At 41.2% G+C, this 72,089-nt stretch overlaps 1 pseudogene; it reads right to left on the bottom strand.

The window, feature by feature from the left end:
- Positions 1-26,256: 26,256 nt before the first annotated feature.
- On the bottom strand, positions 26,257-32,056 carry LOC118590794 (annotated as a pseudogene).
- Positions 32,057-72,089: the final 40,033 nt, after the last annotated feature.

Below are 72,089 nucleotides of genomic sequence, written 5' to 3' on the forward strand. Positions count from 1 at the left end.
TAAACCGGACCTTGTCTAACCCTCATAGATGTCTGGTTTTCTGTCTTGTGATAGGGCATGACTTAAATCATGACACAACTGCATGTTTCACAAGAGACCTCCTTAAAAATTCAAGTATCCGTTTTCACATAGCACTGAAATTCTAGAGCCTAATATGTTTTGCAAGAGTGAAAAGTTCTTGGCCCAGGACCCAGGCTCAAGAGTGTCCTGCTATGTGCTTCTGTGGAAACTAGCCAGGGATGTTCATGGCTACATACTGAGGAATGTAGTCCTTGAAGAGATAGTCATGGACGTTGCTCAGCAAGAGGAAGTGGCACCATTTCAGTAACCTGTATGACTTGGACTTCACAGGAAATGATTTCTTCCCTGTGGGAGCTGAGGCATTCCAGCAAATCTGAGCCCCTGTCAGGGCAGTGGTTAACACTCAGCTTGCTGAGTACAGCTGCAGTTAGAATTTTAAAAAACAAAACAAAAAACCCCAAAACTTGAAAACAAAACAAAATGAAAACATCCCTGACTCACAGTATTATAACAGTTCTTACATTGAAAACTACATCTTACAGGGCTCTTTGCTAATGTTTCCTATACAGAGCTTATTTTTGCCTTCACTGAAAATTCCTGTTGCCACTGGATATATTGCCTATGTAGAAGCAAACTTGAATGTTATCCAAAAATGTTTAGGTGGAATTGGACGTTGGTGTGTTAATCAATTTCTGCATATCCAGCTCTGCCTGAAAGGCTGGATAATTTTTAACACTCACCCTTTGCCTCAACTTCACAGAAGGCCATTCATGTTACTTGTTGGGTTTTAAGCTGGGTATCTGATTGGTTTCCCCGGTGGGACCACAGTTTACATGAGAGCACTGTATTCTTAAGTCAACCAAAAGGCAAGCTGTTCAGCATCCCAGATGTCAGTGTAGCCTGCTGAATGTTCCTTATGAAATAATGCTGGTTCTTCTGGAAGCTCAGCCAGAAATTTACTGCAGCCCTGTTGAACTCAGAGGAACTTGAAATTTTAGACATATCTTTCTTGTTTTTCTTCAGTACCTGTAAGGCTTCATGTAACTTTAGAACTGTCTGATGTGTAGACAGAAAAAGAAGCACCTGGTAGAGAAGAAAAGTCTTTTAAGAAACTTGCCCGTTTCACATACATTCTCCTCAGAATTGGGCAGAGACCCCTACAGAGAGGCCAGACTAGTAACAGTGATTTAGTGTGTTCTCTGAGTCCGTGGACCCATCTTCTGTCCCACAATAGGAATTGCCATCAAATAAGAACAATGACCAAAAGATGCCAGCAAGCTCATTTCTGCTGCGGGGTGGAAGCCACCTTAAGCCCGTTGTAGACATCCTGCTGATATTCATCTGGTCCAGGGTAGTCTTGGAGATGGGGTGGAGCTTCTCTGTATGGATCATCACCACTGCAAATTCTTCCCCATGACCTCCCTACTCTTTTACAAGAGGCGTCTCCTCCTCTGCCATTGCATGCACTTTCCATCTTCCCTTGACTCACTCTTCGCTCTCCTTACCTCTTCCTCCCTTTTTCCTTTCTATATTTTAATCTTCCCAGCCTCTAGCCATTTCTCCTTCTCTCTTTCACGTGCACTTCCATGCACTAGATTTTGCCCAGCATAATGGAGGAACATGTGTGCTTCCCAGAAATCTGACTTTGGCTTCAGCCCAGGTCAGCCTGTTCTTGGGCCCTTTAAGAAGGTCAGAGCCATTGACAGTTGCCCTCAGGCTGGTCTTTCAAAATCATTGACACAGCAGTACAGTTGTAAATAATCTAGAACAATGTCCTGGATCATCTTTATACAGTTTTAAGAATTCAGTTGGCAGAGGAAATCCTCATAGAAAAGCTAGATACTGAATACTTAGTGACCGAAAACATCAGATACTAAGTTGTAAAAATCATGTGTCCAAAGTACTGAATTCCCATTATTTCTACAACACTGTAATAATTAAGGCAAGACATGTATGAAAACATATCCATCATTCTCAACCTCAAGTAGTTCATGATTATGTTTACAAAACAGAAAACATATAGAAGAAAAAATAGCTAGAAATGCCTACTACTGGATGGTGAGACGGCACAGTGAAAAAAGGCACTTAGGATGCAAACAACCTGACCACCCGAGTTCAATCCTCCAAAACTTTAAAAGTATGAGGAGAGAACTGACTCCTGAGGGTCATCCTCTGACCTCCAGATGTGCACCATGGCACCCATGTGCCCATGCCCACACCCATATCACACTCGTACACACACACACACACAATCAAAGATAGTACTCCTACAAATTACTAGACATTGTAGTGAGCCTCATATGTGTGTTCTTTTATAAAAATTTCGAGGTTTTACAACGACTGCCATATTCTGTCAGGATCTACATCTTATGGGTGAGGAAAATGAAGCTTGCAGAAGCTTGCTCTGGATCTCAGGTGTGGCATTTGACAAATCTGAAACTTGAACTAGTCTAATCCGTGTTAATTAACAAACAAATGGGATTGAAGAATATTCTTGTGATTCAGAGTTGGAAAATTGGGAGGTTGCAAAAGCACAGCATTCCAGAACTAGAGGAAGCCTGCAAGACCTGGATCTTCCCTTCCAAATGTCTCTCCCCGACTTGGGGAGACTGGAGCACCAAGGGAAGGAGGCAGCTTGGAAGTGTGTTTGAGAAAGGAGTTGGACAGTCAGAAAAGTCCGTAGGACATTTCTCCCTAGGGAAACATGAATTTGGGTCTCATGGACTGTATTCCAAATGCTTTAGTCTTATTTTTCAGACAGCAACTTTCTTCAACATCTGATGTCCAAGGAAAGGAGTTTTGGGACTAGGGGGAGAAAGGGAATGTTTTGAACTGTAACTACCTCCAGCAGTGTGAGCCCAGTCAGTGTTCTCATCCCCACAGGACCCGAGTTCATCAGCCCTGCAGCTGTCCTGACAAACCTCCGGGGCAGGGGAAGGAATGGGAGGATTAAGGGGGATGTGTGTGTGGGGGGGGGGCGGGGGGGGGCGAGAGGGCATGGTATAACCAAGGATGGAAAACGACGTGGATGAAAAAGCTGTAGTAGAAAGAGAAATCTATCAAAACGTAGATTATCGAAAGGGGGAAAGTCACATGTGCTGGAAACACTGGCCACTCTCTTTCCTTAGTGTTATCCCTGAACAGAGCATGTTTTACACAGAACATTTGCCCCAGAATGAGACAAATAGTCCCGAGGATCAGCGCTGACTTTCCTGGAGTTGACGGGCATAAATTGGGGCCTTCATGCTATGTTAACACAGTTTGAAAACAAGGTTCTTGTGAATAAATGGCTAAAGTGGATCAGGTAATGCTTTATTCATTAACAAGTAAAATCCAGAACTTGGAGGAGTGTTCCTTAATTATGAAATGGGCAGTGCTCTGTACTGTGCTCTGATTGGCTGACATCAGTTTGAATGCAAAGCTTTATTTCACTGCAGAGTCCTGGCATGCTTCACACATTAAAATTCTAAGCTGTCTAAGTAGGTGTGAAACTAATTTTGTGTTTATGTTTTAAAACCCACCTATGATCATTTAGGACCATCCACTTCACTTTGGGAGGGCAGCACCGGCTTGGAGGTGGGCCCCGAGAGACAATAAAGCAGAGGATAATTTCTTAAATGCCTTGAACTAGAATATTTAAAGCTTCCTGGAATAGTTGTAACTACTTATCCATTTTTCCAGCCACAACTTTTCTTAATAAGAAGGGCTTTGAAATACCTGCTAAATCTGGGCATAAAAGGAAACAGAAGTTTTCCCAGAGCAGTGGAAATTTTTAAAGTCACATAGTGAGCTTATTGATAAAGTCAGGAAGAGAGCACTTTCAGATCAGACTTAAGGAAGGTTACTTACAAAACATAGGCTTTCCTCAGTGCACCAGGCACACAGAGAGGTTTCCTGCAGAATGGAGACTCAGCCCGTGGCTGGTGATCAAGCAGGTCCGTTTATCTTGAGGCTGGTCTTCAGGGCCAGTGAGGTGGTTGAGCAGGTAAAAGAGCTCTCTGTGTGAGCCGGACTTGAGGAGTTCAGTCCTCAGGACCTACATGGTGGAAGGAGAGAACTGACTCCTGCAAGTTGTCCTCTGATCTCTACATTCCCACTGTGGTGTGCATGTGCCCATACTCACATCCAAATCTTCTCTCTCTCTCTCTCTCTCTGACACACACACACACACACACACACACACACACTACACACGATAAAAACCCTTCTTCAATGGGGACATTGCATGGTATTGTAACCACTGATTCTTTCAAAACCACAAGGGGGACAAGAAGAGATCATATGGTACTTCCAAAAAGGAAAAACAAAACAAAAAACAAAAAGCAAAAAACACAGTGTTAATAATGAAGTTCGATTCATTGACAATTAAATTGAAAAGAAGGTACACATACTTTTTTTCTGCTTGGGTAAAATATACTTTCCATGATTACTCTTCTCATAAAAGCACTTTGATGTTTAGGAATGCCCATTCTGCTAAAGTTTCATATTAAAATCTGGTGCTTTCTTTTAGGCCATGGACCATGTGCCTGATGTCCATTTTAGCAATGTTATCCTCATGTTGACCACTGTTGAAAACAGATGGTGTGTTCTCTTCCGCAATGGAGTTTTTTGTTGCAAAGGAAGTGCTTCCAATTCCAAGTGTCCTCCTTGGACGCTGTGTGCTCAACGCTGTGTGCTCAACGCTGTGTGCTCAACGCTGTGGTGTGCTCAACGCTGTGGTGTGCTCAACGCTGTGGTGTGCTCAACGCTGTGTGCTCAACGCTGTGTGCTCAACGCTGCGTGCTCAATGCTGTGTGCTCAACGCTGTGGTGTGCTCAACGCTGTGTGCTCAACACTGCGTGCTCAACGCTGCGTGCTCAACGCTGTGTGCTCAGCACTGTGTGCTCAACGCTGTGTGCTCAACGCTGTGTGCTCAGCGCTGTGTGCTCAGCGCTGTGTGCTCAGCGCTGTGTGCTCAGCAATGGTTTTCTTCCTCTCAGCGCGGTACTGAGTGAAAGAATTCGGCATGTTCCGAAAGCTCCTTTCCTGACGGGTGATTTTCTGTTCTAGAAACCACCGTCCTGGTGTCGCCACTCCTCTGGTTGGAGAGAAACTGACAAGGAAAGACGTGAGTATGGCCAAGGCCTCCTGGTTGTGTTCTCTCCACACTGCTGAGCCCAGCCGCGGTTAGAGAGTTGTGCTTTATGATGCTGAGCCATGCCAGGGAAGCCATGAGTCCGTCACTGTGGCTCAGGTTACGTGCCTGTTATAGAAGAATCAGAGGCGTCTGCTTTGTCTGTGAAAAGTAGGCACTGTAGTTGAATCATTAGGCCATTCCTACATTGAGGGCATGGCATTAGATGGAAGTTCTTTTCATATTTCAATAAATATTATGAGTCATTTTCTTTGTTCAAATCATTGTTCAACATTAAGGAAAATGCAAAGACATATAAAATACAAAACCTGTAGGTGGGGGTATGCATTAACTACATTGTGAGCTGAAAAAGGCTATGAAGTAGCATAAAAATCATGAAAGGAAGAAACAGATTTGGAAAGTTTACTTCTAGTTTAAGCTCTTTTAAAATGTTCAGCATCTGATTCACAGTGGAATCATCTTACATGTATGATTTGATCTTATAGCAACCAGAGGAAACAGGTATTTTCTCCATTTTTCACAAACGAGGAACTTAGGTTTACCCAGTAAATATTATACTCAAAGCACATGTGCAGCAGGGATCAGAAATGAGTACTTGAACATGCACCATCAGTCTTCAAAATCTATGTTCTCAATCACAAGTTAACTCCCTGTTTCAGATCCTATTTGCCCATCCTTCTGACCTCAATGGTGATCAAGCTCCTTTTGTCTCTTCCTGAGGTAGTCTAAGTGACCATCCAAACACAAGGCCAGTTCTCTCAGAGTCCAGAAGACAGTGTTGAGACATGAAGACATGATTGCAAAGAGTCAGGGAGGGCCCTGTGTGAAATGGCCTGAGTCTATATAGATGTGGGATGCTGTATGTCACAACAAAGCTGGAAGTTGGATGAATATATAACAAAGGGAATATTAAAAACTAGCTCTTTTGTTATGAGATTTCATTGCCCAGTTACTTTTGGAACCAAAGAAAGAGTAAGAATGACCCTGCTGTTTTCTTTGGTTAGAGAAGAATCAGTTGACTTAGCCTCTCCTCTCCCATTCCTCCTCCTTCTTCTTCCTCTCCTCCCACCCCCCCCTCAGTTTAATGTTAATGTTTTCATATAGTTTCAGGAAGTTCATAGATACCACCCATGAACTCTTATTGGGAACCAGATAGAGTTCTGAGGCTGAAAGCATGTTAAATTTTAGAACTTGTCCTGATTGAGAAGATAGAACAATCTACCACGTGGGAATCTGTGCATAGAGACCTTATTTACCCTTCTCTTAACCTTTTACTTGTGTGTATTTTTGTGATTTAAGTCTCCATGTAGAGTTCACTAGGTAAAGTCATTGGGATGTTGGAACGAAGGCAGAATTGTTTATCTAAGTGTCAGGAAAAGGGAACTCCCTAGAGGAGGCCTCTTTAAAAGCTTTCTTGGAAGTAAGTCAGGTTCTCATCAGCTCCGGATGTTTGCACAAACCAGAGGGTCACAAACTATCTTCAGGGGAAAGACCCCTGGCTCTGTATTTACTGGGTTAAGAAGAGGTAAAGAGCAAGGCATTGGGAGTCCAAACATCTGCATTTTGAGTCTCTGCATTCCAGATCAGCAGCTATCTATATGTGCATGATTTTCACAGGTAAAAGTCATAATGTTCTTTGCCTGTACTTAGGTTACCACATAGAAGAAAGTGAACAATGAATTGGTAATGATTTGTAAATTTCAAAGCCTATTCTAGAAGTTCTCATCGAAGTTCTGGATTCTTGGGTCATCACTTAACCTTTCTAGGTTCCAATCAATAAAGAATAAGTACTGGGGTCTAAAAGGGAGTCATTAATGAAGATCTGCGGGGTGGTTTGAATGAAAACGGCTCTCATAGACTCAGAGGGAATGACATTATTGGAGGCGTGACCTTGTTGGAGTTGGTGTGGCCTTGTTAGAGGAAGTGTGTTACAGGCTTTGAGGTTTCAGAAGTTGTAGAGACCTACAGAGGTTTCCTAGTGAGAATTTACTCAGGGTCTGAGAATCTGAGCTTGCTTTACCCAGCAGGGCTGCATAAGGGGATGATTTGACCATAGGCATGGTTACCAGGTGTTTGGGAGGGTCTACACTTGTGCAATGTGCTTTGATCTAGCAAGGGGAGATCTTTTGCTCTGCCCCTTGGCACTGTTATAAAAAGCCCTTCTGAAGAGGCAGAAGGAGCTGGTGGGTTTTGATCCAGGTCCTCCGAAAGTTATATTGTGTTTCTGTCTTTCTTCTCTTTGCTACCTTTCTATCTAAAAGTTTCTTATCCCTCTTTCCTCCTCATGGGAACCCTTTTAAAAGGTGGAAGCTGGCTTCCCACAGAGGGCAACTGAACAGGGACTTACTTGGGCGCAGAGGAAGTAAGTGGGGGAGGAAGCACCATGGAAACAGTTGGACATGTCCAGTATTATATTAAGGTTAAGGCGGTGGTATTTTATTCTTCAGGAGCAAAAACTGTATATAGAAAATTAGGCTGCAACAAGTATCTTTCTCTGTCTAGGTTTCTCTCTCTCTCAACTTCTACCTATTAAATTAGGAAAAAATATAGAGTTTAGGTATAGGGACATTGTGTAGGAAGAAACTTAAAGTAAGAGTAGAATGTCCCTAGTGTCAGACCTGAAAACAGCATCCAGGAACAAGCAGCCATGGCAGACTTAGCAGTCTGAGAAAGAAAAGCTGCCATGGGGCAGTAAGCAGTAAGCAGATGTTTGTATATGTGCTTGTAGAAAGTTTGAAAACTACGAGAGTTCAGGTAGAACAGTACAAGTACAGAGGTTCTTGGAGTTGTAGAGGAGCTGTGTCCTTGGTTCCCTGACTATGGGACTCTGGACACAGACTCCTGGGGGAGAATCAGAGTCCAAGTGCAACAATATTATAAGGAACATGAACTGGAAAAGATTTCCACAGAAGCTTTTGGCCTGTGGGCACTAATTTGAGACAGCTTAGATCTAAGTCCTGAGAGGCAGGGGGCAATTTTTCCCTGAGGTGGATAAGGGCAGAACAAAACCCTCTGCTCTGCCAGGGCTGCCACTAGATGAGAACACTTTTACAACATTGTTCCATTAGGGTCAGGTCCTTCTTGGCCATGAAGCCTAGTTTAAGGAACAAAAGTCTTGGGATGAGACAAGGGAGGAACTGAAGGACTTGAAAGACTTAGTAATTTCTCTTTTCCAAAAACTGAAGGCTCTTTGGGTCTCTCCTTCTCAGAACGGTACTCCTCTTCCTTCTGTAGGGGTGGATTTAGACTCACCTTAAGGGTGTTGTCTATCAGAATGGAAAAGATGCCTTAAATTGTCCTAGCCCCCAAACATCCCAGAACATGGCAGATCTTCATTGCCAATCCTGTACCCCCTGTTCAAGCCAGTATTAGGGGAGCAGCTAGCAGAGGGAAAGAAGTGCAAGGATTTCAAATGTTCCCCATAACTGAACAGTCAGACACCCAGGATAATATAGTACGAGTGAATGTAAACAGAGCTGGGGGTGCAGCAGCTGTGACTGGTGGTGGCTGGGTTTCCTCCAAGAGCCAGGGCTGCTTGAGAGCTTTGGTTTGTAGCAGCAGGAGGAACCTTGAACTCCTGGGGCAAGAGGCAGTTGAGGGTGCTCAGGCTTCAAGACTGGGATTGCAAAATCCTGAACTGAGCTAGCAGCTAAAGCCATGCAATTTCTGTGTGCTGGCTATAAGAAAGTCCATTTGGAAAGGACTCTGCCCCAGCCAGCTGGCAGCTTCTGCCCTGGAGCAGTTTTCACCTAGGGAAAGCTCACTGAAAGTGCCTCTGTGGCTGAGAGCAAAGCTTCAGAGATGCTTGTGTGAACTAAGTTGAATTGTTGCATTCAGGGCAGCTGCAACAGATTTGGGACTCCTCCTATTTGGAACTGTTTTCTTAAAAGTCATTATGACTTGAGCTGCTAAAAGGGACTTCAAGGCAGCTGACAAGCCAGGCCCCGAGCTTGGGCTGTCAGTGGAACTTCAAGATTGTTACTAGAACTGACTTTTTTGAGCTTTTGCAAACCTCAGCAATGAAACAGTTTTGAGTTCACCTACATCTTTAACTGTGGTGACTCACAATTCCTGTACCCTCTGTCTTGTTGAAAGAAAATATAAATAGTTCTGTTAAGAGATTTCTTTTGAATGTTTGAAGTAGTCCTATAGCAAGTTCGCTTTTGTATATAAGTTTGTAAGGATTGTAAATATGTATAGTAATATTCATGCTAGAATTACGTTAATCTGTTGATAGTAAGGAACCATGGTTTGGTGAAGCTAAGAGAGTCTTTAAGTTTGATGCAATTGCATCAGGAGTTTATTGATTTATTTGATATGTTGGCATCAAGAGTTTGCTGATTTAAAAAAGGACTTGGTGCAGCTAAGGCTGTTATAGACATCTTAGACCCATTCCAAAAGGATATTCCTTCTTGGTCATCCTCTACTTCTTTACTGGTGGGTGTGGCAGCTGTAGGGATTGCTGTGGTTGTTCTAACTACTTGCAAACTCTTAGTAGGGACCTGAGTCAGAGCTGAGTTAAGCTCTGTGCTTTCCCCTGCCAGCGGCTAGTAGTCAGAGACAGGTAAGACCTTCTTGCTAGCTGCCAACCTAAAACAGAGTATGCTTGATGGAAAGTCTATCTCCCTGACAGGTAAGGCTTATTAGGGAAGAAGGATGACCTAAGGCAGGTGGAGTCTATCTGAGGGATCTGAGGGACCCTTTAATATATTAAGATGGGGGAGCTGTAGAGACCCACAGAGGTTTCCTAGTGACAACTTACTTGGGGTCTGAGAATCTAAGCTTGCTTTAGGGCTGCATAAGGGGATGATTTGACCACAGTGTGGTTACCAGGTGTTTGGGAGGGTCTACACTTGGCTGTGCAGTGTGTTTTGATCTAGCAAGGAGAGGTCTTTTGCCCTGCCCCTTGGCATTGTTATAAAAAGCCTTTCTGAAGAAGCAGAAAGAGCTGGTGGGTTTTGATCCAGGTCCTCCTGAAGCTCTATTATGTTTCTGTCTTTCTTCTCTTTGCTATCTTTCTATCTAAAAGTTTCTTATCTGTCTCTCCTCCTCACAGGCACTTTTTAAAAGGTGGAAGCTGACCTTTCACAAGAAGGTCAAGCCAGGCCCAGTGCCTTAATCTTCCTGCTGTCTGCTGATCCAAATGTAGAACTCTCAGTTACCACTCCAGTGTCATGTCTGCCTGTGTGCTACCATGTTTCCCATCATGCTGCTTGCTAATGGACTAAACTTCTGAACCAGTAAGCCAGCCCCAATATTTTCCTTTATACGAGCTGCCATGGTCATGGTGTCTCTTCACAGCAATAAAACCCTAGCTAAGGCAACCTAATTACTTTTAAAGTTACATTAAAGCTTATGCTGATGACCTGGGGTCGAATCAATGGTCTTTTAATACCAACTTTCAAAATGTGAGCATGAAATGCATCTATAGAATTCTAAGGGCCAGATTTGGCTGGTGGCCAAACACCTTAATTCTAATCCTGTAGAAAAGGAAGCCAGGGTACTAATGTGCTTTGTAAAGAAAGAGGAAATGAAGATATTCCCCTTACTGCTTGCTTATTCTAGGTGGCTAGTAGCTGTTAGTGAGAGACAGCATAGAACCCTTCTTACTTTAGAGACAAGGTAATTCCCCTCAGTGAAGAGAGTAGTCTGTCATCCAAAAGCTGACATAGAACAGCAAAGAGCTTCCATTGGAGGCCATGTTAACAAATAAGTTGTAGTGGGGGCACTGGATTTTGTTTTTAACTGTTAAAAATGTTTCCCTGGGAAATTACTGTTTCTCAGGGGAAAATATATTTTTAATGCTAATATTTTTGTATAGTTTCTAGGAGCTCATTGATACTACCCAGGGACTCTCATCAGAAGACAGATACAGAATTCTGAGACTATATACAGGTCAACTTTGGGGGATTTTTGAATTATCAATCCTAAAAAACTGGCTGACATAAGAGAACATTTTTATTCATTTTTAAGTGACTCATTAGTATCTTGTTTAAATTGTGAACTATAATGCCTCATTTAGTGAGTAACTAGCTGCCCATGCTTACTGATTTTAATTAAAGTTTATATTGGAGGTATATTTTAACATGAATCAGCATTCTCATCTTTAACTGAAAGGTAATAGCAACCATAGTCCATCACGGTGAGGAAGTGTGGCAATATGCACTAAGCATGGCTGCAAGAACAGCTCAGAGATCACGTCTCCAGCCACCAACAAGAAAAAAAGAGAGTGAACTGGGAAAGATGCATGGCTTTTGAAAGTCCCAAACCCACCCCCTAGTGACATACTTCCTCCAGCAAAGCCACACTTCCTAAACTTACCCAAACAGTGCCACCAATTGGGGAACAAGTTGCAAACACATGAGACTATCAGGGACGTCTAATTAAAACCACAACATTAGCCAGTAGTTGATGAGTGCCAGGTTGATAGGCAGACATCAGGACAGTAGAAGGGTATGGAGGAGAAGGTCATTTACCTCATAACTAATGTGACATGGGGGTGGGGATCAGGGGAGGAAAAGGCCCAAGGATAACCTTCAATGTCACAACCCAATGACCTATTTCTTCTAATTAGGACTCACCTTCCAAAATTTGTATCAACTCCCAAATTAGTGTCACTGGCTGCAGACCAATTAATTGTTCAATACCTGGGCCTGTAGGGGTGGATTTCATCTGAACTGTAACAGAGCCTGATTCATCTGTGTGAGACTGAAGCATAAGGAGAGAGAGATGGTATATCACTTTGGAATACTCTAGATGTAAAAGGTTGATGAAGAAGGAAGATAGCTAACTGGACTATTGAGTCCTGGGACAAATCTGTGAAATAAAATGGAGAATGGATAGAGAAAAGTGTTAAGAAGTTATCAATAAAATGATTCCCCAGATCCTAAAACAGAGGATAAGAGAATGAGAGTGCAAGTCAGGGATTAGGCAAGTCTAAAGTAAGACGGTCAGAACACAAAAAGGACTCCACAGCCCCAGACAGCACCAGCTGAGAACACGCATGGAGATAGCCAGTGTTTCAGCTTCTCCATTTGAAGAACAACAGAGATTGCATTCTAGACAAAGTCATTTCCAGTGGACCCATGTAGCTTGACATCAGGTTTCAGTGTTCGGATGAGAGATAGAAATAGCGAAACAATAAATTGAAAGAAAAAATAGGAAGAGACCATGACCCTATCCCCGCCCCCTGGCCACGGCATCAAAGGACAGTTATCTTCTTTACTAGAGTAATCTGAAGAGCTTGAGAAATGTGACGGAGCAACAAGAAGAAGTGAACGGAAAACATGGCACAGCTCAGCAGGTTGAACTTGAACTGAAAACAGGTCCTTACACTCGGAGCGGATACATTTGCATTTTACTATAATTCAGAACAGTGTGTTCCAATAAAAGGTATAATAGGAGCCACATAGGAAATTGAACGTTTTCTTTTAGTCATATTTTAAAAAGTAAAAAGGAACAGCTGAACTTGGTTTAATAATATGTTTCATTTAACCCAGAATATATAAAATATTATCATTTCAATATGTACCCCACATAAAATTATTAATGAAATATTTTATGGTTTCTTAGAATCTTCGAAATCTAGAATTTAACTTACACATATAGCACTTTTCAGTTTAGAACAGCTATTAAATAATGCCAGTAGTCACTGCTGATAGCACAGGTCTTCACCATCAACCATTATTCTGTTGCTTTCAATTTGGGAGTATTTGGAGTAAAACCTGATACGTTGGGAGTCAATCACCTGAAGCATAATCAGTCTGACTCTATTTATGTTGTCAGGCTACACAGCATAATAAGAAAATTGAGGTGAATTACTGTTTGGTACTATGAACTAAAATCACAAGAGTAAAATTTCAAAAATTAGCACAAGATGAGGAGGTATTTGAAAAAATAACGTGTTTTTACTTTTACTTGTGTTCAATGTGATTTTATTTGGTAGACCATTAAAAACAATGAATTGGAGATTAAAGAAAATCTATTAAATATACAAGACATTTAAAGAAAGTCATCCTCAGGTCCAGTGAGATGCTCAGTGGGCAATAATGCTTGCTACAGAAACAGGGCAACCTGAATTCAATCTCTGGAACCCCTAAGTAAAGGTAGAAGGAGAATCAACTCCATGAAGTTGTCTGGTTTTGATCTCTACATTGATGCTGTGGCAATGTGGACACACACACACCACACCTACACATACCAATAATAATTATTAATAATTTTTAAATTAAAAAGAGCAAGTCATCATCAAAGGTGCAGGCAACCTCAAATCTTGGACCAGAAGCATCCAGGAAATACAGCCTGTTTCTAGGAATGTGCCCCAGTAGACACTAATGGCAGACTAAGGCTATTCATGCCTTAATACTCAAGGTGCACTTGCAGGAATTCTCCAATTTCTGGGTGCACTCACTCAAATTTCCTAGGCACGTATAGGAATGTTACCATGTCCCATGACCTGTCCTGGTTATCCTTTGGGTCCATATGTAGCCAGCTGTGAGCTTCCCTGTTCTGAAAGTCACCTTGGGCCATTGTAAGTCTGTTGCTCACAGGTTGCTGTTGCCCTTATCCATCTTCTTATATTTTTGGTTGTGAGCCTAGCCTTTAATGGCTGAGCCATCTCTCCAGCCCCCTTATCCATCTTCTTATACTCCTAGTTTGATCTAGCCTCATCTCCCTACAGCAGATTTTTAAAAGAAACAAGGAACAGCTAGAATTTATTTTAGTAGCATTTCATTTAGCATAGAACATGCAAAATATTATCATTTAACATGTAACCTACACAGAAAGTCTCCTAAACTAACGAGAATCACAAGGGAGTTTGCCTTCAGGTGTTGAGCCTGTATGCTGGTTTCGTCCTGGCTGCTCACTAGGTCAGCGGGCCCAGACCCTTTCTGTGGACATCTCTCCTGAGCTCCTGGCTGACTCCACCTTGACATGGGTCACTACTCTTTCTTGGTTTAGTCTGGCCCTACACCAATTTCCCCTTTTTAGAAGGAAAAAACCCTTTATCATGTTTCTTTTGTCTGCCTGCCCTAGGTTCAGGAAAGAAAGTATTTACTAGAATAGTGTCCTGTGCAGAGACACCTTCAGCCATTAGAAAACATTTCTCTCATTTCCCCTCCAACTTTTAAAATCTTGTGATTCCTGAAGAGGTCTTGATGTACACATTCGTGAATTCCAAGGGTTTTTTTGGTGGGAGAGGGAGGAGAGAAGAGGAAAGAGAGGAGAGAGAGGAGAGAGAGGAGAGAGAGAGAATCTTCAAAACAGAATTTAAGGCCTTAACTTCAGAGAAATAGGATCTACTTACTCCAAAAACAGGATTTGATTCTGAAATTCCAGAGGATAAAGTGTGTTTTTTAAAATAAAGAAACAAAAAAATGCTATAATCTTCCACTATATAATATTTTTCAGTGGCTATTATAGCTCATAGATGAATTCTAAGATATAAATTACATGTTAAAATTAAATAGTATGTTTCTTTGATCTCTTTGAAACTTTTGGTTATTACTCATGAAGATTAAAAAGATCAGTTTTTCTCTTCTGTGTAAAATTCTTTAAACCAAGATAGATGATCCACTTTAGGGTGTAGTTCAAGCCTGTCTGACTTAACAGCAGCTAGCTATGCCTCATTGAGATGTCTAGCCGTCACACCTTTAGTGATGCCCAATACTATGCTTAAACTGCACAAACACCAAACAAACTCATAAACCCTGCGCAAGTTCCAAGGTAATGTATGATCATGTCCATAATCCTAAATAGATAAGAAATTTACTTTAGAAATGGCCTGTCAGCTAGGAATCAAAACAAAAGACAAATGTTGGAATGCCTCTCTTCAGAGGCCATCTAGAACAGAACTGTCCTGTGCAGTCAGTGCTACAAAGTGTTGGATAAACATTATTTTGGTCTTATGTTAGTCTATTCATATTTATACATGTATTTTAGTGCCAATATTATTTTATGTTTAATCACAACCATAACTTAGCAGGTAAAAGTGATTAGGTATGGAGAAACCATAAGGTGGTTTTTCTGAAGTGAACAACCAGAAGCTCTGGAGACTGTCTCTTCAGCCACCAACTGTTTCCTATAGCTCAAAGCATCCTTCTTTTAGAAACAGTAGTGTTTTCCCGACAAAGAGTTTGTGGAAATGCAATTTATTTGACAGAGACCATCCTGGACAGACATAAACGTATTTGGAGGTATTAATCTTTTGCCTAATATTGCTAACTAGTCTCATTTTTCTCTCATCTGCCATTGAATGTTCTCATTGGGTGAAATTGCACCATCTAGAAAAGGAGAAGGTGAAACAGGCCACATTTCATTATATTGCTTTTAACAGTTGCCCACGTTGATTTGATTTGATCTTTTCAGTGAATTCTTTTATCATTGAGGGATAAAGAGTGCTCTAAATTGGTAGTTCCCAATCTTCCTAATATAGTTCCTTCTGTTGTGGTAATTCCCAAGAAGAAAAATGTTTTCTTTTGCTACTTTGTACCTATAATTTTGAAACAGTTATGAATCATAATGTAAATATCTGTGTTTTCCAATGGTCTTATGCAACCTCTGTGCCAACTGACCCCCAAAGGGTCATCTGACCCCCAAAGAGGCTGTGACCCACAGGTTAAGAACCACTGTTATAAATGGCAATAATGCTTCTTTTGTGTATTCTAGCTTGCAAAAGCTTTCTTACTTAATTCCCTGGGAAGAAATATCATTACTTTCATTTCATAGGTAAGGGAAATGGCACTGCAAAGGATTAAGAGCTTTGCCGAATTACTTGGAATCGTGAGTTCAAAATCCGGTCTGGTTTTTTCTAAATTGCATCTGTATTGACTTTGTTTTATCATAGCTCTTGAGTTTAGCATTTGTACATTTAACAACTGTCCAATGAAAGGGAAGTAGAAGTAAGATGTGGATAGTGACTTCATTTACTGATTGCCCAAACATGGTAAGAAGTTTTCACATGTCTTTAGCTTGGAGAATTTCCATGAAGTGGACAAGGAAGAGTGGACATAATCATCTAGGGACTTTGGATCTCAAAGTTCCTTATTTTGTATGATTACACATATGTATGTATTTGAAATGAATGAATTTAGTTAGCAAAAGAATCTTGGAGTTTAGTATAATTTTAGACCCTGTTTTAGAGGGGAGATGATTTAGACACAGAAAAATTAAGTAATTAAAAAATACCATGTGTGTTATAGGGCGAGGAAACCAATGTTTCCAGACTAAATATATCCAAGTATCACAGAACATAGGAAAAAGTTTCATATATTCTAGAATAAAATAAAAGATTCTTTCAAGTATTTCTTTCCAATCTGTCTCACTAGAAGCAACTAAAGTGTTTAGAGTTAAAATTTACCTTTTCCTGTTTTTGGTCTTTCTGGTGATAATTATTCCAACTCCCAAAACCACAGCCCATTCTTTTGACTTATGATTGTAGGTAACTTTTTACTGATTTTCTAATTTTTAATATCATGTACATTGGTGTTTTGCCTGCAGGTGGCTGTGTGCAGGTGTTGGATCTCCTGGGACTGGAATTACAGAGGGTTGTAAAGCACTGTGTGAATGTTGGGAATTGAATTCGAGTCCTCTGGAAGAGCAGTCAGGGTTCTTAACCACTGAGCCATCCTTCAGCTCCAATCATAGGTAATTTTTAAATATTCTGTGTTTGAATCTTCAACCTGACTCCTAGTAACATATTTAAGTCTGTTTTATCTCTTAAAATATTCATCGTATCTTTTAATATCTACTGTCAGAATAAGTTGCCAGCATGAAACTGTACATACAGAAACAAATACAGTCAATAGTTGATGTCTGTAGAAAACTGCTTCCAGGAAGCCTGTGGACACTACAGTCTAAATCCTCAAGTTCTTGATGCACAATGGGGAGTATTTATGTATAAGTGACATGCCTCCTGTCATATACCTTAATCATCCCTAGATTCCTTATACTATCTAACAGACTCTATATAATGTATAAATCGTTATAAATTATATTGTAAGTGGTACATAAATAATTGTATTGTTTAGGGAATAGTGAAAAGAGAAAAATGCTTGTGCATGCTCAGTACAGATGCAATTTTAAAAATACATCTTTTTCCCATTCCAGTTTGGCTGAAGCTACACCTGCAAACTCTCAGGTCCAGAGGCTGTAATGATTCTGTATCACCAATAGACTCAAAGGTTTGTATTCCATGCTGTTAACTGCTCAGAGTCATTTCCTACCCTAATTTACTTCATGCTTATATTTATTATAAATTTTTATTAAGCTTTTTTCCTCTGCAACTCTCAGTGTCTCTTTATTGCCATTGACATAAGAAACTTGTTTATATTTTCTGACTAAGAAATTTCATCTTCTTCATCTGCTGTTTGTCTTATTATAGAAACTCTGACTTCTTGGCATTCTGGCTTCTGTTCTAATCTGGTTTGAGTTATAACTGAACCGGGCATAGGAATTTCAGGTTTTACTTTCTTTGTATTTTTGGATTAAGTCCTCTGTCTTGAGTCACAGCTCCAATTTTAGATGGACACATCTAAAACTTTTTCTAGAGCACATCTTCAGCATGTTCCCCTAAAGGTTGAGTGGAAAGTTGGGTTTCTGAGACTTGTGTATTAGGAAATGCATCTGTGCACCTTCTGTTTTGTGGTTGCCTTGCAGTGAGCACCAAGTGGACAGGACCAATTTCCCATTCAGAGGCAGTTTATGTGTGAGGACTGTTGCTCCCATAAATTCCCCAGGATGGTGTAGATGCTTATTGTTTTCACAAAGAAGAGGCTGTCTGAGGCTGAAAGGACAGGTATCAAAGCCAGTGAATAATGATTTCCATGAAGCACTAAAATGTCTATCATTTGTAACGCTTTTGGACACTTAGGAGACATGTATGCTTAAGGTAAGATTGAATGAACATTTAGACATTGAAGTGCTTATCTAAGTGTAGAAACCCTTGGAGTCTTGTAGATCAAACCTAATAATGCACTGCGCTGGCACCTTTACATACCAGACCAGTTACGATTGTTGTAACTGTAGCAGTGTATTTTGCCAACTATCACTAACTGTATTTAATACTCTTACATAGCAATATCTATAAGAAGTATTTTGTCAAGTTACATATGCAATTGTATATGCACAGAGACAAGTTTACTATTGGAAGAGAAAAAAAAATGAAGAAATGGCCTTCCAAAGATTGTTATTTATGTGTCAGCAGAGGCAGGAAAAGACTAATGTTTGAGTGCCTGCTTTGTGTTAGATTCATACTTTTAATTTTGTAACTTTCCAAGAAAGTGTTTTTATTCTTTTAAATATTGTTAGATAAAAATGTATGTGTGAATTATGTACAATGTGATGTTTTGAAATATGTACACATTATGGATGGCTGGATATGGCTGACTAATGACCCATCCATAGGTACAGTAATGGTTTTGGGGGTGAGAGCACCTAACCACCACTCTTTTCACTGCCAGAAATATAATAAATTATTATTAACCATATGCTATAGAATGGACCTTGTGAACTTGTGCCTTCTTTGTGACTATAAGTATTCAATTTTAATATAAGCCATCTGAGGACACAAGAACCTGTTCAAGCTCTCTGAGTTGTTTCATTCAGTTTGCTAGGACTTCAGGAACAAAATGACACAGACAAGAGGTTTCACTCGGAGAAACTCACCTTTGACGGTCCAAGAGGCCAAAAGTCCACAGATAGAGTGTCAGCAGGACTGCACATTAGGGCCTGTCTCCTGTGGTTGTCCATGCATGTTAGTTTTGTTTGTCTTTCTCTCTCCCTCCTTCTTTCCTTCCTCCTTCCTCTCCTCCCTTCCTCCTTCCTTCCTTCCTCCCTCCCTTCCTTCCTTCTTTCTTCTCTCTGTCTTTCTTTTTGGTTGTTGTTTTGTCTTTTCTGTTTATTTTCTTGTTTGTTTGTTTTTTTTTTCTGTGTCTGATTCTGAGTGTCCACATTTTCTCTTTCTATAAGAACACCAGATTGATTAAATTAGGATCTACTGTAAGAAAATCACTTTGTGTGTGTGATGGAGGTTCATTGTAACAGTCTCAGTTTTAGTGATTCATCTCTTTTAAAGACTCATTTCTAAATGCAGTTACATTCTGAGATCCTGTGGATCAGGACCTCACATGAACTGGGGTGGTGATGGGGAAATACATCAATACCTAAGAAGGGAGAGAGTTGTGTTTTAAGAATGGGAAGGTCATGAGCCATGCTGACTTTCTCTTGTTAGCTCCAACTGTTCTGACATGCAGAGAGAATGCATGGCACAGGGAATTACTTCTTAACCACCATTTATCTAGCATGATAGTGGCTAAAACATGGAACTTCCCCAATGCTCTGTGCAGGGAGGACAGACAATACATGCACCATATACGGGGGCATTCAGTGTGGGAGGGATCTAGAAATTATTTAGTCTCAGCTATTCACTTTATAAATAAATACACAAAAGTCCAATTACAAGCAGACTTGCAAAATAGTATAAAATTAGCAGATATATGAGGGTTAAACTTGTTATAACAAACTTTATGCTAGGTACTGAAATACACACACACACACACACACACACACACACACACACACACACACGAACATATATAATCTCTGGAATGACATTTGGAGACAGTCATTGCTACCTCTCTCCATATTACAGATAAAACCTCAAGGATAAGATCTAACTTTAGAGTTTCTGGTGAATTCAATCATTATCTTCTTCATCATCTTCTTCCTCATCCTCTTTTTCATCTTAGCTCATTTAAACTAGGAGGTGGGGGTAATGAAATATCCAGGAGAAAGAAACTATCCAAAGACATTAAGACACATGCAAAGCCAGGACAATCACAATTACATGTGGCCGAAGATGCGGCCAACTGGGTTCCTGCCTTTTGCTTGCTTACTTTGTGAGCAGAAAGGCTGCTACTTTCAAGTATCTTCCACAATGAGGTGGTTTAAAAAGACTGTCACTGATGAAACCAATGTTATTTGTCATTTCAAATTCCTCCCCTTACCCCCAGGAAGTCACATCAAGAGTCTGTGGTGAGCAGTCACATTTTCTTTTTTTCTTTTTTTTTTTAATTAGAAAAATCTTTGTGGAGCTACCTCCCAAGCTTGTCCCAGCCCTAGCCTTTCCTCTTGAGTTTGGGCCTATAGGTGGCAGCAACTGTTAGCTGTTGGGCTAGGGTGACATGTACCAAAAGCTTTCTTGAAATACTTTGAATAGTTTAAATATTCTTGGATATTTAAAAATGAAATTTTCTCTAGGTAGGAAAGTGAACGGCCAGCCTTAAGCTGTGACTTGTAAATAGTGCATACACCCTAGTCTACACTAGAGAGATTAGACTTGACACAGGGGCTTGATAGTCTGTCCCTAGAAGTTTGTTCTGTGATGATGTTTGGCCGTCTTCAGTGACTAGTGTGGTCAGATTGGCTATCTTTTTCCATTCCATCATTGTGTATAACAGATTTTGAGTCTACAAAACCAACAGTATGGCCATCAACTCCTCTGTGCCATGCATTCAATAAATGCTGTTTTGTTGTTTGTTTGTTAAACTCATACAGCATTTATTGAATGCTTGGCACAGGGGAGTTGATGAAAGTTAAAAAAAAAAACTTGCAAAAATGCTAACTAACATGCATAGAGTAGCATATGATTTAAGGAGAATTTATCAGGAGAATCCTATTATAGTTTGGGTCATTTTGTTGGTTTTTGTTTTGTTTCATTTTGTTTTTTGATGGTATAGAATTTGTTTATCTGGTTTTCAGGGTGAGGAATGCTTATATTCAATAATGTTTCCATGTGTCTATTAGGTTCTGGAGGAGCTTTGACAATATGGACTTTAGCTGTCTGTCTATAGACAATTGATAAACTATACTTTGGTATGATTAATCTAATCACGTCAGTCATCTTCATCAGGGTTTACATTTTTGTTGCTCAGTCCATTGGAGGACAGAGGATTGTATCAGTTACAGTTCAGTCAGTTAGACCCAGCCTTTACGTTTCCTCATTCTGAAGACAGCTTTAAATGATGCTTCTTTATCCAAAAGACCTAAAATACTACACAGAATAAAACCTTGCTCCTTCAAATATAGACCATTGACCATTCAGCACAGACCTAATTGTTTGAATTTAATAATTTAAATAAAAGTAAAATAAATTAAGCAATTTCAATAAAAGATGATTTTTGTGTGTATTATTTAGTTAGATTATTTCTTTTATGTAAGGAAGTAGATTAGTCCATTTGCAAAAAAAAAAAAATAGAACAGCGTCAGTTTTGTGACTAAAGTTTCAGTGTGTGTCAAGAGCAAGATGACTGAATCAAAGCAGTTGCTTACAGGGAATGGAGAGACGGCCCAGTGGTTAAGAATGCATATTGCTTTACCAGAGGACCAGAGTTCAGTCTCCAGCACCCAAGTCCAGCAGTTTACATATGCCTGTAGTTTGAACTCCAGAGTATCTGACGCCATCTTCTGGCCTCCACAGGCACTACACTCATGTGCACATAGCGCAGACAGACACACAGACATATACATAAACACACACATGTAATTTATTTTTTTAAATCTTAAAATAACAGCTCATAAATAGGAATAAATATACCTGTATGACAGATACTGGTTAGGATTTATTTTAAGTAAGGCATTGGCATTTTAGGTTATAAACTTAGCAATGGCTCATAAACTTTAATTTGAAATAAGGCTAAGGTGGGAATTGAGTGTGAACAACTGAGCATCATTTGTACAGGGATTTGTCTAAGATTAAAATCAGAGGGTTAATGTTCTCTTAAGCAATTATTGATTTGTCTTTCCTTAGTTTGATTTCTTTGTTAAGAGCTTTATCTTGGAGGGAAGAGAACACAGAGCAGTCCCATAGAAAGTGACCCACATAAGCAGATATTTTATATCAATATCAGCTATAGTCAGTCTGTGTTACTGGGTGAAAATTACTGAGCACCTCAAGAAAGGGTATTGGAAAACAGATGTGTCACAGAGCGTAGATAACGCTGAGTGAAGCGCCCAGGAGAGGTGAAGAAATGAAAGAAAGAGCTTCAAACAGATGGACATTTTCTACAGAGAACTTCCTTGTTGTCCTTGCACTTGAAAATACAGTAGGTTGCATTTAATCTTTTAATCCTTATCTCCAAAGATAAGGTTTTCCCCCCAATGATTGTTTTATTATTGCTTCAAAGTTTATATAAAGTGTCACAAGTCACAGCTTATAGATTTTCAAAGAAGACTCTCATTGTACTTTGTAAATTTAAATTTATTATTATTAGGTAATATTTATCTTTCCTCTATGTACCAAAAAAAAATATTTACTAGAATTACTGCTTAATAAACAACTCAATTCCAGATTCCTTCCCTCCTGGGAACCAGACATTCTTTTCAGATCCTTGGACTTGTTTGCAAGGAGTACATATTCTCAATGGGTCTCCTCTCTTGTTGGGTAATCTGCAGTCACTAACCCCTGAGGAAAACATCCTCAGCAAGCTAGAAACTAAATTTTCTCCCCTCCAGCAACCCTATTGTTTTGGAGGTGAAAATATTGAATGCTTCTAAGATCAATGCTTTCTCCCCAGGTCAATTCCTTCTCTGTGATGTTTTTGGAATTCCACATTTACAAAGGCCTCCCTTCCTTACCCAAACATTAATGGACACACAACATATTATGGTAGATTATCATATACATTAGTAAACAAATTTAGTAAAATAGCAGCCTTAGATAATTTGCACTGTAATTTGCACTGTTATGAATTCTTATATGTTGATACAAATATAAACTTTTTATATTCCTATTTAAGATAATTTGTATATTGATACAAATACAGAACTATGTTTGTTATATTGTACACGTATTTTTACTCTTATTTGAAATATTTGTATATTGATACAAATGTAAATTTATATCTGTCATACTGTATGTATCTTCTACTTCTGTTTAAGATATTCTGTATACTGATATATATTTAGGATTATTATCATATTACATATTGCACTATACATTCCTACCTCTGTTAAAGATATTTTGTATATTGTCACAATTTAAAGTCATTGTCCTTTTACTGTACATTTGCTTACAGACTGTTTGCCTTATTTATATGAAGCCTTAGTCCTTAGGTTGTTTAAGTAGATAAGACTTATAGATTTATTGTCACCTATGCTTGTCATCTCTATAATTATGTTAGTTAGGTTATCCAGATTTATAAAGATATAGGTCAGATGGACAGGTAATCTTCAAACACTTCATGGACCTAGAGAATATGGCATTTAAATAACTTAGAATTCTGTTGATGTGAGACACAATTGCTCCTGGCAGCACCAATTTGATCCTGAGAGAATGTTGGGCTTCTAAGACATTTCCATTTGGAAGTTTGTCTTCTTGGCACAAAATGGCCTACTGGGCAAAGAACTGCCCTTGCCTCAACTGCTGACAGTACAAATGCTGTCCTTTCTGGACAAGCGGGACACAAGGAAAGCGACCACTATACTTTGCCAAGACAGGGTAAGATGGTCTTTCAGAATTCCTGCTTCTGAAAATGGTCTGTCAGATACTCTAGGCCTGTAGCCAATTTGAATGCACCAATGATGCTGAGAAACATTAGGTGACTGTCCAGGCTGCCAGCTGTCTCTATCTACTCTTGCAAGACTCCTGAAAGTTGCTTTGTCCTTCTCCCATTTCTCAGGTATTATTATATTCCTTCTCAGGTCTTTGATGAGGTTGAAGACTAGCAGTTATAGTTACAACTTAGTATATATACATATATAATATCTTAGATAAAATATATTAAGTGTTAGACTCAGGTTCTTTAGGATAGGACACCTTTTGGAATGATCTTTGTAACATGCCACCTACCCACGCTCTAGACTTCCCTGGATTTTAGTATGTGTTTTTTGCTTGATATTGTTTGCATTTATTATAATTCCAACTTATCTAGGTCATTATCCCTCATTACTCCTGGACAATATTTGATAACCATTTCTTTCTTTGTATATAGTTTTATATTAGGTTAGAAGCTTCTTATTTAGACAAAAGGGGGAGATGTAGTGGGTAGCCATCCCAGCCTTGGCCTGGAAGTTCCAACCCCCATTGAGGCTTCGGTAATGGTCATGCCCACAAGGCAGGGCTGAGGGAGGAAGCTGAAGACCAAGGATCGAGAGGAGAGGTCTTGCTTGGTTCTGGGACCTTGGACGCTGGAGGTAGACCAAGCAGAGTTTTCCAGAGAACACCGCCGGACTGCGCCATACCTTTGCCAGACCCTACAACCTATCCCTTCATTTGTAAGTTACCCCACAAAATAAACCTCCCTTTTAACTACGTGGAGTGGCCTTAATAATTTCACCAATACACGTCTGCAAGTATGTTCACACTCACCATCATCTAAGATACAGTTAATAGTAATAGTATTCTTTACATAAAGGGTCTCCTTTTTCTATCAGTCAGATTAATTGCAAGGTTTGGAGTGGTGTGTGTGTGTGTGTGTGTGTGTGTGTGTGTGTGTGTGTGTACAGGTGTTCCTGCTGATGCGTCAACATCTAAAGGCTGGATATATATTTTGGAAATCTTTTTCTCTAGCCCTCCATGTTATGTTTTGAGACAGGGTCTCTCACTGAATCTAGAGCTCACTACTTCTAATAGACCATAGACTGGATGGACACTAAGTCTCTGAGATCTGCCTATTTCTCTCCTCTCTACCCTATACTAAAATTATAGACATATACTAGGCTTGACTTTAGTGGGTGATAGGGATCTCAGGTTCCCATGCTTGTAAAGCAAAACTTTTGCTCACTGGACATCTCCATTGCCCCAACCAACTCTGAGGTTTTAGCTTAACATTTTAAATGCATGTCATTAGAAAGAATGGCCAGAATCGACTAAAACCAACATTTATGGTTCCAGCATGGTTGTATTAATTGTGCATCAAGGTCATAATCTCTAGGGTGCTATCATCTCCATAAGGGAAGACTTCCCACCTGATTTGTTCTTTAGTGTTTTGCTAGCACATTAATGGAGTTTTGTGCAAAAGAACTGCTCAACACATACCTGCTGGACAAATGAACCATTAAGAAAACCATTGGAACAGATATAATGATTCTGCTATTTAGAATTTTCTGTTATTTCCAGTCTAGAATTCAGACTCATACAAGCATACTGTTACTCTGATTTCTTATTACATTCCTCTGTTTCCTAAAGACTTCCTCTGTTCCTATTCACTCATCAGTACTGAGACCAGAATGGCGCCATTTTCTCTGCAGTGTTCAACAAATCCATCTTTACCCTAAGAAAGGAAGCTCTCAGGTTTTGCTCATACTGGAGTGCTCTAAGGCATTGCAAAGCTTTGCTGTCCACTTGAGCAGCCGATAATAGTCCTTTGATGTAGAGCTTTGAACAAGAGATAAGAAATAGTTATCTAACCATATCCTTTACTGATAGTCAACAGGACCTTCTTGCTAGTCAAGCCATTAGATATTATTTTCCACGTGGCTATCCAATCCAGGAAAACTCATTCCACATTATACAGAAGCCATTTGGAGATCTGTTGATCTCCAAATTCCAAATTTCTCTCAACTTCTCTATGCCTTTAATGCCCCCTTTTTTTTCCTGAGACATATTTTGCAAGCTATAAATATAAACAACAGTGGTTTTCTACATCAGGCCCAGTTTCTTAGGCTCTATTTTCTGAGTGGAATTTTACATATCTTTATTTTTGTTTAAACAGTTTTAAACAAGAATCCAACAGCAAAGGTGTTGTTTCAGAGAAATGTCAGTCACAGACACTGAGAGATTTGTGTTGAATAAAGAGACTTGATAAGGCTGTAGTTGGTGTTGAGACAGATACTATGCTACCTACTCTTGAAGTCTCCCTTGGGGAGGGGGTAACAGATCTATGTGTTTGAAAGCCTCTTCTTGGAGTCACATGGTATAAAGAGCTTTCAAGTAAATGCTCAGAAATGGGCTAAGTAGCCACAGAAAAGTTCACTTTCTCTTTAAGGGATTTTTTCTAATTGTCTAAACCTATTTGTGTTATTGATTTTTGACATTAAGATATAATTTCATGGGAGATATCAAATTGAAGCAAGCACTTCCAGCAAGACAGAGAGCAGCTCCTCTAAGGTTTAGGTTTTGCCCATATGGAATATCCCATACTGAGGGTCATTTCCTCCGAGACAAAGCTTGGGCTAACACATGCACATGGATCAGGCTAGTGGACATTTTCATATTTCCCTAGCTCTTCAATTTATATAACCTGTATCTAACAAATGCCACAGAACCTGCTGTTTCAATAGGGACAAATGGTGTCTGAGCTTTTCAAGTGAATTTAGATTCTTGCTCTTCATCATATGAAGAAAGAGAAAGATCTCTGTGGGTGGACACTGATTGCTTGAAGAATCTTCAGAGACATGGTGTCCTGTAGATGAACAGTCTTATTAAATAAGAAACACAAAGGCAATTGCAAAGTTAAAAGCCCAAGAGGTCAGAGCAGTAGCTAAGACCTAAAACCTTACCCTTCACTACCGCTGCTGTCCTTCTCCTCAGCAAGAGACCTACTTCCAGTCTGTCTGTCCTTTTATTGACTTTCTGTTCTGCCTTCTCATTGGTTGTAAACCCAACCACATGACCTCCTTGTCACTGCCTAGATAGGTCTTCTATGGTTGGTATTGAGATTAAAGGCGTGTGTCTTCATGCTGGCTATGTCCTTGAACTCACAGAGATCCGACATTTCAGTACAAATAAAATATCACCGTAGTGTCCCTCATAGTCCAGCCGGCTTCTCCCCTTTAATAGATTTCAATAATTTCTCCTCTCTTCCTCCACTTTTCTTCACACGGCTGGGGAGGAACTAGCCTAGTAGAAGGGCTCCTTTGGAAACATTTTCAACATGCTGAGGCTGGTTCAGACATCTCCCATCTCTGTTTCTGTCCACCTGGTTTCCTCTTGCTGTTCTTTCTTCCCTGGGCTCTGGACACTGACTGTCGATCTCTTTCTGTGGTTTTGCTTTGGTTTTTGTCTCCTCGTTAAGCTTACCTACTTGGCTCTACTAACTCTAAGAGCTCAATCTGTGAGACCTCAGAGCCAGAGGCAAGGGCATCTCTTGTCGAGGGCTGCTAGCAAAGGGTTGGACCCTCCAGTGGCTCTCTCTGGTCACCCCCTCCTGCTGAGATGGCTGCTGGTTCCTGGAGTCTGACAGTGTATTGTCACGCGGATTACACTGATTAGCTCCAGGGAGCTAGGTAACAGGAGCTCTTTCAATGGGGTCCTAGCTTGCTGTCAGGTTGACTGTTCAAACACTGGTTTTTGGGATCCCCTCCAGCATTCTTTAATGTAATCCAGGCATGTTATTGCAGGTTTTATTTGAGAAGGGGCTACTTACTTGTCACTTGAAATATTTTTTTAAGGAAAAAAAATCAAAGGAATGAGAAAATATGGCATAAAGAGGAGTCAGTGTGAGGGAGGCAGAAAGGGAAGAAGAAAACGCAGCCACCTCCCAAATGCCAAGCTTGCATCAAGTGCACGTGCGCTCTGGGGAGCAAGGGTTCTGTTTTGTTTTACGCAGAAACTTTGATGGCTGTGCGTGCTTGGGGGTTTGCTTTTCTGGGGAACTACTCGGCTCCAGTGAATTCGAAGACAGCAGAACGACCCTGAGCAGGAGGAGGTAGTGACTGGTGCTGGTGGGACCCACGTGAGAGTGTTTGGCTGGAAGTTATCAAGACAGAGCGGCAGAGAAGATAGAGTGGGTCTGGAGAGAGAACAGGGAACCCTGTAGACTCTAATCAAGGACTTTTCCAGACTCGACTCTCTTTGCTTCTGATTTTGTGTTCTAATCCCATCCTTGGGAGCTTTAAGGATACTTAACCCTGGGGAACTGCTTAAGTTCTGGAATGTAAACATAGCATACCTCACAGAGACATCTTTGTTAAATTTAAAAGAAATGAAGGCTTCATGGCAGCCCACCCGCTCTTTTCATCTTTAGAATTTTCTGATTATTAATCATGCACCCCTCCCCCAATATGCACGCACATATACACTTATACACAGCACTGAACCCAAAAATTACAGGACGCCCCTTCTTCTGGGAGGCTTTACCAGTAGGTCGTGGTGATAAGGACAGAATCAGCCAGCTTGAGTGTCAACATGGTAAAACCAAGAGGACGGAAGATGTGCCTCCTCTTGTGAAATTTGAAGCCTTGGAGAGTTGATACAAACACTCCACTACTGAGGGGCTTTTTTCCCCCTGGGTTTTCGAGACAGGGTTCCTCTGTGTAGCCCAGGCTGTCCTGGATCTCACTCTGTAGACTAGGCTAACCTTGATCTCACAGAGATCCACCTGCCTCTGCCTCCCAAGTGCTGGGATTAATGGCGTGCTCCACCATGGCCCAGCTGAGGGTCTTGCTCAGTAAAGAAGGCTTCACAGCATTTTGAATGTTGGTACAATGATGTGTGCTTTTCATATACATATGTTCATGTTTATGTGCTTGTGTGTGGAAGGGTACAGGTATGTTTGCTGGTGCATGTGTGCCTGCTTGCATTAGTGGAGATCAGTAGACAACGTTGGGAGTCTCAAGTGACCTGTAACTTCACATGTAGGCTAAACTAGCTGACCAGTGAGCTCCAGGGATGAGCTCACCTCTGCCTTCCCAGAGCTGGGATTACAGACATGTGTCACTACCCCCAGCTTTTTTATGTGAACTCTAAGGCTCCAACTCAGGTTCTCATTTGAGAGGCAAGCACATTACCCATGGAGCCAGCTCCCCTTCCCTAGGAGCCTGTTTTATACGTATTCATTTTAAAGTGTCTAGTTTGGTGTCTGACACATTATAGCAACAATAAATGGCATTTTCATTTATCTTCCCATCCTGAATTGGCAAGACCTCATAAGACTTGATGTTTAAAATAGCTTATGAAAATTTTGAAAAACTGAAGAGCTTTGAAAAAAAAATGCCTTTCCTCTTAATTTCTTGATTGCTTGCAGTTGCAAATGTTACTAGGATAATATATAGGAATTGTCCTTGATTTACAGTGATTGGATAAGCCTGATCAATTATTAGTTCATCAATAAGATTGTTAAGAAAAAAATGGAAACCGTGAAACATAATATCTGTATGCAGTTGGTCTAAACCATATATCCTTGGTTCTAGGATCATGTTGTTCGTACTGGATTTCCTCAAACAACCCCAAAATAGATAATTTATCTCTGAGACTATTTATTGACCTAGGGAGATTCCCTCTGGGCCCAATTTTCTAGCAAATGAATTCAAAGGTAATGACACTTCCTTGAATCGTCTCTTCAGGATTCCTTGTCTGTTAGATGCTGTAGATGCCTTTTCTTTCTTCTTCTTCTTCTTCTGGCTTCTCCCAGCTGTTAGCCCTGTCTCAGGATACTGTCAACTCCCACAGCTTCCTGGAGAAATTGTCCCAGTAATAGGTTGGGATGGGTGGGGGTGCACCGCTATGCTTCATCTGAGCCAGTGGCCATATGGCCCTGTATCCATGCCTATGTGGTTTTGTTTTTTTTTTTCTTCACAAGTAGTTGTTAGGTTGTTAATTCTGTTTTTGATAGTCAGGTTTTAAAAGGGGTGGGGGGAGGGTGGGCAGGGTGCTTGGACTGAGAGCCTGAAGAGAGGAGAGAGCAGGAGTGGTTGCTATGAGCTTTGCAACATGCGCACGAGCGTGCACCCACACACACAAATACACGGACAAAGGGATAAATTGAAAAAGAAAGCAGTGGCCTCTGCTTGGTTCAGCAGTGCGGGGCAGCCCCACAGACGGAAGTGCTGCTTTGTCCCAAGCTACAGCCTTGTTTTCTCGTTCATTGTCTTCCAGGGTAAAATCTGGGGGAAATTCACCTGTCTGATGCAAAGTTAAACTGCTGCCTTTAATGTGACTGCATGGGAACTCGGGTTTATTAATGAATACAACATACCCTCTTTGATTTGAAAGCTTTCACCCTGCTGAAAAGATTCAAAAGGCATTGCTTCCTGCACCAGCGGCATTCCTTTATCCGTCTCAGTGGCTCGCCCCTACCCAGCTGCTATATCTCATTAACAAGCATTTGACCACTGCAGCCGGCCTGGGAGTGTTGACACTTGAAAGGCCCAGGCAGGCGTGGGCAGGCCATCAGCTATGGCAACAGGAAACTGCCCCGAGACAACACTGAGAAAACAGCAGCTGCAAAAGCCAAGTCCGGGGAGACATAAAGAGCCGCCTGTGCCCACGTTGGTCTGGGGTATCGGTGCGTGCGTGCCTGTGGATCTCAATCTACAAGTCTATTTACTCAAGCATGGGCTGATAGTGTTGCCATCGGTGTGGGTCAGTCTCTTTGGGCTATTTGACAACTTACCATGTTCGTATGCATAGCCCCATGTTTCAAAAATCTTCTTGTTCTCCAAACAATGTAAGCTCTTGTTTGTGCACAGACAGAAGAATGCGCACTAGAGGATGCACTGTCATGGACATCATGTGTACAAGGAAAAGCCTATATGCCTGGATTCTCATACATTTTTCATGTTACTAAATTATTTTTCAAAAACAAGGCAACCCACAAAATTATCTTATAAATACATGAGACTAATAGCTTTTGGTTTAGGCATCAAGCAGCCATGGTTTAAGTAGAGTGTGTAAGAGTAGAAGTATTGTTCCAGTCATATAAACACAGCTTGAACAATTCAGCATGGGAGTCTGTATACATTACTATTGGTTATAGTGATTTTTAAATACAAATTTAAATAACATTTATTTCTTACTGAGTTGTGGGCTTTCCAGTACTATATTTCTAAATCTCCTTCTGTATTTATGTACTCATCAGGGGCTCTCAGATTACGGACTATCTCATGTAATACTTGCGGCATGATTTTTCAAATCTTATGTGTCCATTTTCAAAGTGTTCTAGTAGCCAGGCAACCCAGGGGCCAGTTCCTATCCCAAAAATACTGTGTCATATTCATGTTCAAAAATGTAACTTTTCATCCTTAAGAAAAAATGACCCCTTTACAGACATAACAAAAAGAAGTAACACCCCAATAGGGAAAGAATGAATACTAATTTTTAAAAAAAAGACACAAATTCAGTGAGTTCCAAGTGACATGAGGTGACTGTGTGCAGGGTGGTGAATTATTTTCCTGTCACCTTTAGTACAATAGACAATTGGTGATTATTACATTGTAGTCATTTCCTTAATTCTTTTCAATAATTTAGAGCATTTGCTTCTCAGTCATAAAAAAAAAAAACCCTCCTAAATTATTCACGGTTAATTAGTTAGAAAGCATTTACTGTGTTTAAAATTCTTCTGTCTTCACTTATGGGGGGGGGGTCAGGAAAGTGTTGTATTGTAGAATGCAGTGACTTTTCCTGCTCTGCTTCTGCCCCCACCTCCTGCCTTTCCCATATATGCTCCTGGGGAAGAGAAGAGGGCACCAGCTGGCACTGGAAGTGGATGTTCCTGTCAACATGGTAACTGTAGAAACCTGGTCCCAAGGGCCATTTAGCCATTTCCACTTGACTTCCCATCATAGAGGAACTGGGTCAAATTCATGTTCAATAAGCAGAAAGATAACCAGACTCCAGAAGCATATGATGGGAGGAGCTAATTCCAGGTCTACCACATCCTGGGCAAGACACAGCTAGAGCAAGTGACCATTTCCTGCACCTCTGATCCTTATCTGTTAAAGAGTGACAAGGTCAATAGTGCTAATGCCCAGTGTTGGGCAGCTTAGAAGGACATGCATGTGTGTATACATTGTTTGTGGAGATTATGGAACCTTTAGGTAGTAGACTCTTGCTGGAGGAAGTACGTCATTGAGGCGGGTTTTGAGGGTTTTTAGCTCTGCCCTGCTTCTTACTCACTTTTTCTTCTTCATGTGTGCAGTTGACATGTGATCAGCCAGCTTCCTGCTCTGGCCATCTGTTACCATGTCTATCCTGCTGTTGTGAATTCTCCCTCTAGAACAACATGCAAATAACTTCTTCTTGCTATAAGTTGCTTTTGCTCATGGTATCACAGCAACAGAGAAGTAACTAATATATGCTTGATGAATCCTGGTGTCATTTTCTGTCAGAATTTTTCCTTTTATTAATTTTGTATTTCAGCTTGAAATTTTCTGTTTGTGGGGTGTGTGTGTGTGTGTGTGTGTGTGTGTGTGTGTGTGTATGTGTGTGTGTGTAATATACCAGCTAAATCTCTTGCTCTGTCACTTATTGTTTCTCTGATTTCATTGAATTGTTTCTCTGTACTTTCTCAAAGTTGTTGATCTTCCAAAAGAAATTATTTTGAATTATTTTGGAAATCCATATTTACTATATTTCTTTGCGGTCACCTACTAGGGGATTATTCTGTTGTATCCCTTTGGTTTTCCACATTTCTTACTGTCTGAAGTGGATGCCTGCACATTTGAAGAGGTAAGACTTGTCCTAGTCTTTATAGAATTATTTCTCAGGCAGATTCCTTTGCCAGTCTGTCCATTCAGACTTTATGGGCAGGCCATCTGGCACGATCTGAAGTGAAATTACTGGTGGAGTCCTCAGACAGACTTGTAGGACAGCTGCTTAGCAAGTCAAAGGCCTTATATGTGGGACTAGTGGTTTGGGCACTGAGTCTGGATCTACCAGGATTGACCTGTTCATTAGATTTGTAATTGTAAGCCTAGAGACAGTATCTGAGGAAACTTTCTGACAGTGATTTCTCAGGACTTACATGGGGGTCAGATGGGCTATGTGTATGAGTACTGGTCAGGTATTGGGGTAGACTGTACCTATCAGAGCTGGCCTCTAAGCTAACCAAGTTCATGAAGTCTGGCATGGATTCTGGATCAAGTCCTTGCCTGAAACTTGAGTCCAGAGGAGAGTTTGTGGTATACGGGGATGAACCTGGACCCTGGGTGAGCATAGGCCATGGCCTGGTCTGGGTCTGGACAGGCCTACTACGATCTGTGACCATAAGAAAAAGGAAGAAAGAAGAGAGAGGAGAGGAGTGAAGAAAAAGTGACAAGTACTAAGCAGATCTCCAGAACTCCAGCCCCAAACTCCAAGCTAGGTCTTCCAGACTAAATTTCTAGGCCATGACTAGATCCATTCCAGTCTCCTTGAGCTCTGGTTCCCTTCTGTCTTAGTTAGGGTTTCTATTGCTGTAAAGAGACACCATGACCATGACAACTCTTATAAAGGAAAACATCTAATTGGGGTGGCTTACAGTTTCATAAGTTTAGTCCATTATTATCATTGGTGGGGCATGGCGGCATGCAGGCAGGCATGGTACTAGAGAAGGAGCAGAGAGTTCTACATTTTGACCCACAAGCAACAAGAAGTGAACTGTGTCACTGGGCATACCTTGAGCATAGAGCCCACGCCAACAATTACATACTTCCTCCAACAAGGTCATACCTACTCCAATAAAGCCAAACCTCCTAATAGTGCCACTCCCTACAAACTTATAGTGGCTAATTACATTCAAACTACTACACCATCTCTGCACCAGATTGGCCTTATCAAAGCCAAGTATGCTGATTTGGTTTGGGGGTGGGCTTATATATACTAAACTGGTTCTTAAACCTGAAAGTGGTAAAACACTGGCTTTTTTGAGGGTTTGGGTTTGATATCCAGAACTTCAAACAAACAAATAAACAAAATTTCTAGTGATGGGATGGAACCTCTTCTGTGTAGATGCTCATCTAGAGGCTGTTTGCAATGGCAGCTAGAGTACTACAGGGGCTAGTCTCCTCCTATTGGGGAAGCTTTGAAGTGTTGGCCATAAAGCTAGTCTGGTCCACACATCTTTTTGATGTGTTGGCTGAGTCTAACTGATCAGGGATGACCTTAGTGAGATGTCACATTTCTTCTATCTAGTTCTTCCATCCTCCACTGTACTGTTCTGGCCTTGTCTTCGTGGTCATAGCAGATTTTCAGTAGCAGTGAAGGGCTATCCATGATCTCTTTAACCCTAAGCTGGATACCAGAACAGTGCCATATTTGCTACAGGCTAACAGAAATTCAAAGGATGGAGAAACAGACTGCGAGTCTAAGTAGAAGGTGATGCAATGACACATTGTAAAGGGAGAGCATAAAGACAGATAAATAATTGAGTGACTTTTGAAATTAACATACCATATCTTGCAAGATCTCAACTTTGATTTTTTTATAATCACATTAACTCATTTATAAAAGACAATAAACGTTGTATATATTGTTTCACTTGATGTTTTGTGTATGTGTGTATGTGTGTGTGTGTGTGTGTGTGTGTGTGTGTGTGTGTATGTGTGTATGTATGCACATATACTGATCAGCTACATTAGCTGACACATCAAAAGAATTTCATGGACAGGCTCAGCCCAAATCACCACAGTGTGACCAAAATCAACAGAAACACCACTCAAATTGTGATTTTAAAAAAAGTCAATTGTTGGGCCGGGCAGAGGTGGTGCATGCCTTTAATCTCAGTGCTTAGAAGGCAGAAGCAGGTGGATGGCTGTAAATTCAAGGCCAGCCTGGGCTACAAAGTGAGTTCCCAGACAACTAGGACTGTTACCCAGAGAAACCCTGTCTCAAAAAACTAAAAAAAAAAAAAAAAAAAAAAAAAAAAAAAAAAAAAAAAAGTCAATTGTCATATATCATATCTGTTTTTGGTAATTTGTGGTTGACGGGTATGAAATTATTGTGGTACTAGCTAACTGACATATAAGATCACTTTGTGAGTAGCAGGATTAGGACTTGAACCTATATTCTGTTTCCAGAATATGTGTCCCTAACCACTTCACCATCTCCCATTTCCAGAGGACTGATAATCCGATAGAAACCACAGAAGAAAGCTAAGGAGTAAATATGTTGTAACAAGTAAAATAACATAAGCATCATTTGGTATACTCAAAGAAGAACTGTTTTTTTTCTGGAGTAGTAAGAGCAGTTTCATGTCATCGGAGCTGAATCTAGGTGAAACTATCCGGGTGGACAGGGAAGAGAGTGCTTTCTGTTGGTCTATGGAAAGACTTGCTACAGTCTTTTCTGCTTGGGGGTGCTGTGTTGAGGTTCATGTCTATTAAAATCAGTGTGGCAGCATTGTGGTGAGTGCCTTGGAAGGTGGGATTAACCAGAGGTGGATCTGGTAGAGGCCATTGCAGAGTTCTAAAAGTATTGGATGATGACCATGATGGTAAAGATGGAGGCGAAAGAACAGAATTCCCTGGGGTTGCGGGGGAGTCCTTCTAAGGAAATGACATTTGAATGGACAGTCGAATGGGTAGATTTCAAAAGTGGAGACGGGGATGATGACATTCCAGGCTGCAGAAATGGCACAGATGAGGACAAAAGCGGGAGAATTTCAGATCCTTCTCGCAATACAGCATGTCTTTGGGAGGACATTTACTTTTATTTTTATTTCTTAAAAAGAACAGTGTGTTGAATATAATATAGTAGAAAAATGGATAATCATTGTTAAATGTTCTGGAAGTTGAAAAACTTCAAAACCTGAATTTTCCTCTCAGTTTTAGATGGTGGAAAAATGAGTCAGCCAATGGTCAGATGACAGAGGAGACTCTTGCTAGCCACCCTTTGTTCAGTAGCTGCTACACGCAGCTTGTCCGTCCTTCTCGTCAGAAACCATTTCTCAAGAAAAAGGAGGAAGGTTAGGATAACAGTTTCTATTACTACAGGATGTCATCTAGGTAACTGAGTTCATGAAGTCTAGGAAAAAAACAACAAAAAACAAAAAAACAGAAAAGCAAAAAACACATCTACTGAATGATAAAACAATGGAGTATCAAGGGTTTTTTTTTGATCAATAAGTTAAGTTGAACCTACAATATAAAAGACCCCCAAGGCCAGGATAGTTATTTAAGTTAATTTATTATTTCTTGGGAGTCACTGTTAATTTCTGAGCAGCTGTGACCAAATGTTTTGAAATGGTCTCTGAGGGAAGACCGGAACTGAAGTTGCTTCTGGTGGAGGGAAAAGCAGAATGTAGGTTTGGAACATCCTGACCCAGAAGAATTAATGAGACATAATAGATAATTGGCAGTATAACTTCATCTTGAGCTTTGTGGGATACCTTTAGTAGAAATGATAATGTGGGGGCTGGAGACACAGCCAGAGATAGAGCAATTGCCTAGCATGCAGCAGATCCCAGGCTCAACTCTCTGCAGAGAGAGAGAGAGAGAGAGAGAGAGAGAGAGAGAGAGAGAGAGAGAGAGAGATACAGTGCTATTGTGAAAACAGAAGATAACTTGAATCATCCTTCTTGAGTTTGTGGTTCTAGAAGAAATCTCAAATCAAATAGACAAGGGAATCGAGATGTTTAGTGCTTTGAAGGAAGAGCATGGATAGAGTAGGAATTTGGAACATTCATGCTGGGTTTTTTGGTTGGTTGGCTGGTTTGGTTTGGTTTGGTTTGAGATAGGACCTTGTTATCAAGCTGAAGCTTGAACTCTGTTCCCCTGTTCTAGCTTCTGCAACATTTAGAGCAATAGTGTGCGTGCATAGAGATGCAATGTTTGTTGATACAAAAATAAGTATTATGGAAGGAGGAAGGGAGCATGGTGAGATCTAGAAAAGATACCATGTAATTTATCCTCCCAAATGGAGAAGTTTTGAGAATGAAAGTCATTGATACTAAAACTATGTCAAGGACAGTATGCTGCATTAAGATTCTCCCATGTCGGGAGCTGGAGAGATGGCTCAGCCATTAAGAGGTCAGACTGCTCTTCTAGAGGATTGAGATTCAATTACCTGCCCCCAAATGGCAGCTCATACCTGTCTCCAGATCCAAGACTTCTGGCAAAACACCAATGAACATAAAATAAAAATAAATGATTTACATATATATGATTATAAGTATATAATGTCTTGGGGATTATAAGTATATAATCTTATATATAATACATTATATATATAATCATATATATATATATATATATATATATATATATATATATATATATATATATATATATATGATTCTCCCACATCATCGGGGAGGAGTTGACACCACAGAGAGAGAAAGTACACTGTGGGGGTTCTCTGGAGTTAGTATTTTTGACAAGGCAGAAAATCTGTAAGGAACAGGAGGAAAGATACAAAGATAGGGCTGCGTAGGCTACAGAGCTCAGTCTGCAGTAACCTTGGTAACCACAAAGGGTTTATTGAGCAAGGTTAGCATGCCAGGTACAGGAATTCTCCTAGCTTCAATGAAGGCAGATTCCACTAGAACTGTTTTACATTTCAAAGCTTCCACCAGGAAGATTGGTTTTGAGACACTAACCCTCACACAGTGCTACTGACATTTTTTTTCACACCAGAGAGCACTTTCAGTGGAGAGCTCACTTGATCCTTGTCCAAGGGCAGCTATATAGCTGAGATGAACATGGCTGCCTCTATTTCTGCTTGGAATTTACAGGTGTCTAGAGCATGGATTCTCATCATTTTGGCAACTGGGAAACATTCAAAGTTTCCAGCATGCCAGACTCTGTACTTTGGGATAAAACTGGATTTTATAGTTGATTATGTGCCTTTAATAATTCATGTGCTAAGAGAATGAGAAAAATAAAGCAAAACAAAATGAAACACTGTGTGAAATATTTTAGAACATTTATTTGGTGCAGTTTGAATTGGGAAGGAAAAACTACTTTCCTTGTTAAATGTAAATTTCAAGAAAATACTATCTTACATTGTTGTGCCCTCCCAAACAAAATAAAACAAACAGACAAACAAAGACTTCAGGATGCTGTGGTGTCCAGGGCCTCAAGCAGTGGCAGTTTTCTGTTGGGTGGTGACTTTTATTAAGCTACTTCTGAGGCCTCAGTCTTCTTGATGCTGGTACATCACCCATTGGCTGAGGTGGTGAATCACCTTGCTCCAAATAGCTCTGAAAAGCTCCTGGATGTTTTCTTTGAGGACCCTAGGTAACGCTAGATCTTGCCACTTCATTTATCTAAGTAAATGAATTCTATTTATTTAGATATAAAGCTTCAATCAGACAAAATAATCTTTTTGTGTTTTCTCTAGTCCTTCGTCATTATAAAAATGAGTCCCTCTGCCTAATCTCTTCTTGCTAACGACTATGTATCTACTGGAGCAAATTTGTGAAACTGAAGGTAAAGCTGAGTATAGTGGAAGGCTTGCCCATCGTTCTCATAGTTACACCTTTACAGTATTTACACACACACACACACACAAGGCAGCAACAATTAAATAAAAGGACAACACCAGAGCTATAGTGGTGAGCTAGGACAACTTCCCAGTTCTGTCATTCTTTCTACATTATGATGTGGAGTAATTTTCTTGCACACTGTAAAGATTTGTTACTCAAATTGGTGTAATAAAATGCTGATTGGCGAATAGCCAGGCAGGAAATACAGGCAGGGCAACCAAACTAAGGATGATAGGAAGGAGAAGAGCAGAAAGAAAAGTCATCAGCCAGATGCAGAGGGAGCCGGAGATGAATGTCCCATGCAATAAAGGTACCGCTACGTGGCAAAGCATAAATAGAAATATGGGTTGACTTAAAAGATCTAGTAATAAGCCTGAGCTATTGGTCTATGAGCATTTATAATTCGTTTAAAAAATTTACAAAGTATTGTTGATTTGAGAGTTGATCATGTGATAAACTTTCTAAAAACATAGCAAAAATCATTTTCTTCAAAGAAATATTCTTCAAGGTATCTAATATCAAGTGAATTCCAAAGAAACTCTCAGCCTTCATTGGAGTAGGTTACCGTCGGCCTTGCCTGGTTGAGATCTCAGACTTCCTGGTGTGTTGAACTATGGTAGAGCATTAAAACACAAGTGATTGAAGGTGCTCTGTAGTGGGTAGCCATTCCAGCTTTGACCTGGAGGTTCCAACCCCCATTGAGGCTTTGGTAACTGTCACACCTACATCAGCTCTCTTGGTTCCTGGACCCTGGACGCTGGAGGTAGACTGTGAAGAGTTCTCCAGAGAACACCCGCCAGACTGTGCTACACCTTTCCCAGACCCTGTAGCCTATCCCTTCATTTGTAAGTTACCCCACAAAATAAACCTTCCTTTTAACTATGTGGAGTGGCCTTAATAATTTCACTAAAAGTGCTCGCTCACTATTGCAGCAGGAACAACCTGTATACAGGGGACCTAGTTAGAGTCCTGAAGTTGGGTTTTTGTTGTTGTTGTTTTATTTTACTGTTTGGGGCCATCCACCCAGCTCCCAAATAAATACACAGAGACTTATTTTTGCTTATGAATGCCCAGCCTTAGCTTGGCTTGTTTCTAGCCAGCTTTTCTAACATAAGTTATACTTTCTCTTTAACTACGTTTTGTCTCTGAGCTTTTTAACCTTTGTTTATTCTATATATCGTTCTTTCCTTTTTGCTCAATGACTGGCTGTGTGGCTGGGTGGCTGGCGCCTAGCATTCTCCTCTCCTTCTCCTTTTCTCACTCCCCATTTTGTGAGCCTAGACTTCTCTTCCTATTTATTCTCTCTACATGGCAGCCCTGCCTATCCCTCTCCTGCCTAGCTATTGGCCATTCAGCTCTTTATTAGACCAATCAGGTGTTTTAGACTGGCAACATAACACAGCTGTACAGTGTTAAACAAATGCAATATAAAAGAATGCATCACATCTTTGCATCATCAACAAATATTTGATAGCAAAAATGAATGTAACACATCTTAAGCTAATATTCCACAATAGAGTCCAATCCAGGTTTGGAACCTGGTTATTGACATCTCAACTCCATGCCCCTTCCCCAGCCATTCAATTCATGTGACCAGAAAACCAGAGCACTTCAGACATTGCTTGTCTGACACACATAAATCAGCTATAGTAATATGCTTTGTGCTTCTTACAGAAAATTCCAGAAGCTCAACTACCCATTGCTATAGGGAATGTTGTTGGATGCATAGGTCATTCAGATATGGCAAAGACGTTCCTGGGGTCACAAATCTTGCTTCAACACATGTAATTTGTCTGGGTAACATATGGGTTTTAGTGAAAGGTAGAGAATGTATGGGAAAAGGAGAATGTCAATTGTCCAGGGTGCAAATATTAACGTGGATATTCCTTCCTTAGTAGGAGGACTGTGGTAATCAGGACCAGTAGCCCCTGTTGTGTGAATTCCCTGTGTTGTTCATTCCTATTCTGTTTCCTTTAAGATACCATGGATTGACAGATAACACTGTGCTCAGTACCTGCTGTTGTGGAATATTATTTTAAGGTGTGTTACTTTTGTTTATGTTGCATTTGTTTAACTCTGTGAAGCTGTGTTACTGTGCCTGTCTAAAACATCTAATAAAGATCTGAAGGCCAATAGCAAGTCAGGAGAAAGGATAGGCGGGGCTGGCAGGCAGAGAGGATATATGGAAGAAATCTGGGAGGAGAGATCAAGGAGCCAGAGAAGGAGGAGGACTCCAGGGGCCAGCCACCCAGCTACACAGTGAGCCATGGAGTAAGAGTAAGATTTACAGAAGTAAGAGAACAAGAAAAGCCCAGAGGCAAAAGACAGATGGGTTAAGTTAAGGAAAGCTAGCAAGAAACAAAAGAAGCTAAGGCTGGGCATTTATGATGAAGTATAAGCCTCCATGTGTGATTCATTTTGGAGCTGAGTGGTGCCTGCCCCTCCCCATGCAAAAACCGAAAAGAATAACAACAACCTGCTGCTCAGTTGTCACTTACGTAGTCTGTGCTTTCGTTTTCAAATCTCAGATCATGAGCCGCTCGAGCATGCTGCCATGGCCTGTGATAAAAGGATATTGCAAACTATGCTCTGCAGAAAATCCTGCAGTGATTATTACACTGGGCATGCAGTTAAAGAGAAGTTCATGGGGAAGGGGTTAGAAAGAATTCTGTAAAAAGAGTAAAAGGGGATGGACTTAAATTGAGCTTTCATTCTCAAAGATGACACCTTAGGTAGCCAGGAAAGGCTTTTCCACGAGTCTGCAGCCTTTGCGTTATTAACTTAGGTCATTTTGACGTGGCCATGCAGAAACTCTGAAAGGTACAGTGTGTGTCCAACTTACACATGCAATTGCAGGAACTATGGAGGCTCAAATTTTAGCTGATTGGGAATGATACTACAAGTATTTATACCTCCATTGTGTAAAATATATATGAACTAGCATTTAGTTCCAAAACAATGCTTGGATTAATTCTCCCTCTTTGGGTGCCACTAAGTAGAACAAAATATGATTTGTCATAATACTCAAGAGAGAAATCTATCAGGTCTTTTATTCTTATTCTCTTGATTTTATGACCATACAAGCTTCAAGAAGGGAATGTTTGATGTATGACCTCAGGCTTGACTGCTACTTTATAAGACATCAAAATGTCCTCATGTGCTTGGGATCACATCTCAGAGCAGATCTCAAGGCTATCTCTTAGTATGATTTTCTAAAATATGTAATTTTTTTTCAGAGTCAAAGCCATGAAACTCTAATCCATTGGAAAGGATTTGAAGATGACTCAATACTTGATGATTGAGAGTAAAGTAATTTTTCTGAGAAATTTCCAGACACACACAAAAAGGGCAAAGGCGTCATAGAAATGCCTTCTGGCTCTTTCTCACTCTGTTCTTGACTCTGGTGAGTTTTTTAAAATCTGAGGTCCATATCACACCCCTTCTGCTTTATTATTTAGGACTATAGGGCCCTTACCAACTCACCCGATCAACTGAAAATGACTGAAGTAACTCCCAGAAGACAAAGGAGGTAAGTGAGAAAGGAGTGAATGAAATCATGCCACTTAAACACAAACGGCACAGTCTTTCCGATGAGCGCTCAGCCAGTTCTGGCCTGCTGTCTGAAGGCAGCTGGACAGGTTCAGTGGCCACCAGCACATCATGTCCGTGCTGTCTTAGTACCTATTTGCTCCCAAACACTCTAACCTCTTCACACTTCAAATCCCAAATCTGTGATCTGGAGAATAACAAGATCCTTCTCAGGATGTTGTTATCACAACTAAAGGAGACAACAGGCTTAGGTGGAAACATAGTTGCATCATGTCCTAAAGTGTGTATAAATGTAGATGTAACATCTTATTAAATAATACACACAGAGCCAAATGCAGAGTTAAAAGCCCCAGAGGTCAGAGCAGTAGCTGAGAGCAGAAACTAAAACCTCCTTCTTACCACCCACTGCCGCTGCCATCCTTCCCCTGAGAAAGAGACCTACTTCCTGTGTGTCTGTCTTTTTACTGACTTTCTGTTCTGTCTTCTCATGTAAACCCAAACACATGACCTCCTTGTCACTGCCTGTCTATGCAGACCTCCAAGTCTCTATGGTTGGTATTGAGATTAAAGACATGTGTTTCCATGATGGCTGTATCCTTGAACACACACAGATCTGCCTGTCATGTGATCTGGATTAAAGGCATGCACCACCACCGTTCGGCTCTTGCTATGGTTTGCTATTAGCTCTGACCCCCAGGCAACTTTATTTATTAACATACAAATAAAATCACATTTCAGCACAAATAAAATATCACCATATATAAATCCCATAAACAGAAGCTGTATCTATTACTAGTACTATTACTAACATCTTGTGACATTTATGCCCATTACCCAATTTTTAAGATGCTATGAAAGAGGCAAACAAAATAAGAACTGAAAGACACACATATATAACTATATATGTGTAAATATATATATAAAACATATCAAGACACTATATACCTTTAAAATATATGATGTATAGCTCATCTTTGTAATAAAATACATTATAACATATACATGTGATATCTAACACATCTTTATACATCATATATTTACAACATATAAAATATATATATTTGTAGTATACAAACACATGTACATGTGCATAAACAATATATCCATACATATACTGTATCATGAATATAATATATTGAATACATATTACAAATGAATATTAATATATAAATGACTCTATCAATTATAGATTTCTTATGCCTGACTCAGAAGTACTGATGTATCTGGCACATTCTTCATTTTCATCACATGGCAAAATAAACTTTGAATGTAGGGCATTACTGATGTAAAAACACTATTAAATGGACCAGCAATATGGCTCAGTGGGTAAAGGTGTTTACTGCCTAGTCTTACGACCTGAGTTCAATCCCTGTAACCCGTATGATAGCAGGAGAGAACCCACTCCTGTAAGTTGTCCTCTGATTTTTGCACGCACACTCTCTTCCCCTACCCACAAAAGAAATAAATAAGTGAAAACCTAAAAAAGGCCCTGGCCAGGTGCCATGTATTCACAATTTACTCTTGCCGTCCTTCTTAAATATTCCAATAAACTTCAGATGAGTAAGTTCATCATCAGCCAGTGACAGGTATTCGACTTTATTGCTGCAGCCCAGCCAGGGAGGGCAATAAAGAGGGTCCACTAAATTTGGTTTTGGTTTAGTTGCAGCTGGATTGATATCATCTAGGAACCATTTAGCAAACAGACAATGTACACATGGCTTTGTTTATAGCAGCCTGTGGGAAGGAATGCAAGCCACCAAGTCATCTCTTCCGCAGTTGTTGAGCTACACAATCATCTCTGTCAGGGGGAAGATTCATTAGGCAAATGCAGAACTGTTTCAAAATGTAGGCAAGTTGATTTCTAAATGTGTCTATACGTGCACACGCACGTGTGTGCTAGCGGTGCTGGTTAGTTAGGTAATGTGCTTCCTCCTGAGAAATGATGTTTTTACAAGTGGGGGAAATTCAGTGTTTGAAATGTATGTAGTTTTCCTTGAAATAGGCATCATCCCTTTTTAAACTCGCGCGCCAGTTCAGAGAGTTGGATCACACTTGTAGTGATTTATTCCCTCGCTGCTTCCTGCCATGTGTGGGTAATGCCTGCCTGTTCCGGTTGCACCGCTCTGATGGTATCACACTTTCACCCTTCAGTCTGAAATAAACATTCCCCAAAGCTCTCAAACAGATAGTGCTCAGAGCTTTCCCCTGGGTCCTCTTTGAATTAAATCAATTAGGGGCAGGCCATATGTTCACCATATGTATGTCAACTTGCCAGGGATTCGTAAAAGAAAGAGAGAAAGACTTTTTTTAAAAAAATCACAAATCACTTGAAAACATACAAACTGAAAAAGAACTAATCAGTCAACTAGTTAAATCTCTATTTATATATGTCAAGGGTTGATTAAAACTGGACAAGATAATATACCCCCTGATTACTATTATATATTGTACTTCCATATTTTAAACTCTCATATGCAATTAATTTCTTGGGTAGTATAGGAAATCAATCACGCTTTATCACATTTTCTTCACCTGTTTACTCACCTGGAAAAAGTAGAATGATTACCAGGCCAGTGGTAGTGAATCTTAACCAAGTTCATCAGAGTTCAACAATCTGCAATGAACACGTGCAATGCTTTGTGAAGATCCCAGCTGTCCTTCATTACTGTAGGGTTGCAGAGCCAGTCAGCTGAGTGCTGAAGGTGGATTGGTAGAGTTAGGATTCTCAGAATAGGTCTCCTGTGCTGATTTCCTCATCCTAAGGCTGTTGTAATTCAGTTTTGATCCTTTAAAAGCCCCACATGGCACTTGGCACAGCAGAAGTTCCACACATTTTTAAAATATGGAAACCTCAAGGAAAAGGGTGTGTTGGGAGAAGCAGATCTTTTGACTCCCATTTTGCGACACTGTGGACACTGCTAGTGTCCTTGTCACTAAGAGGTCCCTCTGCCTTCCCCTACTGCCTCCTTTGTGGGTACACACCACCATCACCTTGGCTTTGGTCAGATCTGACCAAACCCTTCTCAGTTCTGAGATGTACTTGGCTTTGTCCATATGTTGACTGAATTTATCCTCACACTTCCTTCTTTGCTGCTTTTGTTCAAGCTGTTGCCATTATATTGGTCCTTTTCTTTTTTCTTTTTTTTTTTTTTTTTTGGTTTTTCAAGACAGGGTTTCTCTGTGTAGCTTTGCGCCTTTCCTGGAACTCACTTGGTAGACCAGGCTGGCCTTGAACTCACAGAGATCTGCCTGGCTCTGCCTCCTGAGTGCTGGGATTAAAGGCATGCGCCACCACTGCCCGGCTAGTATTGGTCATTTTCTTACCAACCTCTTCCTCACACATTTTTCCTCTCTTCTTAGTGGAGGTTGAGGGCAAATGCAATAGGTGGTAGAGATTTGGGACCTAGTTTGGCTTCTGAACAAGTTGGTAACAAACAGCAAATATCTTCAGTGATTTCCAGATCTATGGCAGAATTGTGCTCTTCTTCTAAAAACTTACTGTATTACAGCTGTGGGTGTTTTGCCTGCGTGTTTGTATATATATCACGATTATGCCTGGTGCTCTTGGAGACCAGAAGAGGATATCAGATCCCCTGAAAGTAGAGTTATAGAGGGTTGGGAACAGCCATGTGCATGCTGGGAATTGAACCTTAGTGCCTGAGAAGTGCAGCCAGTGCTCTTATCTGCTGAGTCATCTCTTCAGCCACAGAATCGGATTCTCTTTCTCTCTCTATTATATATATACACACACACACATAAGTGTGTATGTATACACACAGATCTGTAAAACACTTTTTTTCATTATGTATATTCACGAAACATGGTCATGTGTGCTCATTTTCTTTTGGGTATAAAAATGCACTTTGAGCACCTGTCCTTTATGTCCTCTCTCCCTTTCTTGACTCTCCCCCTCCAATTATTCCCCTTGTTCTCCTAGACTGTTTGTCTTGGACTCTCACGTCGTATGTACATACATTATTTCATGTGTTTATATAAATGTTAGGAACCATAAATGAGAAAAAACATGGTATTTGTCTTTCTGAGAATGGCAAAATTTGTTTAATATGATTGTGTACAGCTATGATCATTTTTATGAAAATGACATAATTTCATATTTTATGGCTAAAAATTTCCATTGTGTATATGTACCATATTTTCTTTATTCATTCCTCTGTTGTTAGACACCTAAGTTGGTTCCATAACTTAGCTATTATGTATAGTGTTGTAGTAAACATTGGAGGTGCAAATATCTCTATGATGTGTTGGCTTAGAATCCTTTGGTTAAATAACCAGGCATGTTATGGGTATGTCAGCCTTACTGGCTATTAAACTAAAACTATATTAAGATTCTATTTCATTCATTCCTTAAGAAAACAAATAATAGGTTGGAGAAATGGCTCAGTGGTTAAGAACACTGGCTACTCTTACAGAGGACCCAGGTTTAGTTCTCTGCACCCCCATGGCAACTCACAACCATCTGTAACTCCATGGGTGATTCAATGCCTTCATCCATTCTCCAGTGGACACTGCATGTACATGATGCATAGACATACACACAGGCAAAACACCCATACACATAAAATCAAAATAAATAAATCTTTTTTAAAAATGAAAACAAAATGTCTGACAAGGATGTGGACAAAAGAAACCCTATCTACAGTTGGTGAGAGTGTAAACTAGTCCAGCCACTGGACAGATTGCTCAAAATAAGCGAAAAATAGAGCTGGAGGTTTAAAAAAATGTCTGAGTGGAGATGAGTGTTGCTGGTCTTTCAGAGGACCCAGGTTCAGTTCCTAGGCTGTCACAACTGTCTGTAACTCCACTTTCAGAGGATCCAACACCTTTTTCTAGATTCCTAGATTAGCAGGCATATCTATGGTGCAAATGCATATATGCAGGCACTCACAGAAACATATAAAATAATAAATAACTCTTTTAAAAAGAAAAAAAAAAACTTAAAACAAGCTATCTACCACATGGCCCAGATTTGCAGTCTCGAGAGCAGGCTGTCAGGTGTGTATAGCCCCATTCCAGAGAAGTACTAAGAATTCAGGGGAGAGTCTAGATGGACTCTGTCTAGAGAACTTTGGACCTTTGCTGAGATAACTTTAGAGAATCCCTGTTTTTCCCTCCCTCTTCAGCAGACTTTTCCCTTTGTCCATTTCCCCCAAACAGTCAAAGTTAGCAACAATTCTAACATCATCCTCAAACTTGTTGGCTTTGCAGAGGGTGAAGCAGAGAATGCACCCTCTCACCTCTGGGCTCTAAGAACAGCCACAATATATGCCTTTTTTATTATTAATTTTTCAAAAGATTATTTTATTTTATGTTTATGGGTGTGTGTCTGCATGTATGTCTATGCACCATATATGTTCCTGGTGTCCTCAGAGGCCAGAAGAATGCTTTGGATCCCCTGAAACTGTAGTTATGGATGGTTGTGAGTTCCATGTAGGTGCTGGGAATTGAACCTGGGTCCTCCAGAAGAGCAGCCTTAACTCATAACCACTGAGCCATCTTTCCAGGCCCACAACAAATTCTTAATAGTGTTTACTGTGGATCAGGAACTGTTTTAGGGGAAAAAATACACATAGACACAAATTTTCTTTAGTTATCAAACATTTGGGAGTAAATACAATTATTCCCATTTTAAAGGAGACAGACATGAAAAAGTTGAGTAGTCCAAATTACCCTCTTGGTCAACGGCAAATGAGGATTCAGTCGCAGTTAGTCTGGCTCAGTATATGCTTTTAACTGTAATTGTTCTAAGACTTCATTCACTAGGCCACAGTCAACTCTGCTTCTAACTCTGGATCCTGCTGGAGTCTTCCTTTGGATTTCTTCCTTCCTTCCTTCCTTCCTTCCTTCCTTCCTTCCTTCCTTCCTTCCTTCCTTCTTTCCTTTCTCTCTCTTTCTTTCTTTCTTTCTTTCTTTCTTTCTTTCTTTCTTTCTTTCTTTCTTTCTTTCTTTCTTTCTTTCTTTCTTTCAGAAATAAACTTCCTGGCCTGAACAGAACCCCTGTGCTGACACACTCAGTTTCTGAATTTAACCTGGATTGAGCTTTCCCTATCATTCCAGTCTTGTGAATCTTTCAGGTTAGCCACAACTGTGAATTTTCAGTCCTTTCAGGATCCTCCAAACTTTTTTGTTGACTAAAAACACCTGCAACTCTGAACAGCTCTATCTTCTAGCAACTTGCACAAGGACATCTACTTGTATTGAAATCAGTTCTCCAGGTGGAGTGCTGTCTCCTTGTCGCTTTTTCTTTTGCAGAAATCCACAATGACTGACTATCTTGGAGATCTCACTTGCTGATGTTTCTATGGTAGTCTTTCTACGGTTCCTACCATTTGCACTTTTTTTTTAAATTAAGAATTTTTTATTCATTTTACATATCAATCACAGATCCCCCTCTTCCCTCCTCCTAGTCCTCCAGCCTCCCTCGACACCAGCCCAACCCTCCTACCAAAAGGCAAGGCAGAGCCTGGTACATTCAGTACTGACAGGTCCAAGCCTCTCCCCCTGCCTCAAGACTGTGTGAGGTGTCCCACCAGAGGTAGTGGGCTCCCAAAAGCCAGATCATGCACCAGGGATGGATATGGTGGGACAATTTTAGCTTCTTTGATAGACCAACAATTATAGAATAACCTTCAGGGACAGGTTTTTCCTGTTGACACTGGGGCAAGGTCATTTATAAACAAGTATGTTCCATTTATTTGTATTTTCACTAAGGTTCTCGGATTAGGAGTGGGAATAACATCACAGTAATAAGTCACAATTAAATTATAGAAATGTTTATACAGTGATGACTCAAGTCAAGGAAGGTATGATAGGGTAAAAAAAAATATAGGCAACTATGGGAAGGAAAATGTAAGAAATCCTAAACCACGTAGGGAAGTAAAATCACATATTTTAGGGAAGGAACTTTGTATTTGAAGAAAAGAAATGAGTGGGTTGGGAATATTCCATTGCAGCATATCTCTTGTTATCACAGGAAACTGACAAAATGAAGTTAACCCCTGGGACTTGATGCTCTCATGGGTTTCTTGGAATCTTGCAAAAAGGATGGACCATATGGAAGGAAGTACCTTTGTGACAACACGGGCTCAGATGAAATTTAAAGGGTTATAAATGCTCTTGTTTTATCTCATAATTTGACAAACAGCTGGTACCAGGAAGTGTAACATTGCACGATTAAGTGCTTGCATTTCTTTTTTTAAATAACTTTTTTTAGGAGCATCCGGGTTTGGCTCCTGGAAAATGGAACATGGAACTACTCCAGAATGATCATTAATCTGCCTCAGTAGGGCAGTCTTCCCACATGGGTGCCATTCATAATGGTCTGTTAGAGTGATCTGTCACACCATATGGGGGGAAATGGGACAAGAGATCGGGCAGCAGAGGAATATGCATAAATTGGGATTCTGATTTAAGAAAAAAAGGAAAGGAAAGGAAAGATCCCATATCATCTGTCCACATAGTCCAGATGAGGCCAAGTGGTTAATTATATGCCCACTGCGAGGAGGTCTTAGACAGGCATGATGGGGAATGGGAGATCCAGGGAAGAGAGTAAATCAGTGGTTTTGGAAAAGTACCAAGTTAAATATCCTTTCCGTGGCATCCATAAAGAGTCAGCTGAAGACAATGGGCTCCTGAGAACAGTGCTGTGCCAGGTGTGCAACGCCTTCTCATGTGTCACAGGTTGTACAGAGGGGCCCAAGGGAGACAAGAGAGCCAGTGTGAACATGCTCCACACTTCCTTCCTGCGATGGCTGATGGGCGCTGTACCTTTTTTCAGGCCCGTTTCCACCGGTCCATTGTACCACTCCACACTGCGGCCCATCTGAAAGAGGAAGAGATGAATGCCAGTTGGGTTATTAGATGAATGAGTGTATGCATGAATGAATAATTGTTCACATGCCTCAACACTTTCTGTAACCAGTCAGCTTTGTAGCTCCTTGGCCAGTGTGTTCCTCTCCTTGAAGCAGAGTTGTAGGAGGGCAGTAGCAGGTGAGGTGGGCAGAGAAGACATAGAACAAAAGAGAGAGCAGGAGGGAGGGTGGGAGTTGTATAACTTCCTTATTTAAATCTGAACGTAGCCCAAAAAATCTGCTTTTACCTGGTATATGACTTACTTAATTTATGTTTTGCATTTGCTTAGAACATTTTAAAAGGAACCCCAAAAGTACATTTTAAAAGCAATGTTCAGGCTAGCAGATGTCAGGAAATGAAAACAGGGAAACTGTTGTGATCAAATGGAACAGTCAATATTGCTTGTCCTTCAACCCTCTCAAGGTACGAGGGGCTAATGTCAGTCCGGCTGCAGCAAAGACAAAAAGGCCTGGCCACTGAAGGGACAGGCAAGAAAGGCAACCTCCATTTCACATCCCAGGGGAAGGAGCTCCCTCGGGAGGCAGGATCTCGTGGCTGGGGACAGCAAGTGCATTGTGCCAGAAGACAACAGGAAGTGAGCCCAAACAGACCCCGTCCTCAAGATAAACACACACAGACGTAACCCGTGGCTGGACTCCTGCCCTTGAGTGACCAGTGCCATTAGGACACAGGTCAAAAGGTTATTGAGTGACAGAAAATGGAGCCTTATTGAATGAAAGAGAAATAAAAAATTCTTTTGTTTGCTTCACTCTGGGGTTTGTATAGCTCCTGTGATGTCATAATGGAGTCCAGAGTGGGAAAGAGAAGCTCCTGATTTATCACAGGCGGAGACAGGCAGTCGGAAATTCAGTTAAACACGGAGGGAAAGAAGAGCCACAAGAAAGAACCACACAGAAGTCAGTCTCTCTTCTCTCAAGGGGGGCGGGTACAGAAGTCATCTTTCTGATCACCATCAGAAGCTATGAGAGACCACAGAAAATTACTGCTGCATGCATTGTGATGGAAAGATGGGTATCGAGACTCTTCTGGCTTCTTTCCCCTGATTTCCAAAGTGTCCTCCTCATAGTGGGCTAGGAGAAAAAAATATGATTCTTAAATCTATGCAACCTGGGAGTGTATTCCACAACAGCATAGGGAAAAATTCACAGACACATATGAGTATATACAGTTAAGCACATCTATGTACAAATCATGTACAAATAGATTAGAAACATGACATGTATCCAACCAAGTGCTTAACTTTACAGACAAATGTAAGAACTGGGGTTTAATGTATTTTCTTATTTCTTTTCTTAAGTTCTGAGCAGTTTTGGAGTCCGGATAATTTAATTTTTTTATCATAATTTTCATCTGGGTAAAAAACTCTGACCATAAAAAAAAGTTTGCTTTAATCCATTCTATAATTCTGTTGATTAAAAAATAACACTGGGGGAAAGGCACTAAAAACAAATTATATATATATAATTTTGTGTGTTTTCTTCAATACCAAATCTGGAGTCTCCATTACCATATGCTGTTTGATAGGTTTGGTCTGAGCTATATATTGTTCCTTTAATGTATCAACAAATGGGAGCTATCGCTTTTCAAATTGAACTTTATGCTCGAGAGAATCAAATAAGTTCAGTGAGTGCATGCTTTTTTAAATATGGTTTTCAAAACCCGCTCTAAAGCAGTCATTACGCCCCTGCGGGCCTTCAGAAAGGAAGCTCCGGGCTGCTTAGAGCCGCTGGGCAGCTGGAACACCCTCCTGGGAGATTGATGAGTCCTCTTAACCTTGGTGTGTAGATGGAAACTCAGAAACAAAGTGACTCAGAGGATTAAGAGGAAGTCAATGTCAGCACCAGGATTAGAATTCACACTTGCTTGGTTTCTCAGCACCGGGACCAGCTCCCCCATGGATCCCAGCTTTGTCTCCCTCAGAGTGAGGAGGGACAGGGTGTTTCCACAAGTGGAAAGACCCCTGCTATTCTCAGGGCTCTGCCTTGTAGGAAGGCCCTTCCTTTTAATAGATTGCAGAGCAGGGGAAGTAACTTTGAGGTGATTTATTCTAATCTCCTCACTTTATAAGTGAGAAAAAGGCCATAAAAATGCTAGAAACAGTAAGAATGCTCAGCTTGCCATAACACAATAGGGAAACAAATTGGTGTGTTGCAAAGCCCTGGATGGGGAGGATTTGGAGGCCTGGCTTTGAAGCCTGGCTTTGCCTCTGATTGTACTCCAGTTTCTTTCTGTCCAAGCAGAAAGCAACATTGCCTTTGGTGTTTTATGACAATCAAACGTGCAGAAGTCCCTAAGCTCTTGGGGGCACTTCTGACGTCTCTTCCCCACCCATTTTCAGTTTTGACCCTCAAATGGTCCCATGTAAATGTTTAATCACAAATGAGTAGAATTGTATGGGACTTCACTCTTAGAACTTTCTTGGCCATGAGGAAGCGGATTCTAAATGCAGCTCTTGACGGTTTAATGCTCTGAGCCCAGAGTTGCCCAGAGCTGTCAGTGGTACCCTCCTGAGTTAGGACTGAAAGCTCCTGCAGAGTGCATTGGGCAGGAAGAAGTCAGTGTGCCCAGTGCAGACCATGCCATGAAGTTCTGGCAAGTGTTGTCAGCGTGGGCGGACGAGTGCTTATGCAGACAGGATTGCCAAGCTTCCTCTGCAGAACATTACTCTCTAGTCCTGGTCTTGTTAGCCCTTCCTAAGGCCTATCCCTTGCCACTCATCCTGGATGACCCTCCCCTTCCCTAATTAGACTTGCATGCTCTTTGTCCTCGCTGGACTCACTCAGCATACTTTGCCTTATTTCCACCAAGAGACAGGCAATTCATCTTAATGAGTGTGAGCACTGGGGCCAGATCTCCTCTGACTCTTCGATTCTGAAGGAGGACTTGTAGGCCAAATGCCTTGAGAGGATGTGGAAGCGAAGGGGCACAGGAGACCTGTGCTAGGGGAGAGAAGTCACGGGCTTTCTGCTGTCTGGAGAGGTGCCCCACTCTGTGTTTTAAGACTATTCAAACCAAAACCAAAACCAGGACAACAACAACAAAATCCTTGACTATGCTCCAGAAGGAAGGATTTAGAGTAGGCAGAACTGGAGGGAAACATTTTTGTTTAAATAGGCTTCAGAGCGTAATGGGATTGTTATGATAATAGTGATTTAGCATCTGCTTAAGTGCTGTGTCCTGGGCTGAGCTCTTTCTTTACAATGCCTCCTTTAATTCTCCACAGAACTTCCTGAGGGTGGTTCTATATTACAGCCCTCTTGCAGATGGAGGACTGTGGTGCCCAGTGTCTTACAAGCTCTTCTTATCAATTTTTGATCCCAGGCCCTAGGATCTGCCACCTCTGATCCAAGAAGGTCAGCCTCACCATCTCCTTATTCTGCCCTCAAAGTCCAGATCGACAGTGTGTTGTTCAGCGTCTGTCTTTCCATGACACATCTGTTCCTCTGCCCCCTACCCCCAGGAGTCACTGCAGTCTGCTCTTCTGGGGCAGATGCCTGAGGTTCAGAGGTGATGCCCGATGAACCACTTCTGAGGGAAAGAGTTGACAGCACTAGTCTGACAGCAGTGTCTTCCATTTCAGACTTCGTAATAAAAGGAAAAGGAGAATCAGTCGGGGCGTGCTCCCAGAGGAAACAACTTTTTTTTTTTTTTTTTTTTTTTTTTTTTTTTTTTTTTTTTTTTTTGCGCTCAGGGAGGTTTTTTGTGTCCCTTTGGGGATTAAAGGCACCGTGGAGCAGCTCACTGTCACTCCGGAGTTCAGACGGCCCCCTCTTGCTTGGACTGTTCTTTGTTATCTAAGTTTTTACAGGTGGGCCGAGGCTGCTTTAAAGACGCGGGGGTTTCTCAAAGGTACCTTCACGAGTGTGTTTCTGATGACAGCCTGTGTGTGTCTCATAGTCTGCCTGAGTTCTTTAACAGCACTTTGCGGGAGGCATGGGAAAGCCCTCCAGTGAGTTCGCCAGACTCGCCTATAGATTCAAGAGCATTTGTGCTGCAATGCTCTTAATGGGCTTTCCTACCTCTACGATATTCCCACCCCCACTGCTCACAGGCACAAGACTATCAGCCTGGAGCTGACCTCTCCATGGAGAAGTTCCGTTAAACAAGGAGACACGGAAATCCTCTCTGGTTTAGCAATATCCATTATTACTCACCCCATATAATAAAGGGCAGCTCTTTCCTTTGGTCTCCAGCCAGAACCCGCTGGATTTAAAAATGAAAAGAATGTAAAGAATGCTTTTTTCTTTTTTTTTAAGAAAAAAAAAAAAAAAAACCTATGAGAATGTCTCTCAGCCACAAACGCCCTTGGAGACTTAGCCTCTCAGCTTGCCTTAGCCTTAGGAAGAAGGGTGGAAGGTCGGCCCAAGCTGGCACTGAGGGGTGGTGATCCTGAAGGGAGATACACCAATGTATCTAATGTGTGCAACAAAACACTCTTTTGTTTCTTGTTCTTTATGCCAGCTTCTATCCATTTCTGCCTTCAAAAGTAACTAAGTAGCATTTGAAACTAGACTCTTTCAGAGTTAGAGGCATGAATATTTAACTCTTCATTATGAAGAAATATTGTGCATCAAATCAACATTGGGTGCTGTATGAAATAGAGTATAATGGCCTGTTTTCGATATGAAATTACTTAGCGTTCATCCCAATTACTGGCAAGCAGGCGGCGCCAGGCCCCTCTCTCTCCTAAGCTCGCAGCTGGCACCTGATTGACTAGGGACTCTGAAGGTTACAGGTGTTCTGCTATGTGACTAAGCCCAGGGTCAGAAAGTGGGGGGCAGTCTCAAGTCCTAAATTGTTCACTGAACAAGGTTTTGTGTCCTAGGCCAATAAGATGGGCAGTTTGGGAGGTGTCAGCCCTGGCTTGTAGCACAAGGGGACAGTTCTCCTTACCTGAGAGTTATAAAAACAGCAGGATTTTACCAAGTCAGCGCTCTGGCCATTTTTGCCTGTTCTCTGTTCCAGTTACCTTCCTGAAGGATTGTATATTAACGATTTCTTTGGTTTTACTGGTGTCTTGTTCGTTATCATCTCACTTCCTACAACAACTGTGGTTGATAGCAGAAGAAAAATGGTTCTCTTGAAACTAAACACTCGGCTCTCCTGCATATCAGCTGCTTTTAGAATATAGTTTTTCAGAGGCAGAGAACAGAAGGGAAACCACAATTCATGGAGGAGGCAGTTTTTCTTAGTCATGGTTGGGACTTTGTGTTACTGGGGCTTCATAAGCTCAGGTCTTCCTATCCTCAGAAAGCTGTAAGCTATACTTTAAGCTTACATTCTGCCTTGGTTCCTCAGGAAGTTTGTATTTCAGGAATATTAATACAAAAATGGGGGAAGTTGACTTCATCACAACCAAGACAGCCAAATGCCTCTCTAAAATAAAAATAACTAGCATTCCCTGTAGGACGTGAGGGTTGACTGCCCAGATGTTTAAACAGCTATAGTTGTATCTGTTCACACTGCCACCATTCCGTCTAGTCCTAAACAAGTGCTATTTTCTTCTCCATGGATTTGTCTATCCATGCTTCATACAAGTGAAATCATATAATATGTGATCAAGATCTTTCATGATTGGCTTTCCTCCATGCATTGTTATATTTTCGAGAGTACTTCCTTTTCAAGGGCAAATAAACATCTACTCTGTGCATATATCAACTTCTGTTTATTCACTTTATCTGTTGAGACTTTTGAGTTGTTTTCACCTTTTGAATAACCCCACTGTTATACACACATGCTTCCAGGTTTCTTGGTAGATTTCTCAGAGTAGACATGATGGATAATTTGACATAGCAGTTAATCTTCATTGTCAATTTATTGGGATTTAGAGTCAGTATGGAAACATGCCTTTGGGTGCGGCTGTGCAGGTTTGTATAGCAAGGCATAAATGAGTGAGGAAGACCCACCCTACGTATTAGCAGCAGCATCCCATGGACCAGAGTACCAGACTGCACAAAAAGAAAATAAACAAGCTGAACGCTCCATCTCTTCCTGCATCCTGAAGCAGATACAAAGGAAGCAGCTGCCTTGTGGTCATGCTGCTATAACTTCCCGCCATGATGGACTATATTCCCTCCAACTGCAAGCTGAAACAAATCCTCCCTGCAAGTTGCTTCCGGCCAGGAATTTGGTGACAGAAACGAGAGGCATTAGTAATTCATTTGTTAAGTCTACTAACCCTTCTAAGGTCTGTTAGAAGGACTTCCCTAGTAGTGTATATTGTTTGCATACAGACTGTTTAAAGGATTTTGATTCCTGCTATTATCCAATCCTTTGATTTTAAACAACCCAGTAATACAAACTAGCATCATATTGTGGTTTGAATTTTGAGTTATTTGATAATGACATCAAACATCTTTATATACTTATTGATAATTTATATTTTCTTCTTTTGGGAAAAATCTGTTAAGATCCTTTATTACTTTTACAGTTGGGCTATAATTTTTTTAAATAATGGAATTATGAAGTTTCTTAAAATATTCTAGATACAAGCTCCTAGATATTACAGTAGGTGGTTTGGTATTTAAAATCAGGTCTTCTTTTCTGAGTTTGCTTTAAGCTGGTCTATTTCCAGTTTGTACAAAAGGACAGCCAAATACAAAGCCAAACAGGAGAAAGCAGACATTGAAGGTTCCCCAAGGAGTCACGCTGAGTCACATTATTTTCTGAGTTGATTTTCCTCCTCTTCAATCTAGAAGAAATCTGGGAATATGCTTCTAAAGGGGGATAACAAACAAAGACTCAGGCATCCCAGGAAAACTGGAAGCCAAGAAATCAAAAGAATCCTTCAGATGGGTGGTAAACTTCCCCATTGGAAGCAAGCTCACATGTGTGCCTTGCTGGGAGTGGCAGAGACCCAGGCCTCTGACCCTGTGGCCCCCAGCATCCCAGGTGGGAACCAGCACAAAGGGTAGCTTGGATGAGATGTGGCTTAGGGCACTTTACAGAGCCAGATTGTAAATTTGTCTATTTATGAGTGTGCTGCAGGTGTTCAAGTATCTGTGGACAGAGCTAAAGCTGGAAGGAAGCAGAACTTAGCTTTCATGGCTCTTCACAGCCACCATTTGTTAAGAGAGGCAGTAAACAAATTTATTGTGTGCTGTTTCCTCCTCTGCATGCTTTCTCATGTTCTTGATCGGAAGTGTGCACATATAAGAGGTTATATGGACTTGTCCTTGTCTCAGAACCTCCCCCCATTGCCCCCCACTTTAGTGACTGTATGACTATCAAAGAGGCCTTTGAGAACAGAAGAGAGACATCAAGCCTTTTCCCCCAGGAATGGATTCAAAGCAGATGTTGTTCATTACTCTTGTTCCAGCATACTGAGAGGGAGCAGTGACATTTGGATTACCTCTCTACACCAGCAAGTATTAGCTGAACAGGGGAAATTATTTATTTCTCATTAAAATTGCCTACCCACAATCCTTGAATGTCGTAACCATGAGTATGCACTACATTAGGGTGACTAATGGCAATATATGGCACTAAATGACCTGAGTGACAAATTGTGGCTTCATTGGCCCGGGGAAAAAAACCAACATGACAACTCATGTTTTGGATTAGATGGCTTATTTTAGGTCAAAAAGGGGAGCAGGTGAATTAGCTGAGGCATCAAGGGATTTGAATACCCTTAATTAAATGCTCACTTTTGCAGAGTTCTACTTAGAATTTAATGCTGCCATCTGCCCGGTCACCTATTGCCACTGGTGACAGCTGTTCTGAAATGTCAAGAATGCTGTGTCAACTTGCATGGCCATGCTCTGAAACTTTGCATGGAAAGGACACCCTCACATGGGCCTCTGGGTCCCTTCGACACTCCTGGAAATGAGCTGGAATGAGCTGATGCTCTTTTATGGACAGTAGTCAGTGTGGAAAAGAAAAACGTGCTGAAGCTCTAACACATGTAGCTTGTTTCCTTTGTACATGGGAAAAGAAATCTTGCCTACATTTGTGGTGTTTGTAAAAGTACTTTTCAGCAAAGAAAAATCATTTGGAAAAATGGGAATGGTAGTTTTCCTTGTCTCCCCCGGGATATTTAACTGATACACACAGGTTTACAGTCCTTTAGAATTCATATGCCCACAACATGGGGGCAGGAGGATACTGAATGTTAACTGAGCCTTCTGTGTTTTCAGAAGAAAAGAAGCATGAATAATATTATGAATTATCATGGGCATAACCAACTACTTTCTGGTTGGAGAAGCCTGTTCCATAGGAGGGAATTCATACCTGGTACTACTATAAGCCCATGGCTGTGAAGGTCATAGGGCCTAGTAGAGAAACTACTGCTGTTTTGCTAAATGGATACTATGTACCTCTCAAATTGCCTTCTAAACACTATGTTTATGGTCATAGAAGAGTGTTGCTGTCCATTTTGCTCATAGAAGGTTCTTTAGGTAGTGGGTAGTAGTTACTGCAGAGACACATAACGAGACAAAGTACTGAGAGTAAGTGACTGTTTTATGCTGTGCACATTAAATGTGGAGTCTATATTACCTCCTCCAAGGCTCAGAAAATATCACAGAATAATCGTCAGGAAGAACGTAAGAGCCAGAGGAAGGAGTGGAGTGTTCTGGAACACTGTCTTTCAGGTATGAGATGGTTGCTGTCCTTCTGAACTCTCAGCAGCTGGGATTACCTCAGGAGACCCACACAACATCTGGCCTGTCAATATTCCAGCCTGGCGTGGGACTAATCCAGAAACGGAAGAATCAGGGGTGAGGTAGGGAAACAAGCAACAGCCACTGAATTAAAATATCATAAGGAACCCTGCCATGCATAATTAATATGCGTCTTCGAGTTTGTTATCTGTTGTTTCGATCAACACCATGACCAAAAGCAACTTGAGCAAGCCAAGGGTTGGTTTCAGCTTGGAGGGAATGTGAGACAGAAACTCAAAGCAGGAACCTGGAAGCAGGAACTGGAGAAAGAACTTTTGTGAAATGGTGGGAAAGTGACCTTAGTGACTTGGAGCCAAGATGCCCCACTGAGGGTGACACACACACACACACACACACACACACACACACACACACAGCGGAGGAGACACGCCATGCAAACAGCACTTATGTGGAGAGTTTTGTTGGGTGTGGGGGGAGCGGAAGCTGAGGAGAGAAGAGGAAGAAGAGAAGAGAGGAAGAGAAAGGAAATGGGAAGAAAGGAGGTGCAGCCACAGCCTCATTGGAAGAGATGGGGAGTGGAAGGGAGAGGGGAGTGGAGGAGAGTGAGGGCGGGGGAGGGGGAAGAGGGGTGGGCAAAGGCCACCTCTTAAAGCAGGCTAAGCGCAAGCACAAATGGGCTAGGTAGAATGACATAGGATGACGTCAGGACTCTGAGCGGGCCAAGATACTGAATGCTTCCTGGCCAGGTCTCCAAAGGGCAGTCCAGGTAATGTCTAAATGCTAACAGGAACCATGGAGTACTGCTGCTTATACTGGCTTGCTCAGCTACCTTTCTTATATAATCCAGGCCTACCTGCTCAGGGTTGGTATCGCTGTAGTAGGCTGGGCCCTTCTTCATCAATTATCAATTTTTAAAATGCCCACACGTGCTCCAGCAGCAGCCAGGGTCTGGGTTGATGTTGTGGCTCCTATTGCCACCGGGGACTGTGCAGGTGCCTGGAGTCTGGATAGCCACCTGAAACCATGTTGGTGTCTGAGGGCTTTGCTGCCGCAGGAGCCATGCTGATTCTGGGTGGCCTGCGCTGCCAGCCGGGCCATGGTGGCTTACAGGCCAAACTGCTGGTCCCATGGTCCTGTCAGCTGGGGTCTGTGATGATGTCCATAGGAACCATGTGTGTTGAAATCGGAGGGCCATGATGAACTGGTCCTGTTCCTCACTGGCCCTGGGATAGCTGGGCCTGCCCCTCCCTGGACACTGCAGCAGGAGAGCTGGTCCTTTCCCGGCATGGGAGAGCTGGCCCCCACACTCGGGAGAGATGGCCCCAATGGCATGGGTGTAGAAGAGATGGCTCTGCCCCTCGCCTGACGAGGTGGTCCCAGTGGCTGGGACTGACCAGTTCAGCTACCACCCAGACCCACAACCTGGGCCTTGGGTTGGCCCACCCTAATATCTACCCCTTGTATGACCTGTTGGAGTGTGTGTTCTGTAGAAAGATAATTGAAGGATCTCCATGACTCAGGGCAACTGCAGGATATCTGAGAGGAGTTTTGATGAGGGTGTGCCAGAGGCCTTGAACCAAACCAATGATTCATGGCAATGAACATTAGGGGTGGGGCTGATGGGGCGAAAGTGTGTATGTACTGTGTGACACACTGCAGCTCCCATGCCACTGGAATGAAGAGATGTTGGAAAGACAGAGGAGTGAGGTGGTTTTCTTTTTTTTTTTTAATTATTTTTTTTGGGGGGCATGCCACAGGGGTGAGGAACAGATATGGAGGGACTGAGTGATGAGTGATATTGGGGTGAAATTCCCAAAGAATAAAGTTTTTTTGTTTTTGTTTTTGTTTTTTGTTTTTTGTTTAAGAAAATGCCCACAGGCCAATCTGATAAAGGTGATTCCTCAATTGAGATCTGTTTCCCCAGGTATGTCTAAGTTTGTGTCAAGCTGACAAAGCTAACTATGACAATATACTAATAAAAACTCAAAAAAGAAAGATTATGTGTAGCACGAATCTTAAAAGTCTTACTAATAATAACAAACCTGGAGCCAGGTACTGGGGTCAATGCTGGAAGATCAGAGAAGCAGAACTAGTCACAGCTTCCTCACCTCACCAATTCCTCAGCTGATCTTGTTTCCTCAGACTGGAAGCCTCTCAGCTGAACTGTGCTCCTCAAAAGCCAAAAAAGCTTAATCAGGCTCTAGTTCCTTGTCCTCATGCCTTATATACCTTTCTGCCTCCTGCCATTACTTCCTGGAATTAAAGGCGTGAGTCACCATGCTTGGCTGGTTTCAGTGTGGCCTTGAATTCACAGACATCCAGGCAGATCTCTGCCTCTGGAATGCTAGGATTAAAGGCATGTGCTACCACTGCCTAACCTCTATGTATAATAGTGTGGCTGTTCTGCTCTCTGACCACAGATAAGTTTATGAGAGTGCACAATATTTTGGGGAACACAATACCACCACCACTACAATTATGTATGTCATATTATGTTACTTCTATTTAAAGATGCAACTGTTCATTTGAAAGAGCCTTAAAAAACCCGATGAGAGGATAGGCAATGGACAGCAGCATGTGATTGTGTAATAATAAACCTCACAAAGCAAAAGCCTATTTCAGAGTTGTGTCTTCATTGGTAGCAGTGCACCTTAAGGTGATTCTTCTCAACAGCAGGGCAGTTATGAATGTTGCTGACTTCAGTACAGGGTCTTAAATGTGGAAAGGGGTTGCTGGACTTACACAAGGGGAGTCTGAAGGCAAAGGAGTGTTCTCGATAATGACATCGGGGGACTCCTACATTTCTGGTCCTTACAGTAAGTTATTGGCTGAGACACGGAGCATCTTGTCTTTATTGCTGAGCCAAGAGAGTGTCAGAGGGAAGGAGGTGTGTAGTTGGAGACCTTCTCTCCAGCCCCTGCCAAGCCCTGTTAGAAAGCCCACTTATAAAATAAATACACAGACATTTATATTATTTAAACTGCTTGGCCATTAGTTCAGGCCTACCGTTGTCTAGCTCTTACTCTTATATTTAGCCCATTTCTATTAATCTATACTTTGCGACGTGGCTCATGGCTTACCAGTACCTTACATCTCGCTTTCTCATGGTGGTGGCTTGCAATCTCTCTGCCTTCCCTTCCTGTTCCCAGAATTCTCTTCTCTGCTTCTCCAACCTATACTTCCTGCCTGGCTACTGGCCAATCAGCATTTTATTTACACAGAGTGATATCCACAGCACTTCCCCTTTTCTTTTAGTTTTTAAAGGAAAGTTTTAACTTTTACATAGTAAAATTATATATAACAAAACAATTATCAAACACGAATTACAGTTACAATATTAAAGAAGATATCCTATCTATCTTATATTTGTGAGTCCAAGGTTTTATATCTAACTTATCTTTTATCATAATTGAGGAAATTATAACTATCTGGTCTTCAACCACATCAAAGACCTCAGAAGGATATAATATTACCTGAGAACTGGGAAAAGGATGCAAGCAACTTTCAGGAGTCTTGTAGGATAGACAGAGACAGCTGGCAGCCTGGACAGTCACCTTATGTTCCTTTGTAAAGTTGGGGCATTTGTCTTCAGCCCACAGAGCTAGAGTCTCTTGGTCACTTTTTTCAGTGTCCTGTAGAATGTCTGGCAGTTTCCTCTGTGAAGCAGGAACCTGAAGGACCATTTTGTCAAGCAAAGTTTAGTGGTCACCTTTCTATGGGTCCTGCATGTCCAGTTGATCAAGCAGTCCAGGCAAGAACAGTTTCTTGTCCAAATGGCTATTTTTGCCAAGGTGAAGATAAGATATCCTCCTCTCTGAAGTAAATCGGTGCTGTCAGGGGCAGACCTGTCTCACTGTCTAGAAAGTCTAAATTTTAAAAATATTTTAAATGCCATATTCTGTAGACCTTTGAAGTGTTTAAAGATTACCTGTCTATCTGAAATATCTCTGTGTGTACCTAGAAGACTTAACTAACATGGCTACGAGTATGATTATCATAGATGACCAATTATTAATCTATTTTTAATTATCCATTACAATTTTAAATGAGCTATACAAACATAATACCTTAAACATGAGTAGAAATATGCACACAGTATAACAAAATTAACTTTAAGTTTGTATCAATAGACTAAAATCTATACCAATGTAAAACATTTTAAACAAGTTGTTGCTCTTTAGAAGTAAGTTCCTTAATCTACCCTTTTATCCTGTTATATCTATATCATATCCCCTTTTCTTCTTTAGAAAGAGATTGTATTTATAATCAACCTGTTTTAAATAAAATAGTGTTTTTTCTCTGTCCCATACCAGAGGGCTCTTCTGATTTGGGACACAAGAAGCTCTTAATCTTTTTTTTTTTTTTTTTTAGCAATATGTCTGGGTTTAGAGAAGGAGTGAGCCAATTCCATCTCCAAAGCCAGCTTGATAATTTTGGGAATGTGGGCGTAGTTTCTCTTACTACTTCCTGCTGGAGGGGAGCGCTGTATCTTATGGGGACACAAAGGAAATTTTAGGATTATGGAGTAGTCCATGAGGGTAAACCTCTGAGCCAGTTGCCTTGAAACCATTCTGGATGTCGGATCATCTGGGCCATACTGTCATTGGAGACCTTTCAGGTGGTCTTGGCTGATCAAACCTGATGTATCTTAATCTGGAACAAATCCACAGCCTCTGGCTTTCTGTGGAAACAAAAGCAGAGACTCTTTTCCAAAGCAACATATCCTTATATCCAAGTTTTGAAGTCAAGGTACCTTTAAAATTTACATATCTGTTTAACTCAACAGCTTTTATGATCAAATCTTTTTCTGTAGTTACAAATCCCAAAGACAATACAAGCCAGATTCTCTGTGTAATATCTATCTTTATAAGATTGAAGTGCCACTGTGGCTGCTGGCTCTGTCCACCTCAGCTTCCCAAAGCGGTGGTACAGTTTACCGCCAGCTCTGGGTCTGGAGCCATGTGTACCATCAACTATCAGAAGCAGTTCTATCAAAGCAGTGCATAGCCCAGAAACTTTTTCTTTTCTTTTCTTTCTGTTTTTTTTTTTTTTTTTAACTAGCAAAGGCTAAATCTACCACGCAGCAGAATAAAGTGCCGCTTGTAGATTCCTCATTCCCGCCACACTGCAGGTCAGATGCACATGTCAGGAACCCGCCATAGTAGCTCAAACTGGCAGGCTGCCGCTAACTTGAGAGAGACAACTAGGAAGCTGTTTTTAGCTCTGTTTTAGAATCTTTTTTCTCAGGTTTTAGGTGGAAACTCTTGCCAACACATTGGGTGCCATTTGTAGTTAGAGTTTTTCTGCCTGGCCCACAGTCAGGACAAATCTCTCTCACCTGCCAGGCCCATAGACGCCCAGAACCAACCAAGTAAACACACAGAAACTTACATTGTTTACAAACTGTATGGGTGTAGCAGGCTTCTTGTTATCTACTATTCTATCTTAAATTAACCCATTTCTGTTAATCTATACTTTGCCACTTGGCTCGTGGCTTACCTGTACCTTACGTCTTGTCATGGCAGCAGCTGGCAGTGTCTCTCCTCTCAGCCTTCCACCTCCCAGAATTCTCTTCTCTCTTGTCCCGCCTATACTTCCTGCCTGGCCACTGGCCAATCAGGACTTTGTTTACACAGAGCGATGTCCACAGCAGAGGTGGGATCAAGAGAGTGAGAACTTTCCTTTATTCTCCCATCAGACTTCTGCATCCACTATTCGTTAGAGTGGTATCAGGTGACCCCTGAGGAATTATAACTTCAATGGACAGTACTGCTAAAAGAATGGTAGAAGGCGAAGGAAAGCCACTACAGTAGTCTCTACTTCGGGAGGACAAACACTGTGATTTAGAGGTTTAGGGAAGGAAATATGTTACTCACTGGATGATTTCCTTGAACTTCTACATAAAATATGGTATCAATCATTTTCTTAGTGTCAAATTGGGCACTTGGCTCTACAAACAGCCCTGTCAACCCTGGGGATGAGATACATGTGTAGTGGGACACACCATCACTTTTTCCTCAGGACCCCATGGAGAAAAACACAGGGCTGCTTGGGTAGGGGCATCTGCCAAATGGCTATATTCTGGAGGGACATACCATGCCACTCCATGTCTTCAAACCAATGCCCGTCCTGAGGTGTTCATTCACTTAACTACTTCTCAAATTTCATTCATCAGTCACACCTCAAACAACTCTCCCCCAGCCCTTGATCAGTAGAACCAGATCAATAGCCACACCCCAGAAATCCAAAGGAGCTCATACTACCACTGTCCTTCTAGGCAAAAGGAGAACACATTGTCTGCTTAGGATTGCTCTAGAATCTGCAGTGTTTTAGATTCACCTTTAATAGCACTCTCTTCTACCCAGTTCCTATCTATACCATCTCTAAGGCAGAGTGAATGATTCAGTGATGAGATTACAGGTCTTCTCATGCCTACCCATTTATAGTTATAATTGCACCAATCTTCTTAATTTCCCCCAGGAAACGGCACTGCTTCCTGTATTCTTTGGGTGAAGGGGAGTTGAACCAATGAGTTCTGCTGTTCATTACATTGAGGCTCAGGAGCCAACATGAGGGCTTATGACCATTAAAGAGAGCTGCTTCATCTACTCCCTAGGCAATGGGGGAGTGAGTCCAGGATGAGTTTGAGTCTCACCACATCTACTGCAAGGTCAAAGGAGACAAGTGGGTCTAAGTCAAGCTTTATTTGAGATCTAAGGTCTCAGTGTAAACCCAGATTCAGGGCCCATAGAGAAATCTGTTTCCATTATTTTCTTTGTTGGTGGTGGTAAGGTAGGTAGAAACAAGGCCCACACTTAAATATGTGGTAAAAGAAGTGTCCAGATTTTCTCTTATCTGAACTACTCTGTTGCTGATACTTGATTAGTGCCTGGTGGCCGGGGAGATGCATGACTCTGTCTCAAAAGGCCATAAGAATCCGTTTTTATGTCTCCAGAACCCTTTTGTGGGACAGACCATTATCTGACACTTAATTTCCAAATTAGGTACCTTGTATGTTATAAATTATACTTACAATTTTTCTTATCTCTCTTTTCTTCATTTTATTTGATTATTCTGTAATTAAGAGTTTTGCCTAGCAAGCCCACTTATTGAGCTCATTTTTAAAGAACAGTTTATTTTTTCTCCATAATCTCCCTCTCTTTCTTTCTCTCCCTGTATATGTCTCTCTCCCTGTGTGTGTGTGTGTGTGTGTGTGTGTGTGTGTGTGTATGTATGTGTGTGTATGTATGTGTGTGTGCACATGCACACTCGGAATAGGAACCTAAAGCCTTGTACATGCTAGGTAAGCACTCTATCACTGAGCTATATCCTAAATCCCCTTTTTATCTTTTACTTGGAGACAAGGTTATACTGAGTTGCCCAGGCTAGCCTTTAATTCACTCTGCAGGCTAGGGAAGACTACAGTCTACTCTTAGTTACTAAACACTCCTTTTGTCCTTTGGGCCACATTGGGGTTCAGTGCCAGACACTGATGAGCAATGCTGAGAAGATTCTGAAGGAAACTGCACAATGAAGTGTGGTGGTATTGTGTTCCCCAAAATATTGTGCACCCTAATAAACTTAAATGGGGTCACAGAACAGAACAGCCACTAGATACAGAGGCTAGAAAATGGTGGCACTCACACCTTTAATCCTAGCATTCCAGAGGCAGAGATCCCTCTGGATCTCTGTGAGTTCAAAGCCACATTGGAAACAGATAGGCATGGTGACTCATGCCTTTAATCCCAGGGAGTGATGTTAGAAAGCAGAAAAATATATAAGTCATGAAGACCAGAAACTAGAAGCTTTTGGCTGGTTAAGCTTTCAGGTTTTGGAGCAGCAGTTCAGCTGAGACCCATTCGGATGAGGACTGAGAGGCTTCCAGTCTGAGGAAACAGGATCAGCTGAGGAACTGGCGAGGTGAGGTAGCTATGGCTTGTTCTGCTTCTCTGATCTTCCAGCATTCACCCCAATAACTGGCCTCAGGTTTGATTTTATTAATAAGACCATTTAAGATTCATGCAACAATGAAGCTTTAAATATGAGTTGGAAGGTTCTTTATATCTCAGGAACCTTCTTATACTGGCTTCTATTCCAATTATAACTTAGTCCCTTCTCTTTACACTACTGATGGAGACTCCTTTTCATTTTGGATTATGATTAAGCAAATGATATTGTCAACATCTGATTTTGGTTTCTAGAGTTCTCAGAACTGTATTTACAAGGAGTACAACTATTTTTCAAATGATCACATTATGAAATGGAAGGAAATAGGAATCAAGAGTGAAGGGGGCTGGGGTGGTGACAGAGGCCAGGGAGTCCTGTGCAAAGACTGTTTCAGTGATCTGTACTGTGCTAGACTTAGAGCTATACAAGGGAAGTAAAGATGAGGAAGCCAGGTGTGCAGAGGTAGTGCTGGGACAAATCAGGTAGGAGTGCATCTGTAAGTTCCTTCTGTACATCAAGACATTGTTCCACAGAGAGCAGATGCGAGGAGAGCAGCATTGGCAGGAACAGTGGTCTGTTTCAGGTGGCTATTAGCTTTCCTTATCCAGAAACTAAAGGAGATTTTGGTTAACATACTTGCTGTGTATAAGATAATTAACACATGGAGTGGTCAGTAAGTACTTGGTCCTTCAGACATTTCTTTTCTTGCTCTGTTTTTCTTTTTGTTTAGAGAGCAAAGGATTTCCTGCAAAAGACTAAGGGCTATTTTTCTACTAATATTATTTTACTATTGCACATGCCCTGCATATGGAAACTACCCTAGTGTAGCTAATCATTTTTTTTTTTGTATTGTCTAAATTGTCCAGGCACCCGTGACTAATAGGAACTTGGTGAATTAAGGAATATCAGTTAATATTATAGTTCAAACTTTTTTTTTTTCTCAGACACTATATTTCTGAAGCAATTTCTGTTTCTGATTTGTGGGCTTAAGAATTCATTTTACTGTGTAGAGATTTCAGATAAGAGTTCCCTCCTTCATCCAAATTGTGCCGCGACTCACTTGATTTTGAAGCTAAGAAAACTGTTCCCAAGCAGAGTTTCCTTTGAAATATTTTCTCCTACACACAGAAGAAAAGTGGAAAGCTTTATCTTGTGGTTCCCGCAGTAACTCCACCATGTTGTCAGTGAGAATGACCCTGAATTCTCTTTGGGCTGCTGGTCGCCAATCATTGGTCTTTAGCATTCACAATCCTCCAGAGAGGAAGCCTGAGCAGAAAAAAGAAGTGCTGCATGATGAGAAAAGCTGCATTTCACTCATCACATTCTGCCTTGGTGCCTGAAGAAGGCTGACCTGCAAACACTCGCAAACACTGCAGGTCTGTATACGTTTCACACAAACTATTTCTGGTAGTTGATTGTTGGGCAAATAAAGGAAGTCTGTAATTGATTTTTTTCAAAAGGCTATGCAGTGCCTGGCAACAGTTTTGGAGAGAGAGTCTGAAATCTGCCTTGGCTGGAATTTGTAGATTGCAAGCACAGTCGGAGAAAGGGTTATTCCCATGTTCTCCATCTCAAAAAGATGGCTGAGGGACTCTGCCTGTACCAAGCCAGGATGCTGAAAGCTGCCAGAGGAGTAGCCAGGAAAAATATTCCCCTTCTTTATTTCTTTTGGATCTAACTTGTCCTGAAACACCCAGACACAAAACCCACTTCTGTTGTTTCAGTAGCAGGATGGGAACAGCACTCTGCTGGGGCTTTTCCTAAAGCTGTGATCTACACGTCGTCTCTCTCTGACCAACATTCACATGGCCAAACCCACTCAATGTGCAGCCATTGCTGCTCCATATTCTCCACACGGGATCTTGCTCCAAAGAATACAAAATCCAGTGCATGGATTTTCCTGGAAAATTGTCTTCGGAAATGTGTTTTGGGGAAGCAGCAATGAGGAGTTTGCTTGCATCAACTATGAGCTCTGCATTCAGGACCCAAGGGTTTTGCTCATTTATATTTTCAGCCAGAAATGCTCCTAGAAGCATTTCTTTTAAAGGTATACAGAGTGACATGAGATGAACATTGAGGCACTTTGGGTGAGCAATTTCCTGATTAAACTTTGGGAGTGTCTCACATCTAGCACAGTTCAAGGTCAAAGTCAGTTTGGGATTTTGATACTCCAGTCATTTTCTACAGTGTCTTAAGGTCGATCGAGTTCTAAAACCTCAAATGAAAGCTGAATGTGGTGACACAAACCCACAATCACAACACTAGGGCAGAAGGATTATGAGTTGAGCCCATCCCGGCAACATAGTGAGGCATCATCTCAAAACAACAACAACAACAATGAAAAATGACAACAGAAAGCTGTTTCCTCATCCATTGAATGTTCTCAAATAACAGAGGAAATAAGTAACTATAACGTCAGGGCTGCAGCACAGCCTGTACTCCATCTTTAACAAAGCCCAAACATTTATGATGTCATGATGCATGGGTAGGGGCGGCCTCAGGGGTGGGTGTCCACTGGGGTCATGGGAGGAAAGCATTGGGAACCGGAGCTGGAATGGTGAACTAGCTCACTGGTAACACACACCTGTGCCCCAGGCTAATTACTCCTGCCCACAAGGCTCTCTTTCTCCCCATTGTCATCCCTTTCTTTAGCTCTTATCTCCTCATATTTCATTCTTTCTTTGGTTCCTGTTGTTTTCTTTGCTGGTGACTATGGCCCCTCAGCCTTCTTGACTCCTTGGGGATCTGTGTTCCTGGTCATCAGCTCTGATTGCTTGGCCCTGATGCCCTGTTTGACGTGGACTGTGTCTGGGCAGCTACATAAGTATTGTTTCTCTTATGTGGATGGTGCAAGGAGATATTTGGGTTGAACTCTATTCTATCCTCGAAGTAACCCAACATTCTACTGGCCTTGAAAATATCCTTTGTTGAACCATATTTCAAGCCAGCCTTCTCAATTGTGTTCTCAAAATGGTAAAGAAAGGTCCCCCCACCTGACCCTTGGGAAGAAGATGCTGTAATGTTTTCTGATGAAAATGAGAAAAGAGAAACACTGCTCCCCCTCCCCCATGGGGCATGTGTTATTTCAGCTGAGGTTCATAGTGGTCACAATTAAGAAAGAACTGAGGGTTAAGAAAGCTGTACTGGTGCTGGAGAGATGGCTCAGTGGTTTAGAGCACTGGTTGCTCTTCCAAAGGTCTTGAGTTCAATTCCCAGCAACCACATGGTGGCTCAAAACTGTCTATAATGAGATCTGATGCCCTCTTTCATCCTGTCCAGGAAGACAGAGTACTAATATATGTCTACTTAAGCCTTTCAAGAAAGAAAAAAGAAAGGTGGACTGGGCAATGAGAATGGGCTCAGCAGGATCTTGCATTTGATGCCAAGGATCCATGTGTTGTAATGAAAGAATCAACTCCACAAGTTGTCCTTTGATCCACACATGTACACAGACACAGACATCCCCCCCACCCCACACACACACAATGCAAATCTAAATTAAGAAAGAAAACAAAGAAAGATGGCTCAGTGGTTAAGAGCACTTACTGCTCTTTCAGAGAACTGAGGGTCTGTTCACAGAATCTCCACTGGGCAGCACTCAACTGCCTGTAACTAGCTACAGAGGATCTGAAGCATTCTTCTGGCCATTGTGGGTACCCACACACATGTGGCATTCATTCACACAGGCAAGCACACATACACATAATAAAAAGGGAAAATGGATGGGTAAAAAGAGTAATGGGTTAAGTAGTTAATGAGCTGGATTTCTGAGGGTAGCCAACAAGCTTAGAAATATCTGGTCCCTGAATCACTGTCACTAGCTAGCTATAAGGACAGGGAATACACATGGCTGTGTAATTATGTACAGGCGAAACCTTTGTGAATTCAGAGGTGATAGAGACCTGAGTTTACTTTCAGGGAAAAAGGCTTCCTCTAGATAGCTTAGACTGTACATTAAGCCACTCACATTTCTTATTTTGGGAAGTACTACATTGGTTAATCAAGGAAATCTTAAGCATTCTGATAAAATCTCAATGAGGGCTTAAGAACTTAGTTTCTAGAGGTTTTGATGGCTGAGCTGTAATTCCCATACCATCTGTCTGATCAGACATTTTCATTGCTCCATGCTACAGTGTTTTTGTGTTAAAAATAATTATAATAGTATGGCCTCCAACTTCATAGTATTATTATGAAGACTACAGAACATGAACATTTTGGGAGCTAATATTAGTTACTTTTCAATTGCTGTGGTAAAACATCATAACCAAAGCAACACATAGAGGAAGAGCTTATTTGGGCTTATAGTTCCAGAGGGTTAGAGTCCAGGATGGGAGAGCAGAGGTAGCAGAAAGCAGGTAGCTGGAGCAATGGTCAAGAGCTCACATTTCAAATCACAAATAGGAAGCAGGGAGAACTAACTTGAAATGGCTCTTTTGAAAACTCAAAGTCCACCTCCACTGATATACTTTCTCCAGCAAGGCCACACCTCCTAAGCCTCCCCCAAAGCCACCAACTGGGTAGGGATCAAGTATTTAAATGCCCAAGACTTATGGGGTCATCCATTCAAAACACCAGCAGTACAATAATGAAACGATATGCAAATAATGTAATCACTGACTAAACTGATCTCGAATGCACTTTGGTTTGAGATAACCAGACCTTTGGGGAACATCTTCTTTGATGCTAAGTTAGGTGAATTAGAGGGATATTGATAGGCAAGAATTCCATAAGATAAGGCAAGAAAAATTAGAAGCCAAAGCTCTTGACTAACGGTTCAAAGAATTTAGCATAATTGGCTTGCAAGAGAATAGTGATCAAATATTCTTAAACATTTGTGGGGTTTTTGTTGTTGTTGTCTTGGAACTCACTCTGTAGACCAGGCTGGCCTTGAACTCAGAGGTCCAATTTGCCTCTGCCTTCCCCGAGTGCTGGGATTAAAGGTGTGTACTGCCACTTCCCTATTTAGGACATATATTTTAAAAACAACTAAAAGCTGTGATTGGAGACTGTGGCGTTAATATGATACATACAACCTTAGGGAGCAACAGTAGTTCACATGTGTGGGAGTTCCAGTGAGGTGGATTTTATCTAAGAACTAGGAAGTATTTTGTAGACTACTAAATATATAAGGCAGGAAATGATTGTTGTACAGTAGTGAGTTTCTTGTGAGTTGGGTTATTTCTATAAAGCCAGGAAGACATCATGTCAGAGAGATTGTGTAAGATAGCATTGTGGCTTCTTTCTTTGCTAAGATTCCTTAGTTCTTAATCCAGTAATTCTCTCCTCTCTCCCCTCCACCCTCCTGGGCCTTCCCCAGCACCCTAGCCCCCTCAACTCTCCACCCGCTACCCCCCACTCTGCTGGATTCACCCCTTGTGGTAAGCAGACAAATTTGAGCTGATCACTTAGGAGTGAAGGCAAACAGAGCTGAGTCCTGGAAAAACTCTCCCCACAGTAATAAGTAAGAATTCAAAACAAAACTACGCAAAACAAGAGGCCGAACATAAAAAAGAAAAAAAAGAAAAAAGAAAAGAAAAAGCCTTCCAACAAACAAAATCCCCAGGATCTTGTTTAAGAATAGTCTAAAGAAATCCAAGAGGGTGGGGCAGGGTGGGAGGGGGGTGTAGATCAGGAGATGAATAGTTTGCAACCGAGCCATGAAACAAGGTCCAGAATAAGTAGATGAAATCAGTGTTAAGAGTACAATTAAGAAACACAATCAACCTATACAGGATTCAGATATGGAAGGTGAGGAATGCCAGTAGAGCATGAAAATTGGAAAAGGCAGAATTAATCTTCCCGAAGGGA

This window comes from Onychomys torridus, chromosome 9 (genome assembly GCF_903995425.1).
Source record: "Onychomys torridus chromosome 9, mOncTor1.1, whole genome shotgun sequence".
Classification (NCBI taxonomy): domain Eukaryota; kingdom Metazoa; phylum Chordata; class Mammalia; order Rodentia; family Cricetidae; genus Onychomys; species Onychomys torridus.